Below are 51,998 nucleotides of genomic sequence, written 5' to 3'. Positions count from 1 at the left end.
AAATATATCAAATCTATGGACACATTTGGAAAGGAAAGAATAAACCAATACAAAATCATGTACATTTTTAAAAGTATTTATTTTAATTTATTTGTCTCTGTAAAGAGTAAACAAGATACATTGAAAATTCACATAAGAGTCTGAATCGGCTTGCATTTCATGATAATAAATAAATAAATTGTATTGCCCTACAATGCAAACATTACTGATTCTGTTCTACTCAACATAGGATAATAGATTGTTAGCTGAAGTCCAAAGTCTATTGAGTGCATCTTTAAGCATTGTTGAAGAACCACATTACATTGACGGACATGATGTGAACACACACATAGACTGATGAAAACTGTTTGTTCTGAGAGGCAGACTGGGATTTGTTGTTATTTTATCAGCATCACAACAAAATCACTAGTCTTCCACTCAGCTCTACCAACACATCACCTCTTGGGCCATGAGTGCATCCAAGTCTGTAGTGGAAGAAGCAGAAATGACCATTCTTACATTATTATTTAGGTTCAACATCCTTTGCCACACGTTTGTATACCCTTATGTGAGGATTTCAGTGAGGGGTTTCCGAAGATCTACAGGTGTTTGACTGGAACATCCCAAGTATGGCTGAATTAAAATGTTCATGCAGTTCCCATCTCTGTATTTTTCTGTGAAGCATGTTGACATTCCAGCCTTCCTTTGTTGTTGTAATGTCAACCTTTCAAATGCTCTCAAAAGCTGGAGATGGCAGGAGGAGGGGAGCGAGAGAACGCGGATCACAGCCACAGCACTTAGAATAAACCATATGCAATGAACAAAAAGCTGTCACAATAAGCTGTGCAATTTGTAATTATGCTCAATTTGACTGCGAAAAAACACATAATTTAAATGCATAACCGTCATCTGGGTAATTTTTGTTGTCTTACCAATAAGTCACATTTGGACTGGAGAGAGATGGCTGTCCTGCGTCTCCAGTAAGAGCTGGTAGCTATGCAACAAGACTGGAGTCAGTGGAAAGAGGGGGGATGGGATAGGAATAAGGGGACAGTTTAGAGAGAGGAAGCAAGGGAACAAGGAGGGAAGGGTCTTCAACAGGAGACAAGTGGAAGAATTATTACAGAGGGTGCGTTTTGACCAAGAAGTGACCCTAGAAGAGAAGATTCCTTGGACATGCATTTGTCTAGCCACATTTTTACATTTTGTGTTCATGCAATGGTGTATGTAGCGTCCTTAAATGTACAATAGTATAATAATTAGATCATTGTGGATTTCATGCTATTGCTGTTTCCCCCCTTGCATTGGCTCAATTGGAGCCAATAGAGAAGAAAAACTGTCCGTGGGAGCTGTCCAGCGTCCCTTGGTGCTGAATGACGCCCTACTTTTCGCCACGTCCCTGAATCTCGCTTCGATTCCGGCCTGGGAGAAAAAAACATGCCACCTGTTGCTATACTAAAGTTTGGTTTCAAGAGGTAATAAATGACGAGAATTGTAATATATTGCACACACAATAGAATTTAACATGTATGATAACTAGGGAGCTATTGTTTTCCTCTTTTTCATTCGTAATCAGAGCAACGTGACGACATGATAAACATTTAGCTCGGGCGAGGCAGGAAGCGGAGCGCAAGAATAATTTATTTTCTATCAAACGCTAGTTAGGCTACACCATTTAAATTGATGTAATACCATTTTTTGTGGATAATTGTCATAGCCCTATTTCTTTGATACTTCTTTCTTAAGTGAAGAAAAATATACGCAAAGAAAGGCATATTGCACTATTGCTATGTAGGCTACCACCAAAATGCAGCTTGAAGCATTGCATCTTAGTGACAGACTCACCGTAACGGGGCGAACAACAGGTGAATCCGAGGCAGTTGCTGCTGGAGGAGTCGAAGCGGCGCCGCTGTCACTGCTTTTTTTCTTCGTAGGAAATCAGCCACAATCGAGAGCCCGCCCCATCCCTCCTCACGTAACACTGGCGGTGATGTTACTGGGTAGATGGGTCACTGTGTTTATATACGTCTGCTGGCCGGAGGAGACGAGCGGGGGAGGGGCCACTGCGGGTGACGACACGCACGGGGGCCCACTTGACGTGATTTTTCGCCTAGAATTGTTCTGGGTGCGGCCAAGTAAGGTTTATCAAGGTTTTTGGTTTGACTGTTGATAATAAATAAGACCTGGAAGATCTGACCAAGGAGCAACGAAGCAACAACTCAGTGTGTGCGGGCCTATGCCAGTCTAGGACCTGTTGCACAGTGGAAGAAAGCAGTTCTGGTCCTGTCATTGAAACATGGGTTTGATAGATTTTGTGCAGCCTTGGTGATACACTGGCCATATTCAATTATTAGGCGAACAGAAAGATATATTTAGACACGTGTCAATGCTATCTTTTACTTTTTGCGGGTAACAAACTAAACTGCCACACCGTTTTTGCACTGCAAAACAAAATAATTATAAGAAGATTTTAAGAAGATTTTCTTTCTTTTTAAACCATAAGCTATTAAAGAGTGTATTAATTTGTAACAAATATAATCTATGACATTTTAAAAAATATTTCTATATCTTTCCTGATCTAACACATCTTCAGCCTCAAGATAAGTTGTGGCTTGTTTGCTTGGGGAATAAAATGAATTTCAGATGATGACAATGAAATCACTTCTGAGCCTTTCGTGAATTGTGTGTAAGTATGATTAATTTCACAAATCTGCTTCATACCTTCAAACAGAAGCCTACATGTATACATGTGCCATTTAAACCAGCACCCAATGACACCTGCCCTTTGAGAGCTCATTACAGTGTACATTCAGTGGAAGAAACTCTCCCATCCGACATCTGTGCAAGCCCCAGAGTCTTTTTGTAGAAAACTTACACAATACATGACCCTCTTTGTGCTGAGGTCCTTGTGACTTAATAACCAAAAAGAGCCTGGGTGGGCCATGTTATTATGTTCTCTTTCATATTCCCCACAAATACAACTCAAGAACTCAACTTAGGGAGGAACCTGTTGGTTGATCCTGCTCGATGCCTTGTAAAGCTTTCATTGTATAATGAACATCACATTCTGTGCCTCTTGATAGAAACATCAGGAGGTAGGATTATGCATATTAGCTATCCCCTCTCTTCTCTCCCCTATGCTTGTATCTGCCCACCAAGATGAGCTACATCACTATTGAAATGTTTCCTATTCAAGACATTTATCTTATTTCTATTAAGGGCCTTGCATGTTATTTCTGAGTCTGAGGTTAAGAAAGGTTTCAAGTTCACTTAAAAGCTCCTTTATGCTTAGTTGTAGTCCTCAGCATATGATGTATTCAGATTTATGAAGTAGGACTTGCAGTTGTTTTACTGCCGAGATGTTCACTGATTAAACCTGAGAGTTTGAATTTGTTCATTCCACTTTGAGAGCCACATTATTTGGTCAGTACTAAACTGAGGGTTGTGCTACATCACATTTGGATCTCATGCTCTCTGTGCTTTTCAGAAATGTTAATGTGATTTATTTTTCCATTATTCTGAAAGGGCATATTGATATATAACATGCAGATAAAAACACAAAGGGAAAACATGTCTATAATATTTTTGTTCTGTCTTCCTTTGTAGGAAAGAGTGCAGCAGGTTTTGGTTGGATACATAACTCATGACTATGTGTGTAAATGCTCCCTCTTGTGCCAACTAAAGGAAACACAAATTATGCTCAGACACCATTTCTACAATAATACTCCTAATTATTTTGTAAAATTATCTTTTGTTTTTGAGTAAATTATGATGAACATATTCTGACTGTACATATGTTCATACTCAAACGTACCTCTACTTGCAACCTAAAATAGTTACTTTTACCATCACAATAGATTTATATTAAAAACAGTAATCAATTTAAATGGTATTTACAAATAAGTCAAATTAACACATTTTCAGCCATGTTAAATTATTTATACTCATGGAAAAGTGGTAAAGAATACACCCAATATAGAATTTTAAAATTTGTTTATGGATTTCTCATGTGTACATTAGTTAATACTTGCATAAAATAAATGTTCCATAGATCAGATCTTTTTGCTTCAAGTCTCTACATATTGGCAGCTTCCTTGTACACATTTCTTTCAGCTGTTTACAGAAAACAGTAATACAAAACATAATTTGGAAAACCAAACATACTCCACAGATCAAAACAAAAGCTCCACATTCAAAGGGCAATTCTAACAAACTTAAACATACTAGATTAGGCTAAAATAATAAAAAGGGAAAATAAATAGACAATTAAACGACAAATGTGATATTTGGCAGATAAGCACAATGCCAGTCTGTAAACATAACATTATAGTGCCTCTTTTTATCAAGGCGAAGAGTGGCACGATCACTGATGTGAACACTGTTGGTTCAGCAGCAGTTTGGCTGAAACACCCTCGTTTATCTGACAAACTACAGGTGAATACTCAAAGAAGGACCATCACTGTCCACACCAGGACGTGTTAGATGAAGTTATTCAGACTGCCCTCTTGTAGCCCAGTGTTGCTCACTATCGAATCCTGGTGAATAGATTTAGCACAGACACAGACTCCTGAAAGAAAAAAAAAAAAAGATTTATCTACAATGCTTAAGACATAATATAGCTAAAAGAAAAATCTGAAAATACCTTTGTTGATCTCATTTTACTAAAAACATTCCAAAAGCGAAGCGTTTCATCCCCTGCTCCAGTCACTATTGCCTCGCCATCAGGAGACATAGCCTGTACACACATAATTATTGTTATATACTTTATATAAAACAGCATTACTGTAGCTACAAAGAAAAGGTACTGACCAGGTAGAGTACCCTGTATGAATGGCCAGTAAGTTTGGCCACTTGAGTAAGAGAAGGATATTTCCACACCAAGATTTGATTTTGTGAATATCCATGTGTGCTGACCTGCAATTAGAGAAGAAATATTTCTCAAATATAGTAAATCTACTTTTGCATTGTATACAAAGAAGTACTTCACCCAAAGAAAATGACACTTGACTCACCAGTTCATTAGTGTGCTTGGACCAGGCCAGATTGCAGACCTGAGAGCCAGTGTCAGTACACTGAAGCGGCTGCCCAGTCAGAGTGTTCCAGAAGCGGATGCAGCGGTCTGCAGTGCCACCTCCGGAGGCCAGAAGCCCATGTTGGTGTGGAGACCATGCAATGGCTTTAACTGCAGCCAAGTGCTCTGTGTACTGCTGCACCGGAAGGACACTCGAGTGATTCCACACAAGCAGCTAGAAGAGAAAATATGTGTTAGATTTGATTATTTAAATAGATGTATATTTTTATTTAGTATTAAACTATATAATTACGTAGAAACCGCAATATTGACCTAAAAAAATATGTATGGCTCTTGTCTTATTTAATTTCACATTGACCTCACTCTTAAGTCTGCAGAAGTCAATGTGTGACAATCAGGTATGTGACTTCAAATGCCCATGGCCTTTTAATATACCAGTCAGAATCACAAGGAGAATAATAGTATCAAGACCTAAACATGTCCAACACACTATTGCCCCGTATCAAACGAGACAGGAATCAGGTGATAACAAGCTTCACAATTTTGTAGTGAATAATAAATGGCAGTCAAAGCACACAAGCAAAACCACAAATCATATTTAATCAACATTAAATCTACGAAAAGCCTGCCCTTAGCAAATACTCAATTAGATAATGTTCAAAACATTGATTTATATATTTGACAGACCCAGCAAAGAGAGGTGGATTAGCAAAATGTATAAAAATCTTGTTTTACTGCATCTTTGAATACCAAAGTCTCCAAGTCTAAGTGTTTTTAATGTATAGCCCTTGAGGTGGCTTTGGGTCAAAATGATACTTGAAAAATAATAATAGTAGGTTTTTATCCTCCATCTGCACCCGTCGGTGAGCTAGAGGACGTCTTTACCTTCCACTCCACTTTTGTTGATTCAGAATGACCAAAACATGTTTAAGCTGACATGAATATCGATTGGTTGTCCAAAATGTCTGACTGTCTAAAAAAAATATTGATGAAAACCTCACACAAACTATTACTGCTTCCACTAGACCTGACCCTAAAGACCCACTTAAAGCAACATTATCTTAAGCAACAAGCCTCAGAACTACCATTGTAGTGGTGTCTTTTCCCTATTGGGTGTGTGCGGAACACAAAATGTATTAAATCCAAATCAAGTATAACTGTTAAAAAGGTCAATTTTAATGAACAAGTATTTCTGTTTGATCTGTACTATACTGACATTGTATTTTTTACCACTAGTATTCCAGAGCTCACAGCATTAGACTTTTTTTATTAAAACATTTCATGATATTACTGACAAACTATTAAAAGAGTCTGGGTCAAAAATAAGAATAATCCCTGGTTTTGTCCAAATATTGCTGCATTATCTCAAGAGCGTGACAAAGCCCGGGCAGAAGCCAAGGCAACCACATCAGCAGCAGATTAGCAGCAGTTTTTTCACAAATGCAAGAAATACGTTTCTACTGTTCGTAAAGCCAAAGCATCTTACTACGTCAATACTTTGAATCACAGGGCAAACCGTTAAATCCTCACCGCAAAATTCTGCTCCCTCTTTACCAAATTAAATTATTAAAAATTAAATTAGTCTGACAATGAAAAAATATATTTGTGATGCATTTAACCAGCACTTTGCTGACTCTGGAAATATTTTTGATGACGCTGCTCCATCTATTGCTGATGAGATTAGGGCTAATGATCAAGTATTTTCTCTTAAGCCCTTTACACAGAATGAAGTATTAAATATGTTGCTCTCAATTGATTCAAAAATGTCCACTGGAGCAGACACCCTCGAACCTAGGTTACTTTTGTTATCAGGCCAACTAATAGTAAATTGGTTAATTTATGTTTTTAATCTCACAATTCACACAGAAAGTATCCCATTACTATGGAAAACTTATTTGTTCTCCCTTTGCATGAAAGGTGGCAGAAAAAATGTATGAATAATTTCTGTCCAATCTCAAAACTATCCTGCCGAGTAAAACTCTTGGAGAAACTAATAAGTAACCAAGTATGTGCTTTTTTTAAATCCAAATATTCAATTTTAAATAGCTGCCAGTCTGGATTTAGGGCAAAGTACTATCACAGCTGCTACCAAATGTATAAATGATATTGCTATTGCATTGGATAATTATGAAGGATTTGCTACTGTTTTTGTTGATTTGTCAAAGGCCTTTGATTCCGAGTCTGGAGTTTGATACAAATTCTAAAATGGCTCTGTCCTTGGACAACTTCTATTTACAATTTACATAAACTCAATTGGTCATGATCTAAAACATAGTAGCATCCACTTGTAAGCAGATGATGCAGTTCTGTATGCAAAGGCCTTCTTCTAGTGGATTTTCACTCCATTCAACAAACTTGTGTTAATTTAAAACTGTTCATGAATTCAAGTAAAACATGTATGCTGTTCTCTACTGCCTTTTGTTTATTTATAAATCTCTCATTGGAATTTTGCCTGATTATTTAACAAGTTTGCTAAACATCAGATCTGGTATTTGGCGATTAAGATCTCAGGACATTCTTATTTCAGAGTCAACGAATCAATACGGAGCTAGCAAAAAATGTCTTTCAGGAATGTAGTTTTTGGTTTATGGAAGGAAAATCAAAAACGGTTTTAATTGAAATTATTTTCTGTCTTTGAAATTCAAAGCACTTTTAAAGACTATAGCTTTTGTTTTAAAATTATTGTATATGCATACATTTGTTTTATTTCATTTAATGTTTTATTGGCATTTTATCTGTATGTCCTGTTTGTTTCTTTCATTTGTAATTGTGTAAATGTTTTTATGTGCTAACAGAGTGAAGTAGAATATGTCCCCTTTAATTGCCATATGCAAAGATTATATGCGCTTATCTTATGCACCTTGTTATCATTTCCCCCGGAGGCGAGGAGCTGATGGTCAGTGCTCCACTTGAGCCCACACACTTCCTGCCGATGTCCTTGGAGGCGTCGCTCTGATTGAAGAGGTGGAGCTCGAATATCTCGCTGTAAAATCACTCGATCACGACTTCCAGATGACAGCTGGTCTGCATTCCATGCCAGTGCACCTAGCAGCAATGCAGTCCCATTTTAACATCTGTGCACAATGTACTAATAATTCACATCTCCAAACTCACCAACTCTTGCAGTGTGTCCTTCTAGTACAGACAATTTTTTTCCAGCTGAGGCATCCCAGATCTGCACATAACCTTTATGTGTACCCACTGCGACCAGGTTACCCTTGAATAAAGTGAAGTGCGAGTTAGATTGCTTGATTTTAAAGGTTCCAATAACAAACGTACTACTATAAAAATAGAAAACAAACGTACCCTTTCAGACCAACCAACTGATGTTACTGAATCTCCTTCCACAGAAAGATCACATAGACGCGTCACCTGAGAATAATTCAATAAAAAGACAACTGAATAAACGGGCACTAATTAATTACTGTATGTATTTGGATTGCACAATATTGGAAATTATTGATATGGCTGTTGTTGACTAATTTGAATATCAATTTTAGTGACATTAAAACAATGCATTGGTTTATGTATTCAACAAAACCAAGACTAAAATTAAAGCCGCAAGCGGCATCCAACGGCCCTCACGGGCCGCCGGCCTTCCGACTCTGCGCTTTCGACTTGATAAAGATGGCGCCCTTATTGTGTTGAATTAAAAAAGAACTTGACAGACGGCAACACGTTGGACATGGCCAATCCAGTGCAAATGAACACAAGTGTCGGTCAAATGTGCGGGTCCGCCGCACAGAGACCGTGACACTTGGAATAAAAATATGGATAGCTTTTGATGCCCCGCTTGTGTAGATGATTTTCCCCAAATATGAGCTTGATCGAGCTATTGCCCTTAGAGGAGTTTGTTAAAGTGTGAAGCGTAAATGTGAACATTTCAGAGATTTCGCTGTTTTCCCATTTCTGACATATATTTGCGGGTCCGCCACACAGAGACCGTAGCACTTAGAATCAAAATATGGATAAGTTTTGATGCCCCGCTTGTGTAGATGATATTCTCCAAATATGAACTTGATCGGACAATCGCCCTAGGAGGAGTTCGTTAAAGTGTGAAGCGTAAAAATGTGGTGATTTGAGCGATTCTACGATTTTCCCATAAGGATAACATGGGATGTTTCTGTCATCGCTACGGCTACGCTTTACCAAATATGACTTTGGCTCCCATACTTTTATTTTGGGGATGGCAAATGAGAATTGTGTGCAAAATATCATGTCATTTGGAAAAACTCTTGTTTATAGGCCACTCTGAAGGCCAAATAGTCCAAATTCTGCGAAAAGTTTGCGGCTCAGCTGCACAGAGACCGTAAATGTTATCCATAAAATTTGAATAACTTTAGATGCCCCACTTGTCTAGAGGAGGTACACCGATTTTGAGATTGGTGGGCCAAACGCACTAGGAGGAGTTTGTTAAAGTGTGAAGCGTAAATGTGAACATTTCAAGGATTTGGCGTTTTTCCCATTTGTGACAGTATATTTGCAGCTCCACGGCACAGAGACCGTACCACTTAAAATCAAAATATGGATAACTTTTGATGCCCCGTTTGTGTAGATGATTTTCCCCAAATATGAGTTTGATCGGACAATCGCCCTAGGAGGAGTTTGTCAAAGTGTGAAGCGTAAAAATGTGGTGATTTGAGCGATTTTCCCATAAGGATAACATGGGATGTTTCTGTCATCGCTACGGTTACGCCGTACAAAATATGACTTTGGCTCTCATACTTGTATGATCAGGATGGCAAATTAGAATTTAGTGCAAAATGTCATGTCATTTGGAAAAACTCTATTGTTTATAGGCCACTCTGAAGGCCAAATAGTCAGAATTCTGGGAAACGTTTGCGGCTCCGTCGCACAGAGACCGTAAAAGTTATCCTTAAAATTTTGATAACTTTAGATGCACCACTTGTCTAGAGGACGTACACCGATTTTGAGGTTGGTGGGCAAATTTTTGTGGTAGATTTTGTGGTTTTCCCATAGGGATAACATGGGAGGTTTCTGTCATCGCTACGACTACGCCGTAAAAATGTAGGCATTTTTGTGATTGGCTTTTGTGATCGGGACGGCAAAATAGAATTTTGGGTAAAGTTTAGACAATTTTGGTAAAACTAATTTTTGACCTTCAATGTTAATTTAAAGGTCACTCTGTAGGGGGCGCTATCGCGGCCATTTCAATTTTGTCAGCCTAAACTGGTCCAAACTAGAAAGTTTAACAACTGATTCAAATTTGGTCCTAATCGGACTCGTTTTAATCAAATGGGAGCAATTTTTAGATCTGCAATATTCCAAAATAAGTTGTCCAACTTTGCGGCTGCGCCGCACACAGACCGTAAAAGGTATCTCAAAAAATTGGATAACTTTAGATGCCCCACTTGTCCAGAGGACGTCCGCCGATTTTGAAGTCGGTGGGCAAAACGCCCTAGGAGGAGTTCGTCAAAGTTTGACGTAAACAAAATGGCTAACTCAGCTTGTTTTCATTTTCAAAGGAAGATGGCGGCCATAGGGTAAGTCTTATTTTTTTTTTGTCCTCACGAGAGGAATGCGTGTCCCGAATTTCGTAGCTTTACGCCAAAGTTGACCTCGGGGCGTCTCCCATAGGCGCAATGTATTTTGACTTTTGTCGGTGGCGCTGTTGCGCCATTTTTTAACGAAAAAAAAAAATGGCCCAGAAAAAATCTAATTTTTCGCCGATTCAGAATTTTGGGCAAAGTTTGGTGAGTTTTTGAGCATGTTCAGGGGGTCAAATTAGAGTTCAAAGCGCTGAAGAAGAACAAGAAAAATAAAAATAAAAAAATATTTTTAGCAAAAACAATATAGCCGTTTCCACTATAACAACAAATTATACATCGTTTGAAAGCTCTAAGCCTTCCCGATGCCGACATGGGGTGGAATCATCATTACGAGCGCTTACGCGCTCGTCACTCCCTATTCCGTCGGGATGCCCCGCCCACTCCCCATAGACTTCCATTGATTTGAGCAGATACAAGCATGGCCCATGCCTGCGGCATGGATTCTCGCGTACGGGACGATGCCAGGAGTGATTTTGGAGGAATGCAGCGCTTCGCGCTGCTGTTGTCAACAATGAGTGAATGGGCTACGCCCATTCACTCATTGTTGACTATTTCTGTCATAGCAGGAGTAAGTATGCATGATCCATGCCTTCGGCATGGGCTAGTTCACTGTACTTGCCAGGGGCGACGGGGTACCAAACATGCGGGCTGCGCCCGCATGTTTGGTCAGACAGTTGCAACACTGCCTTCAGTTGCAATGCTGCCTAGGTGAATCTAGACTGAATAAGGCCGAGTCATGAATAAAGTCAGCCATTTCAACATTTTCCTATCAGGACCATGGTGTTTTTGCAATATTGATTATTGCGTTAACCAATATTGCGATATGAACACTTTTGAAATATATTGTGCATGTATTCACTATGAATAAATAACAGTAAACAAACCTGGCTAGTGCAGGCGCTCCACAGATAAACGCATGTACCTAGTCCGACACTCAGCACATTCAGAGAAGACCAGTCTACTAGATTGAGGTAGAAATCATCTTGGAGTTCAGGAGCATCAAGAACTTTAAACGGTATTTTTGAGATTTTGCGTGTAGGTTTTCTTGGAGACCGCAACAGTTTCTGACTAAGACCAAACAAGTTTAAGTTAGTATCATGGGATTCCATATGCTAAAAAATAAACAAATACAAATGAAAAACCAAGCCATACCTGTTGCTACTGACTGGAGAGAGGGAATATGGAGACACGGTGTTTCCATCTTCTTCAGACAAAGCCCTTTTTGTACTTACAGAATACTAAAAAGAAGATTTAACAACTTATTGCAACCACTATATTAAACACAGAAATTACCACCATTTATATTTATGTTTCCGTTTTCATGTTATTTTACAATAGCTACTTACACTAAAAAGGCTTCTTTTGGCAGGACTAGATGGTAACAGACGGCGATCTTCCGACTGGGGGTCCTGAACTTTTTCAATGCCAGCCCCAAGCAGCTCATTTTTGAGAAGAGCTGAGTAAGCCAGGCCATCCGCTTGAATCAAACAGAATAGTCAAAAGAAATATAAAAAGGCTCCAACACATATTAATTGTACAAATATTCTATTTTTTAAAAGCTCATCTCAGACTCTGAAAATAAGTGTTTACAGTAGCAGTGCATATGTCCAAAAATAATAATACATTGTACAAACACCTTTGCTGCTGTCTGTTGTGCCATCTTTGGTTTTTCTGTTTTGATTGTGTGACTTCTCAATTTCCTGTGGAAAATGTCGCGAAATGTTAAATAATATGAAAACTACACAAAAATAATAAAGGCAATACATAAAAAAGAAAAGTTGATAAAAGCAGAGAATTTGTTTTTACCTTCAGTGTCTCAACCCGCTCTCCACTAACAATGTTCATTTTGTAAGGACTACAGCTATTTCCTTAGAGTGTTACTGCATACTTACATTGATGCGGTGAAAGTTGACACTCCAGTTGGCTCCTGCCCGGGAGGGAATGAACCGATCACCATGCTTGCTTGGTGAGGATAAGGGGGAGCTGGTGGGTGTCAAAGCTCGCACCACTTTCTACACATAACATAAAAAATATGTACAAAATAAAGAGAGGCCCATTTGTTTGAGGTGTAAACTACAGGCGCCACAATTCTGCTGCTTGGCTTGCAAGGTTACAGTTTGGCCCAACGCTAGTGACACTGTTACATAAATGACTAGAGTTTATTCTTTCATTATGTATATGAAGATTATAAATAAAGAATGTAACTGAACTTTAATTATAAAATGTCTTGTGATATTTCACTTACAACAGGGCTGGCATTCTCATTTTGGATGTTGATTTGCCTGAGCAGCCTGCTCTCGTAGTCTTGATCCATGCCACCTAAAAAATAGACAAAAGTACAATTTCAATACAATGGTAATATTTCTGTCAGTTCATACATGCAAGAGACAAAAGATAGGAATTTAAATACGTCAGAAATGGCTTAGCAGTCATGGATCAGAATCATTTTTATGTTGTACCACGTCGTTAAAGCACATTCTTGTTTGTGACTGTTCACTGACACAGCAATAAAGCTTTTGTGATTCTTCTTCTTCTTCTTTGGTGTTTTATGGCGCCTGGTAAGTGTTACATTACCGGCAGATTTTATTCTTTAGACTTTATTCTTCTGATTCGTAATCTTTTTCTTCTTCTTTGGGGTTAAATTACAGCCAGAATGTTGTTGTTGTGATTCGTAATCTTGCGCCGCTTTTATACCCTTGTGTGACGTCATAAAGCACATGTGATGACAAAGCACGCTATCATGCAAAGGCTGGAGCGCCCCCTGCTGGACACCCCACTAACTACAAGTAATCTGACAATGTTCAAATTTAAGCTAAAACTTTTTGTTTAGCTGTGCATATGACTGAAAGGATTTTTCTTTGCACTCTTCTCTTTTATTTATTTTTATTTCTTAAACTGTTTTGCGATTTCTGTAATTTGTTTGTGATTTGAATGCCCTTTTTCCTGTTGTGTGAAGTACTTTGAATTGTATATAAAATGTGCTCTACAAATAAACTTGCCTTGCCATGGTAAACAAAGAAATTACGGGGCCTTTTGTACAACAACAGTGTTTCTCAAGCGAGTCACTTTGCAGTATTTCCTTAATTTAGAGACAAATTGTAGTGAGGACTGTAATAACTTGACATTTCAGATGTTCGGACACTGGTGTCTGATCAGGACAGTAATGCTATGCGAGGAAGCACGGCGACGGGTCGAGTTCAGACGGTTCCATTAGCTCAATCGTTGACACTTAATGACGTTGTTAAGAGTGTGCCAGCTGTATACTAATGTCACAGGATACCAGCCGCCATAAAACACCATAGAAGAAGAAGAAGAACTCAGCAGCTGGACAGCTTCAGAAGACACCGTGTCCCCTGCAAAGCAATGCATTTGTGCCTACTCTTCAAAACACAAATATCTAGACAGTCTAACGAGGGTGAACAAAGGAAACAAAGAGTCCCGTAAGAAAAGTTGACGTTAGGGTGTTCTTGTAGTAAAACACACAATAAGACAAGCAACCAACAACAAATAATAAAGACACGGGCGAAAAACAAAGCTAACTGATGCTAACGGTGGTATTTTTCAGTACATTGCATAGCCGCCCAGCTAAGGCTTTAGCAACATTGTTTGATCAAATGCGACGGCCATGTTTCAACGTACCGTGGCCGTGATGCACTCTCTCTGCGGTGTGGTGGTTTCAAATATTCTTGCCCACGTATATTCCTCTTAAAACACCAAACTGGGTTGTGCTATTGCCGATAAAACAACATACAGTTTACGATGTTCTACTTCTGGGCTTCATCTGAGTCCGCAAAGCACCACGGGAAAAAGTGTGACGTCACAGGTTTTGAATCACAATTGTTGTTGCTAAGGAAACGTGTCTTCCAGGATCACAATGACCTGGGCCGTTGATTGAACCATGATCTACCCATAGATAGAAAAGTCCAAACAGAAACAAGACCCTGAGTACCACCAGTGCATGGATGGTCGCTTGATACAGGAGTGTTCACACAGCTCTATCTTCTTTTTAATTGGTCCATCTTCACATGTGATCAAGTTCACACAGCTTTGTGTTCATACATCACTGTTTTCACTGCTCTATGTTCACGTGTGTTTTAGAACATTTTGAAAAAGGGCTCCATGATTAGATCCCTTGCCCTGTTTTCTGAAATTAAGTATTATTATAATTGTTTTTGATAAACCTACAAGGCCATAAATGTAATAATTATCATACAAAACTTAATCTAGAACAAGACTCTAACCATTTCAATAACCCTACAGGTCTCTAACCTAAATAATATACAAATGTTCCAAAATTGTGGGAAAATAGGTGTGTGGAAACATAGAGACCTTTTAACGCTAACAAACATGGCAACAAAGACTCCTGTCATACTCACATGCAATAATGTCACATTCATGTGCATATAACTGATGAAAATAGAGTGTTTATTTTACCATTATTATTAGTATTATCTTGTCTTACGCTAGCTGTTTTGATTTTATTTTATCTTTATTTTTGCCCTCCATTCCTTATTAGGAAATGAGTGGTTTTGTCTATAAGAGTTTTTGTTTATAAGAGTTCTTCTATTAAGAGTGTTTTTTAAACTTCCTATAAGTTATCTGTCCTTTTCCTCTGTATCTACCTGCGTTGCAACAATGAAATTTCCCCATGTGTGGAAAGGAATATCTTATCTTAGAATGCTGAGAATTGAGCTCTGGGAACAATATCAAATGTGAGAACATAGCATAGTAACCCTGGATACTAGGGGTTCCCGAAAAAACCACAACTTGGGTCATAATTTAAAGTGGCAAAACAATACGATGTATTTGTAAAATATATACTACTTTTTAATTAGATGATTCAATAATAGCAAAAAGACTTATTGACTGAGCCTCGGTTCTAGACAAATAATATAATAAAGAAATAGACCATGTTCCAGATGCTGGCTCAGGATAATAATGAACTGTAACACCATATTTAATATTCATAAACCTACACATGTAACTACATATTAGTGACCTGACCAGCCATTCCCAACACGTTACTGTGAGGCAGGCGGGTCAGGCAAACATATTAGTGTGATTAGTGTTAGAAAGTTGTAATCCAAAACAAGAGAGATAATAGGATACAATTAGTCATTTTATTTATGAAAACAAAAAATAGTAAGGTTCCAGTGAATCAAACTATACTTAAAATAAAATGCATGATTTATCTGTGCAAACATTTAAAATGAAAAACAAACAAAACACCTTTAATCTAAAAACAGGTATAGATTGGAATATGGAGTAACTTGTGCAAACTATGCTCATTAAAAAGAGTTTAACTCATGATAAATACATGTGACAAAATATATTAACTCAAACTATCTATAGAGTGTAACAATACAGTTACAGTATGTGACTCAGCTCAAATGTGAAGGAATTTAAAAGCAATAGAAGCTCTAGTTCAAGGCATTTTACTATATACTCACATTTAGGGAAAATGTTCAAATTCTGTTTTACAATTTTTTTTATACAAAAAAGATTGTGTCAGAAGTTACAGACAGATTTATGAAGGTGACAAAAACAATTAAAATAATACAAATAACCTACTTATATCTCTCATTTACAATGCAATGTACATTCAGAAGACAAAGGAAATGTATTTTTCACCAATGTGATTGCTACGATGATAAAGCTAAAATAGGAGTACACAAAGTCTACAGAGATGATGTTTCTCTTGCCTTAAGCTGAAGGCCATTACTCACTTGAAAGCGAGTTTCATCTGATATGCCATACTGTTCCAATGGGTCCTTGGGAAAAAAAATATGTATTAACATATTAGTTGTAATGTTTACTGATATATAAATTCTCACCTTGCCCGTAAGCTTGTGGATTTCAGTTCTATAAAATATAAGGTTCCTCCTCATGAACTCATAACTGCAAAAAAAATAATAATATTTCAGTAGATTCCATTAAAGCAATGTATACTACATTAATTGGCTCTGGCTATCCAGACACTAAAAGAAAAAGAAAATATAGAGCTTGGAAATGTGTCTTTACACATCAAAAGAATTTAGAGGTTTAAAATGCTAAACTACACTAAACAATACACTATAGTGATTTAAATGTATTTAAGCTTATTGGGTTGTTCTATTTTATTTTATATTAAAGAATCTCTACGGATGCTTGACACACCTAAACAAATCATTTTTTATGTGCCGTTTGACCGGTAACAAAGTTCTCCACGCTCAATCCCGAGCTCTATAGATCTATAGCATGATGCAGATAGAGGACCACAAACCTGGCCTTGATGATAGAATCTATCCATTCTCCACATTGCTCCTCTGAATCACACTCAAACTGATACTTTCGTTCTGCTTCGTCTAGAAAAACTATCAGAAAGTAAAAAATAAATAAAAGCTTACTATAAACATGTCTTCTTATTATTTTGGAAAAAAACTTACTAATAGAGAAGGTCAAGCTGTCCTCCCTCTCCACTCTACATTGTTCCAAGAGCAACGCTCCTATTGGCTGACAAAAACACAAAACGTGGCCTTAACATTTGTTATTGTCTATATCTGCACATGGGCATCATTTACTGTTGGTGAACAATAGCCCCCTTTATATTAGTACCTACTCAGCTCTACTCAGCTCAACTACTGCTGTGGCACATTTCCTCAGGCCCTTCCCCCTTGGGACTGTGAGGCTATGATTGTGATGTTTTTGTGACTCCTTCTTGAGTCGGTCTACAGGAGGGAGGTGGACCGGCTGGTATCCTGGTGCAGCAGTAACAACTCCCCCATCACCACCGTAGACTCCTTCAGCTTCCTCGGCACCACCATCACCCAGGACCTCAAGTGGGAGCTCACCATCAGCTCCATCATAAAGAAGGCCCAGCAGAGGATGTACTTCCTGCAGCAGCTGAGGAAGGGCAAGCTGACAGCGGAGATGATGGTGCAGTTCTACACGGCCATCATTGAGTCCATCCTCACCTCCTCCATCACCGTGTGGTACGCTGGAGCCACAGCCAAGGATAAACAGAGACTACAGCGCATTATGCGCAGTGCTGGGGATTGGCTGCAGACTTCCATCTCTGCAGGACCTGTACGTCTCCAGGGCTCTGGGACGTGCAGGTCCTTCTCATCCTGGACACTAACTATTTGAGCCACTCCCCTCAGGCAGGAGGCTCCAGTCCATCCGGACCAGAACCTCCCGCCACAAGAACCGTTCATTTCCCTTGCTTCTTAAACCCGGTCACTTTAACTATAATTTAATCATTCACTTTCTGCACTACATCTGTAATTTCAACTGTAAATTCTGTGTACATAGTAAGCCCAATTTTTTTTTATCCGATTGCAGATTTAAATATGTTTTCTTTTTGATTTTATATACACCGGTAGGTTGTTTTATCATTGTTCGTTGTTTTATGTAGCACCGAATCACCTAAGCAAGTTACTATGTTTGTATCCGTCCTCTGTGTGTCTGTAATTCCATCTATCCTTGACACTCTGCTTTGTTGGCTGATGCTGTACAATATTGTTTTGTGTTGTAGTTATCAATGTGTTTTGGTGTCTGTTGACCAGATCGACTTTAGAGTCCCAAATAATTTGTGGTGTTTACACACCCAGTACATAGCACCACTGAGATGATATTACTTTGTCTGGAATGTTCCACAGTATAGCATTTTCCATCAGAAAAGGTACATACGGTGCATCTTTAATACAGAACTAGCCTAGCTTAGCCGCAGGACTCTTACCTCTTCCTCATCCGTTCGAAAGTAGAAGAGAAAATTAACAACGATTTTCACCAGCCTCTTTTTTAAAACTGTTGGATAAAAGAGATACGTATCAACACACACTGTACAAACTCGTTCATTAAACCAACATCATGCCCATGTGACATGAAATGGAAGTGAAAGTATAAAAGCTAATATAAAAACTTACCGTCTCCTTTCTTTGGTCCTCGCATTCCCAACTCAGCTGCCATTTCAGAGGGTTGGCGACTCAGGGAAACCAGCTCTTTTTCATTGTAACGCATTATGGACGCACATAAAATATCATACACTCATATAATAAGACAGTCTGACTTTCAGCTTCACAGCGGTCAACACACTCCGAACATCGTACATTTAACCTGTTAATAACATTAAAAGTCCGCATTAAGTTTGTTTAAAAACCATGTCACAGCGTCTAGTTCCGAAAATATAGATAAAGTAGGATTTTACAGCCGCTACGACAGACTCCGTGACAGTGATGACACGCCTTTCCTCGTTGTTACTAGTAAGGTATGCCACGAGGCTCAAGACAGGCAAAACGCATCTCTGCTAAGTGTAATTAATGTATTAAAAACCCTTAACGTTGTTAATGTCACAAAAAACTCCAATAAGGGGTGATTAGCATTTTTAGAGAAGGTTTCTGTGTCTGTATAAAACCAATGGAACTATAACTAGGTCACACGAGAAAGGAACACTGGCCAGCAGAGGGCGGTCATGAGTTTAAAGCAACTTTGTAGCGCATTGCAAGACCTAGAAGAAGAGCGCGCATGCGCATTACACGGTCACACGACTGTTAGCGTGAGCTCAACGTTTGGATTTTGGTAAGTATTGTGGAGAAACTGTGCTTTTTCCTTTGATTTTATATGGGCAACATCATATGTACGACAATATCGGATTAGGATATGTTCTGTATATGGGCCCATTCATTTGCTAAACCTAGTTTTCAAAAGCAATGTGCCCCTTAACGTTAGCTCAACACCGTAACTAAGACGCTGAAAGTGTGATTTAGCTTATTTCCCTTAAACAACATATAGCTATATTTTGGCTTTTGCACTCATGTATTACTTAACTGGAATAGTTATTTTTCCTACAAAGTTACTCAAATAACAAACATTAATTAGTTTTGTATCAAAGACTTGCGAATTTCGTATAATTCTAGCTAGCTACTTCCATCTACATTTACACATTTTAACTAAGGTATAACTTACAATTTTACATTAAGGTATAACTTACACTTGGTTCACATGTTTCTCATCAGTTGTGTTATTGACACAGTTGTTTTTCCCCCATAGATCTACTGGAGACCCATTTTCGGTGTTGGCATTCTAATCTCCTGTAAAAATGGATTTCCAGCATCGAGCTGGTGGAAAAACTGGGAGTGGAGGGGTGGCCTCCGCTTCTGAAAGTAACCGGGACCGGCGAGAGCGGTTACGTCAGCTGGCTCTCGAGACAATTGACATAAATAAGGATCCATACTTTATGAAAAATCATTTGGGGTCATATGAGTGCAAACTTTGTCTGACACTGCACAACAACGAGGTACTCCTACATGTGTCATGCAAGTGATGTTTGATTATTCCTTTTTCCTTATTCCTGCTAAGTTCTCCCTCTGTTCAACAGGGCAGCTACTTGGCACACACTCAAGGAAAAAAGCACCAGACAAATTTGTAAGTTAGGTTTTAAAATTGGCATTCCTTTTTAAATATGATTCTGATAACATTTGTTTGTATATTCTCTGCTTTCATCAAGAGCTCGGAGAGCTGCTAAAGAGGCCAAAGATGCTCCTGCTCAACCAGCGCCAGCAAAAGTTAAAGTTGAGGTCAAAAAGTTTGTTAAAATTGGGCGACCTGGTTATAAAGGTAATATTAATGCGTCTTTTTACCTTCCTCTGTATTTACGCTCGAGATAATAACCAGGTGTTTTTTGTCTATTTAGTTACCAAACAAAGAGATTCAGAAACAGGACAACAGTCTTTACTATTCCAGGTTTGTGAATATCCTCATTTATTATGAAATACATTAAACTTCCCACTTATTAAAAGCTTGTTGTTTTTTTCCTCAAAGAACCACTCATAATTTGGTAATTAATTGTATTTCTAGATTGATTACCCAGAAATTGCAGAAGGTATTGGACCTAGACATCGTTTCATGTCTGCTTATGAACAGCGCATTGAGCCACCTGACCGCCGCTGGCAGTATTTGCTTATGGCAGCTGAACCTTATGAAACAATATCATTTAAGGTATGAAATCCTCTTTTACTGCTTAATGGTTTTGGCCAATTTGCTTGTCCGCATGGCTCCAGGCTTTGCATCATTTCGTTAGTCATTTTCCAGTTTGAATGGCATTTGTAAGATTGACCTAAAATGTTTAAACGAGATATGTTTTTGCTGTTTTCTAAGCAGTCCTTGAAGATTGATGAATTCTAACTTTTAATCTAAATGATCATTATCTAGGTACCAAGCCGAGAAATTGATAAAGCAGAAAATCGCTTCTGGACACACTGGAACAAGGAAACAAAGCAGGTAAACTCAAAGAGCTGAGGCATGCTGCGTTTTCAAATGATCTCAGTTAAAATGACATTGTGTCCTTTCATAGTTCTTCCTACAGTTTCACTTCAAAATGGAAAAGCCCATACTTCAGTCTGGACCACCACCTCCTGGTGGACTAAAACGCCCCCCTCCTCTGATGGGTGGTCCGCATCAACCAAATGATGGCCTCCCTCCTCCCCCACCGGGAGGTATGACCATTCCTCCACTGCCCCCTGGAACACCTGGTGCCCCACAGATGCCGCCGCAGATGGCAATGCCTCCGATGCCCATGAGGCCGCCTCCTCCAGAGGCCCTATAACTGATCCTTCTTTTTTTTATCAAGTAAAGTACACATGGTTTTTATAGTTTTGTTTTACAAAACTGAACAGGTTTTTGTCAGTCTTTACATTCTGTACTAAAAAAGTCTCAAATGTTATTAATTTGTTATATTTTGTAATAAACCCTGTAGAAACACATTTGTGTCAATATATCATAAATGTTAAAGTGCATACTAAAATACCACTTGCAAATTTAAAATACTTCGTAGCAGCCAAGGTAAATGTATTTATTTCACTGTCACATTTACAGAAATTTGTGTAAATGCTACTAACAGAACAATTTGATTACTAGTTATTGGCCTTTTAGGAAACTCATACACAGTGTATACCTATTTTCAGCTTTTCAAGGTATTCATGTGGATTAGGCTTTTTCCTACACTTTATTTCCCACTGAACCCTTCTTTGATACTTACTCCACATTTTCCTTATTGTTGTCTTTGTTTTTTTCTCCCAAATCCTCATTTTTCCCCACTAGTTTCTTAGCCTGTCTGACTTTTGATAGGCTCTCTCTTTTCTTTAATAGTTTGTCTGGGAGTGGTCTGTTCCTAAGACTACCCAGAGTTTTTACAATTCTTCTTCTCTTTGGTTTCCTTTTCCTGACTCTTGCTTCTTCATGCTCATCGTCGTCGTCGTCATCATTGTCATCATCATCAAGGTCTGGCAGCCAGGATAATATAACTTCCCATAAGGTTGCCTCAGGCTATAGTCAGAGAATATTAAGGTAAATTAATTGTATGTAATTTTATAAAAATGTGTTTTACCTCTGTCCGATGTCTCAGTGCTCCAGATCTTCTTATAATTAGCCCATAATGATCTTCCTCATCAAGTGTCACCTTGTGGCCATGCAAAGCTTCTACATGGTATGAATGTGGGATAATTGAGTCAGAAAAAACACGCAAGCATTGATTCTCAATTTCTATTACCGTGAAGTCTTTGAAATCCAGAGGTGAGCACAAGGATTGTAATTGCTATGAACAGACAGCGGTTTAACGTTACACTCTCCCAGGGGACTTCTGGCTGGCTTGCATTCTGGGTGGGGACTGTTTGTGGCATGGATGCTAGAGAGAAAACCCATTTAAAAAACATACACCAAAATTGAGCAATGGGAAAATGTAAAATACTTACTTGATCTACTGAAGTTAGGCTCTCTGGCCAAAATCTTGTGCTCGGCGTTTATTTGCAAAGGTACTGAAGCCATTTCCTAGTGAAAAAGAGCAACACAATTTTTCTAATGACTAAATCGTCAATTATTTAAAATACAAGTAACTGACCTCCTTGAGTTTTCTTGCAGCATATTCTGTAAACAGATGTATATATAAACCATAAACAACAAATACAAACCTCAGTCAAACATTGCATTGTGTGCGTGCCTCACCTGGTCCGCGCATAGGTCGACTTGCTCTCTGTGGAGGAGAATCTGATCTTTGTGACCCTAAATTCTCTTCAAATGTCTCATAGCTTTCCTCCATATTCAGTCAATAGCTAAATCATAAAGCAAAAAAAGCCAGTTCTTTTTTTAATTGGCCCAGTAAAATATAGCTTTCAAATAACATCAGAACATCATAAGCACAAATTATTATCAAAAGGAAATAATGTTGTAAAATCTATCCTTACAAACATGAACCAATATGAAACAACAATGCAGCTGGTACAATTAATCATATTTTTGTTGTCTTTTCAATTATTGATATTACATCTAAATGCACCAAAATAGGAAGTGTCACGTCATTTGATCATATTTTATGTGAGGTTTTCTCATTCAAAAACATGAATATGTTGTGGGCCGCTTAAGTGATCACTTTTTCTTCACTGTCCTTGTGTCTATATTTTAGGCTATTGTATGCCATAGATATTTATTATGGTGGACCACCAACATTCTGTTTAGGGCCACCAGATTCCCTGGCTGCTGAAATTCTTTTAATAGACGGAAAAATAAATTGTTTGAAATTTCAGATCAGTATAAATCAGCTTCATTGTCAAATGTCAGTTGAATTTGCCTCATGTAAAGAAGGCTCGATGCAGCATTTCTTTCAAATCCTGCTTGTATGTTTTTTGTGACCCTTATATTTAGAGATGAAGCAGTCCTTCATGCCTTCCATGACATTTGTAAACAGCCACTGAGCTAATGCCCTCGCAGTGCTATAAATAGCTTAACCATAGCCAGCAGAGACATGGATGGATATCCATGCCATAAACACAAATAAAATATTTGATGCATGTCTGGCCAATATAATCTCATAATGATCCGGAATAACAACCTGTGACCCCTGATGAACCCAAAGGAGGCCTACCTGCCCAGGAGTTCCCTTGAGTAGTGGGTTTTAAGAAAGCCTTTGTCACAGCCGTTGTTCCCGTGCACAGTAGAAACAGTGTCCCGGGCAGGGGCCGTGAGTGATGGCCCGGCACAGGTGCAGCTGCAGAAAGAAAAAAACAAAAAGCAAAGACACGCGGGCCTGATATAGTGTGGGGTTCTCCACTGTCAGTGAACTGTGTCCAGGACTAATAATACAGATGTCTGAAGTGGTCATCTTAGGTGAGATAGCATATTTGATATATTTTTTAATATGAAGGATAAAAATAGTCCAGGAGGTATTTGTAAACTAATGTTTTTCAATTTTCATTGTAATAGCTTCAGTACTATAGCTGAACAGCAGAGGGCACTTATGCACTTGGCTGCGATGGAGAGAAGTCCTATTCAGGGGGTTCAGAATGATGAGAAATTAAGACCGTTGCAGTGCATGTATCAATTCATAATTTAGACCAAAATATAATATCTCTTAATGGGAAACCCTAAAACGTTGCATACAACAAGAAGGTGAAACGCATGAATTCCTTTTTATCTGCCTCTTTTTTGTCCAATGGCCATCACGTTTACTGTGATGAGGTTTATTTATATTAGTGATGGGACCAGATCTCTTGCCACGTATCTCAGTTCAGGCTGCAATGACCATAGATAATATCAGGTTATAATAGACCTGATATTAATAGACCTGAAATATGCAATAATCATGCAAATAATGCGTGTACAGTTGACTGAAGCTAATTATTTAAAGGGGCACAGGTGTTTTTACAATATAGGAAGGAACCTTTTTCAATTCCTTTTACTTCCAGTCTCCTTTTGATGCACGTTCTGAAAGTATACAGGAACTAGATTCTTGAGCCACACTCTAAGGACTTTTTAAAGCTCCTGTTCTGGAGCAGGTCCTTTCCAGTCAGACCATTCCTTTTTGGAATACTTGCGTAGAGGCCTCTATAACACTGTCTTTGTTTAGAAATATTTTTTCATTCATTCTCAGAAAGGACAAACTTGATTGAATCACAAAGAAAATGAATTGGGCACAGCAGCCAAGTGCAATTCTTTATTAATAAGTGCTAATTATTTATTATAACTGAGTGCATGGTTCACAGGGCTCAATAGAAGAAGAACATCTTCTATCCTCACTTAAAAACATTAAAACACTTTCAACCACTGTCGCCGTGTGAACGTGGTCGGGGGATGTGTGGTTCCTCTGACTAAATACCAAAGAACGTCCAATCCACACCTGCTTCTCTCAATTGGACATGTGATCTCTTTGCCAGGAATGTTTCTCAGTATGGGATAAAACTTATCTAACTCCATGGAGAGCAGGTGACGCCATCAGGCTAAGATCACATCTGTAGAGGGGCAGGTTCACACAGTAGAATGCATGTCAAAGTATTTTTTAAGCAATAGAATCACCTGTAATTGAATAAATGCCCAATGGACTGCATCTTGTGTCTGAGTCTCTTTCCACCAACCATCACAAATTGATGATTGTTTAGTTGTTATTTATTTGCCAAATTCAATCACAAAATTTGTGCCAATAAAGACTCCAAAGGTACAGTATAATGGTAAGTATGTGGAGTCTATGGTCTGTACCCTGGCTGGAGGATGGTAGGTGTCTTATTGCTTACTGTTGTGAGGTGGGGTTGCTTATATCTGTATATCTGCCATATTACGGTCACCAACTCTAAAGGGCAGGCTCATTATATCCTGACACAATCTTTCACATAGGTTTATAATGGCCATGGTAAGCCTAATCGATTAAATATCTTTTATGTTATAAGACTTATGCCTCGCAAGTGAGAAGATTTCATTACAATTTGACTGTAATGAAAATTTGAGCTCTGTGAAGTCACCCAATGGAAAATCTAAACTTCTTTATTCTGGGTTGGTACAAAAGTGTCTTAGATTCTTAAAGAATATTTGAAGGGCAGCACAATGTGCCTATTATAGTGGGCAAACAGTGCTGGGGGATATTTGTGCTCCCAATTCAGATGCTGGAGTCCTGCAGGTTGGGTCAAATCTGCCCATCTGTAATAGGCTAGTGCTCAGAGGACATTCTGATCAGTACCCAGGCAAAGCTAAATAAATATAAACTTCTCTGTAAAGAGAGGAGTCTGTCAAGCTGCCCATCCATAAAGTATTCTCTGTGGATGTCTCTACCCAAAGCAATTGACAGAAAGTGTTATTTCTGTTTGTGTCAAAGCGTTTCATTCAGCTGTTTCTGGAGCAGTGTGCTTCAGTGGAGCCTCGGAGGAGCTGTGTCAGCACTTCATATTCTAATGATTCACACAGAGGACTAGCCCAACGTGGGTTACATTTGTGTGTTTAAAATGGAAGTATGCTAACTGAAATCATTACACAATAGGCTGGACTACTTATTTTTGTTTACAAGTCGGTCTGCTCTTGTACTTTACATCTTACTTGCTTATATCAATTATCTTCTAAATTATAGTATTGCTACTGATTGTTACAGTTTGGTTTTAAGTATTTTGGATTTTGACTCATGTAATGAGATTAATTTATTCATAAATGTTATCCTAAACTATGAACTGTGCCCCCTATGAGATTGTCATTGGATATGGACAGAAGTAAACTGTATGAGATGGGTGTTGAAATGTGCTGTGCATAGCCTGATCTGATGTAGCATTGAATTGTAATAAATAAATACATTTATTTATTAATTTTAGCAACATATTAATTACATTTGCTATATTGCACTTGCTGGTGTTATTGGCCCTTTGGACAATGAATGGAAATGAGCCTTTGGCTACAATCCAGTGTGTTTACATTCATGTTGTGTCATGTGTTCAATAACTAAGCTCTGTCCCGACCAAAAAAATACATATAATAAATTACTTTTTGTTTCACCCCTGTGTGTAATATCATGTGTAAGTGATTTTAACTTATCTATGGCCAAATCTTATGGTGAAATCTTTCTGGCTGTGGTCGTCTTAATCTGATTTAATAATCAGAACATAATATGTATCCAGGATATTCATTAGTCTTACAGGACAAATAGGCCTCCTTTATCCAGCTCCTAACAAACAGCTCCTAACTAATGTTCTGGACCTGCGTTTGAAGGGAGACTCTCAGGTCTTATGCTGTGAATGAACCTGATGACTTGTGGGCCTCAGTGGGTCTCATGGGCTCCTCTGTCTCTCTACAGCCAGCTCCACTCATCCTTTGATCTGAGCAAGGCTCTCGTGCCTCTCGTAGCCGACCCATTCCCAAGCCAAGGTTCACCGAAGAGCTGTGTGTAATCCGGACTGTTGCCTTCAGGCAGATAAGTGTTCTCCATTCCAAACAATATGATAATGTGTCCCTCATGTCTTCTTTACAACAAGAAGCAGCAGGCAAAGTCACATTCAAAATGGAGCGGCAGTAACACACCGCACCTCTGGAGTATAGAGCAGATTTTCATCATGTGCTGCTTGTGCTTTTTCTTCCATTGATCTTGTCCCTAAAATCTTGAAGCCTGATTTCATCATTCGGAGAAGAAAAAGCTTGAAGCAACGCAAATACCTTGTTTTAAAGCAGATTATGTTTCCCAAAGAGTAATTACTAGGGTTCGTGTTTTATTTGATTTGAGATCAATATTATTTTATGGGTCACCAAATGATTTACCCAGAGGTACACAAAAATAAAATAACCCAAAATAAATTAGTATATTCAAGGACTGCATACAAAAGTCAGCCTTTTTGCAGTTATTTTGTCTTTGAAATTAGTCTTTGAAATGACTTTACCTCTATCACCTCAAGCAATACCTGTTTTTAGAAAGCAGTCGTAACAGTGTTACAGTGTTAAAAGTAACTTCTTACGTTACCTTGTTACTGCCCTGGAAATCTAAGGCGTTAGAGTACTCTTGCTTTACCAATAATTGAGTGTCTGCTTATGATGTCATAAAGCAGACACTATGTTATTGCTTTTTAGGATTGTAGGATTTTTGACGCGTTTCCACTCCTTAACACTTTCACCGATTTCAACAAGTTATACCTCTTTACGATCGCTTTCACCGTCTTATTGCTGCTGTTGCTTTTGACATTTGTACATCTTGTACTTTTTTCAGTATTTGTTTATATTTTTTCCACTCCTTGACACGTTCACCGATTTAAACAAGCTATACCTCTTTACGATCGCTTTCACCGTCTTAGGGGGGCTATTGCTTTTGACATTTTTACATACCGTACTTTTTTTCAGTATTTGCAAAAGTAAATTGCTAATGCTAACGCTAATGCTAATAGCGTCTCTACAGGGAGGAGGGGATGCAGCCGGGTCACCGAGGCTCTCTCTCCCTTTCTCCCTGCTCAGGTCTGCGTTCAGCACGATCTTGCAATTTGTCAGGACAAACAACTATTTGAGTTGCAAACTACGCAATCATCAACTGTGAATTACTGAGCGTCATTGGTATGATACAAAACGCAGCAGAAAACATGGCTGAATATTTTTCAACAAATATTGAACATTTTCAAACACATGTAGTACTAACCCGTACACACATGTCTTACACACATGCAGTACTTTCACACAAATGCAGTACCTTTTCCACAAATTTTGCACATTAACACAACTAAACTGCATGTTGTTGTATTACGGCGGCTGGTATCCAAGTTGTTGTTGTTGTTGTTGTTGTTGTTTTATGGCGGTTGGCATCCGAGTGTTGCATTACCGCCAGACTTTATTCCTCAGACGTTTCGTAGTCCTCAGACTCTGTCGTAGTCCGTAAAAGTACTCCTCCCATTGCTTTGGCGTTACAAAGCCCATGAGGTCATGATGTGTTTTTGTGACTAGAATAGTTGTTGTGTCAGAGACCAACCGGCTTTATTCCAGGGAGACTCTTCTTCACCTTCCTCGCCCTCTTTGTGTGCTTTGGAAGTACAAAGCCCATGAGATCATGGGACGTCTTTGTTGTTTTACAAAGCCCATGAGGTCATGGGACGTCTTTGTCGTTTTATCCTTTAGAAGTCCTTCTTCCATCACTTTGGCGTTTCTAGGCCCATGAAGTCCAAGCGCGTTAGAACATCCTCTTGCTCCTCATCCTCGGCTCAGTCTCCAACACCCCCCACCTCTATAAACGTTTACCCAGCCCTGTGCTACATAAGTAAGCAACCACAGCCTGACACAAACCCTGTGACTGGATCGCCAGAACGTTCCGCAGATTAAACTCCCGCCCATTATTCCGAAACCACAAGGCCAACCCGGCCCTTTCCCTATCATAAGCCTCACAGCAAATCAGCACATGCTCGACAGTCTCTGGCACCCGACAGTGACCACACAGACCGGTCGGATGTTTGCCTATCCTACTCAGTGACCAATTGAGTCCAGTATGGCCAATCCTCATGCGGGCGAAGGCCCTTTCCTCCCACGCGTTCCTGCCCATAGACCCGCAAGGACCCACACTACCCTGTATGTGATAGAGATGCCGTCCAGTAACACAGTGGCTCCAAAATTCCTGCCAAAGGCCGACCACATGACTCTTGATAACGGGCTTGATTTCAGACTTGCCCAACTCAACCGCCACATCAATTGATGGCCGCCGAAGGGAACGTTTAGCCAGTGCATCAGCCATTTCGTTACCATCCACCCCCACATGCGCAGGGACCCAAATGAAGGAAACCCTCACATCCTTCCTGGACAGGGAGAGCATCAGACAGAAGATGCCATTCAACACATCCTGTCTGCAATCCGATTTCCCAGATTTAATGCTTTGCAATGCAGAAAGGCTGTCAGAGGCCACCACAATGCCGCAACACTGCAAAGCAGATTCCGCCCATTCCAACGCCAACCGTATCGCTATAAGTTCCGACGTGAAAACAGAAAGGCGATCTGTCAACCTCTTCTTGACCGCTAGCCCCAGGTCAGGCACAAAATAAGCGGCGTCAGTACGCCCACTCTCAGGATCCCTAGACCCGTCGGTATAAATAAACACATCACCTGAGTGCTTATCGATGAGCGCTTGAACGGCAAACTGCGGTGCCCTCCCAGCGACTCCTCTAAGCTTGCCATGCAAGCTAACATCAACAGGAGCCGGGACAAACTTCCACGGAGCTATAGCAGACAAAGCCACCGACGGGCTCACACGCAGATCACCAACCCCCGCAAGCCGCGCCTTCGCATTTCCTACCTGGCTGAAAACCATACCGCCAGCCTCACTCTGCCCCCCATCACCCTGAGAAAGTCCCTCACCGGGTGAGAGCTCGTATGACCTTGCACATTCACCCAGTAAGCCAACAGAAGTTCTAACCTCCGGAGCCGTAACGGCAATTCCCCAACTCAACCTGCAGCGCCGAGACAGGGGAGGTCCTAAAAGCCCTACAGCAGATGCGCAAGGCCTGGGCTTGCTCCACATCAAGCTTCTTTAAGTTAGTCTCAGCCGCAGACATGTAGGCTATACAGCCATAATCAATAGCCGCCCTCATGACGGCCCGATAAATACCCAGGAGCGACCTTCTGCTGGCCCCCCAGTCCTGGCCGGATAGACAACGAAGCAAGTTATTCACCCTTTTGCATTTACCACTGACCTCATCAATGTGCCGACGCCAACTAAGCCTCTCGTCAAAGGTGACCCCCAAGAACCTCACCTCCCTGACCTGTTCGAGCACCTGCCCATGCAGTCGAAGGGAGACGTCCCTATGCCCATTGAAGAAACAGATCACTTGAGACTTCCGTACGGACAGTTTAAACCCCCACTTCAGGGTCCACTGCTCCACCTGCTGTATTGCCCTTTGCAGTTTCGCCTCGTAAAACCGGAGATTCCTCCCTCTCACCCATAGAGCGCCATCGTCAGCATAAAGGCTCCTCCCAACAGACCCATCCACGTCGTCAAAGATGTCCTTAATCATAACATTGAACAAGATAGGGCTACACACACTCCCCTGCGGGATCCCATTCTCCACCCCATAGACCCCCACTCTGGTTTGGATACGCCGGCCAGACAGAGAGCTCCGGACCCAGTTAAACAGTTTACCCTTCACACCACACTTCCGCAGCTTAATGAGGAGCCCATCCTTCCAAACCATATCGTACGCCTTCTCCACATCAAAGAGCACCGCAATAACCTTTTCTTTCTGAGCCCTGGCCAGCTGGATATCAGATTCCAAACACAACACGGAATCCATGGTGTTCCTGCCCCTACGGAAACCACTCTGGTGCGCAGGAAGCAAACCCTGACTCTCCAAGAAGTAATCCAACCGCTCGGTAACCATGCGCTCCATCGTTTTCCCGAGCTGCGACGTCAAGGCAATCGGCCTATAACTTGAAGGGTCAGACGCTGGCCTACCCGGCTTCAGAACCGGCACCACCGTAGACCGTTTCCACGCAGATGGAACACAACCTGAATCCCAAACACGGTTGAAAAGACCCAGGACTAGCCCAAGCGTGTCATCAGTCAAATGAGAGAGCATGTCATAGCACACCTCATCTTTACCCGGGGCTGTCTGTTTCGCCTTAGAAAGTGCTCTCCTTAGCTCAAACAAACTAAACGGAAGGTCAAGGTCATCTTGAGTCGAAGGCTGGTGCCCAATCAGCTCAGAACTCTGGGCCAAAGTACTCTCCCTGTAGTGCCTTTCCGCAGGTGAGAGATTGTCAGAGCTGTGCACCGACACAAAGGTGCTGGCCAACAGTTCAGCTTTGTCAACGTCGCTGATTGCTTCAACACCATTCAGTATTAGGACCGGGGTCCCATGACGGCGCTCAACCCCATGCATCCGCTTAATCATCCCCCAAACATCCCCGAGACGCGTTTCTCTCCCAATTTTGGAACAATACCGCCTCCAATAGGCACTCTTGGCCGTTCTCACAGTTTTCCGCACAACAGCGCGGGCCCTCTTGTAGTCAATGAGGGCACCCTCAGTGTGGGCAACCCTTAGCCGGCGAAACGCCGCATTTCTCGCCCTAACAGCATGACCACATGCTTCAGTCCACCACGGCACCCGCTTCCTATGTCCACTACCACCACTCTTAGGAATCGTGCCTACCGCTGACTGCGTGATGAGCGAGACAATTGCACTATTGAGATCATCCACCTGAGTCAATCCTCCTTCCTGCAGAACCCTAGAACCATCATCAGCTTTCCTCAGGAAAGCCCCCCAGTTCGCCCTTGCCAACTGCCACCTCTGGATCCTCGTCCCCCTGACCACACAGCTCCCAAAGCCAATCACGGTGCGGACTAGATAGTGATCGCTACCAAAAGAAAGATTACCAAGAACCTCCCAACTACAAACACCAGCTAACTCCTTGGACACAAGTGTAAGATCTATTGCACTTTCCGCACCGGTCCCCATATCATAGCGGGTCCCACCCCCATCATTCAGACAAACCAACTCCCTTTGATTGATAAAACCCTTTACCACCTGCCCATACCTATCGGTACCACTACCGCCCCACAAAGCGCTATGCGCATTAAAATCCCCACACCACACGGCCTTTCCCCGAACATCCTTACCGATACTATGTAAGGACTCTAACGTTAACTCACCACACGGATTATAAAGGTTAACCACAGTAACAGCTTCACCACCCAGCCAGACCCTCACCGCCAGGGCCTCCGGCGCTTTACTCACACTGACAACAACGTAATTTAGGTCATCTCGGACAAACACAGCCACACCTCCGCCTCTACCCTGCTCCCTATCATTCCTAACACACACATACCCTTGTATCCCAAAACCCCACCTAGGTCGTAACCAAGTCTCCTGCACGCACATAACGTGAGGCTTGTTCAACAAGGTAGAGACAAAACGCTTAAATTCCTGGCCATTAGCACGAAGACTACGCGCATTCCATTGCAAGACAACCACCGCCATTATGAGCCCCCGGAACCTGACGGCGCATCGGGAGCCCCCCAACTCCCACTGCCAGAATGGGGCAGGGCGCCCTCCCGCAGCGCATCCTCTATCTCCGTCCACTCGGGGCCCCCAGCTCCAAAGTACTTCCCTGCAGCCTTAGCGATGATCTTAGTCTTTTCGGATCTCTTCTTGGTTTGCCCAGTACAGTTAATCACTTCCACTATAAAGATGAATAAATCTTTCCTCTTCACAACCAGTACATCCTCCGCACCCACAGGGCCTCTGCCCGTGGAAGCCACACTCACAGGCATCCCAGTGGGGACCTCCCCCTGGCCGCGGGCAACGCTGCCCCCTCCCCTGTCGCCTAGGACCCTAGGTATCCAAGTGTTATATTACCACCAGACTTTATTCTTCAGACTTTATTGAGCGTCTGCTATGTCATAAAGCCTTTTTTCAAAACCCATGAGTTCAAAGCACGTTAGAACATCTTCTTCCTCCTCATCCTCAGCACATTCTTCAACACACCCCAACTCTATTACTAACTAAATTACATTACACAACTTGTTGTTGTTGTTGTTTTATGGCGGTTGGCATCCAATTGTTGTTGTTGTTGTTGTTTTATGGCGGTTGGCATCTGAGTGTTGCATTACCGCCAGACTTTATTCCTTAGACTGTTGTTGCTGTTGTTATTGTTTTATGGCAGTCGACAGCCGAGTGTCGCATTACCGCCAGACTTTATTCCCCAGACTTTGTCGTAGTCCTAAAAGTTGTTCTTCCAGTGCTTTGACTTCCAGTGCTTTGACAAAGCCCAAGAGGTCATGAGATGCCTTTGTCATTGTATCCTGAGGACTAGTCTGAGGACTACGAAACGTCTGAGGAATAAAGTCTGGCGGTAATGCAACACTCGGATGCCAACCGCCATAAAACAACAACAACAACAACATTGTATCCTATAGAAGTTCTTCCTCCCCTCAGACTTTGTCGTAGTCCTTAAAAATTCTTATTCCATTGCTTTGGAAGTACAAAGCCCATGAGGTCATGGGACGTCTTTGTTGTTTTACAAAGCCCATGAGGTCATGGGACGTCTTTGTCATTTTATCCTTTAGAAGTCCTTCTTCCATTTACGGACTACGACAGAGTCTGAGGACTACGAAACGTCTGAGGAATAAAGTCTGGCGGTAATGCAACACTCGGATGCCAACCGCCATAAAACAACAACAACAACAACAACAACTTTGGCGTTTCTAGGCCCAGACGGGAGATGGCGGAGGAGAGTGGATCGGTGGTCGAAGACGTTCTGGACGGCATGGAGGAGCAGCCTTTTCTGGCTGCACATGCCCGGAAACGTAAAAAGTCCCTTAGCTCGTCTGAGGGTTCTGGGAATGAGCAGCAGGATGAGGCTGAAGCAATTGATATCCGGAGTGAGAGCAGAGACTGTAAGGTGATCATAAAGCTTGCACAGGATAGTGCATCCTTTAAGGAGTGGAATTCAGTGGCATTGTCAAAGAGCCTAACTGTAGCTGTGGGAGTGATCAAGAGTGCGAGTGTCCTTAGAGATGGCTCGCTGCTGGTCGTGTGCAAGGCCGCGGCTCAGCAACGGAAGGCGATTGGAACTAAACGTCTGGGTGGAAAGGACATTCTTGTGTCTGATGCTGAAAGAAACACGGTCAGAGGAGTTATCGCAGGTGTCCCTACGGCGACGTCTGTGGATGAAGTTAAGGAGAATTTGACTGGAGCTACGGTGGTGGACGCTAGGCGGTTGAAGGTGACCCGGTCTGGGGTAAGATGTGACAGCTTGTCGGTAATGGTAACACTTGAAGGGAGGTGCCTGCCTAGTAAGGTGTTCATTGGGTTCATGTGCCATGACGTTAGGCCATATGTTCCACCGCCCCTGCGTTGCTTTAAGTGCCAGCGCTTTGGGCATATTGCAGCGGTCTGTAGAGGGAGGCAAAGATGTGGTAAATGTGCAGGAGATCACGAGTATGGGAAGTGTGACGTGGGAGCAAAACTGAAGTGCTGTAACTGTGGGGAAGAACATAGCTCTGCCTATGGGGGATGCAGGTTTAGCAAAAGAGCTGCTGAGGTGCAGAAAATAAAGGTCTCTCAAGGTATATCCTATGCAGATGCAGTCAAGAAAGTTTCAAGTAACGAGTTTAGAGTAAATGCAGAGAGAGGAGCCAGCGCTGCTCCCAGCCAGGGCGAAATGAGAAAGGCCAGCGTGGCTCCCAAGAAGTGTGAAGGTTTCAAGAGTGGAGGTCCCAAGTGTGCAGGTTCCAGAATTAATGAGAATACCCTGGTTGTGGATAGAGAGGATTTTGTACTCTTTATGGTGGATGTTGTAAACTGTGCTGCTCAGACTCAAAGCAGAACTGAAAGGATCAGGATCATTGCTAAAGCTGCAGGGAGATTCCTTGGAACAAAGGAGCTTGATTGGGCAGATATAGAAAACAGGCTAAAGGCGCTAAATGGGAGTCGGAGTGATGGGGGTCTGCTTTTGGGGAGTCAGGGTGATCAGAGTGACGAGATGGGGGTGGGGGTGGTCTCCTGTCCTCGTCCAGTCTCGTAGACGCACGGCTACCAAGCGGCGACATCAGTGGAAATATTAAAGCCTATAGAATGAAGCCTAAAGAATAAAGCTGTACGGTGGAAGCACCGAACGTCAAAGAAGGATAGGAAGATGAAGAAGAGTCTCCCTGGAATAAAGCCGGTCGGTCTCTGAAACAACAACAACTATTCTAGTCACAAAGACATATCATGACCTCATGGGCTTTGTAACACCAAAGCAATGGAAGGAGTTCTTTTACGGACTACGACAGTCTGAGGACTACGAAAAGTCTGAGGAATAAAGTCTGGCGGTAATGCAACAATTGGATGCCAACCGCCAAAAAACAACAACAACAACAACAACAACAACAACAACAAAGCACTGGAAGTCAAGGCACTGGAAGAAGAACTTTTAGGACTACGACAAAGTCTAAGGAATAAAGTCTGGCGGTAATGCAACACTCGGATGTCAACCGCCATAAAACAACAACAACAACAACAACAACAACAACAACAACAACTACGAAAAGTCTGAGGAATAAAGTCTGGCGGTAATGCAACAATTGGATGCCAACCGCCATAAAACAACAACAACAACATGAAGTCAAAGCTCGTTAGAACATCCTCTTGCTCCTCATCCTCGGCTCAGTCTCCAACACCCCCCAACTCTATAAACGTTTACCCAGCCCTGTGCTACAGAAGTAAGCAACCACAGCCTGACACAAACCCTGTGACTGGATCGCCAGAACGTTCCGCAGATTGAACTCCCGCCCATTATTCCGAAACCACAAGGCCAACCCGGCCCTTTCTCTATCATAAGCCTCACAGCAAATCAGCACATGCTCGACAGTCTCTGGTACCCGACAGTGACCACCGTACAGCTTTATTCTTTAGGCTTCATTCTATAGGCTTTAATATTTCCACTCATGTCGCTGCTTGGTAGCCGTGCGTCTACGAGACTGGACGAGGACAGGAGACCACCCCCACCCCCATCTCGTCACTCTGATCACTCTGATGACTCCCCACAAGCAGACCCCATCACTCCGACTCCCATTTAGCGCCTTTAGCCTGTTTTCTATATCTGCCCAATCAAGCTCCTTTGTTCCAAGGAATCTCCCTGCAGCTTTAGCAATGATCCTGATCCTTTCAGTTCTGCTTTGAGTCTGAGCAGCACAGTTTACAACATCCACCATAAAGAATACAAAATCTTCTCTATCCACAACCAGGGTATTCTCATTAATTCTGGAACCTGCACACTTGGGACCTCCACTCTTGAAACCTTCACACTTCTTGGGAGCCACGCTGGCCTTTCTCATTTCGCCCTGGCTGGGAGCAGCGCTGGCTCCTCTCTCTGTATTTACTCTAAACTCGTTACTTGAAACTTTCTTGACTGCATCTGCATAGGATACACCTTGAGAGACCTTTATTTTATGCACCTCAGCAGCTCTTTTGCTAAACCTGCATCCCCCGTAGGCAGAGCTATGTTCTTCCCCACAGTTACAGCACTTCAGTTTTGCTCCCACGTCACACTTCCCATACTCGTGATCTCCTGCACATTTACCACATCTTTGCCTCCCTCTACAGACCGCTGCTATACTCAGCTTAAACAAACTAGTACTGGAGCTAAATAGACTTTAAAGATTAAAGTCTAAAGAATATTCTTTATTCTTTAGACTTTATTCTAATATTCTTTATTCTGGTTCTTATTCCTATTATTCCTATTCTTCATTTTCTACGAAAAGTCTGAGGAATAAAGTCTGGCGGTAATGCAACAATTGGATGCCAACCGCCATAAAACAACAACAACAACAACAACAACAACATACTCGGGCATTTTTGACCCCCTGAACATCGACGAAAGTCACACATGGGGACATAGACGCGATCGGCTCGGCCCGAACTCGTATAAAATGGAGCTTGCGCGTGGATCCACACAGCCCGGCGAACAATAGACTCGAGCGTTCCATGGAATGAACATTCCATTCCATGGCTTGAGCCTAACAAGAATAAAGTATTTATTACACACATGTAGTACTTTTACGCAAGAATGCAGACACTCCCAATGGCTTCAGCCTTGCACATTATCTAGTTAACATTATTGTATAACCTATATCATTTGCCGATAATCCTTTTGCGTTGCTGAATTCGTAACATTAAAATAAAATATCAAATAAACAAGTAAATGCGTTTGACTGAGCTTTATTTACCTTTTATGTTGACAGATTACCAATACACTAGTGCATAATACAATAAGCACGTGTCCTGTCCTCAAGCAATGAAAAACATCACTAAAACAAAATGAGTGCACAATGCAAAACAACATGCCAACTACTCTGCGGCTGGGAAACAAACCTGGTTCTGGTATTGCGGCGAGGAGATGAAACTTAACCAAAACTAATGCGTTACTGATTTGAAAAGGTAAATAGTACATGTTTACATGGGTTCACAAAACGAACGTATTACGTTCCTTGTTACTCTAAAAAGTAATTTGAGCACTGTAACGCGTTAGCCCCAACTCTGAGTCTCACAGTCTTAATTTTCCTCCAATCTCAGTTATTCCTTGTATCTGTGTGAAATTTTATTGATAAAACAAATTACCCTGAGCTGGTGCTACAGTTTCCTAAGTACTGTGTTGATAACCATATATTCATATTATCAAATACAGTGGTTACAATCTGTTTCCGCATTGTGCTGCACTGGCGTTGATAATTTATATTTTACTCCAGTATGTATAATGGGTTTTAACACATAGTTCCGTAAATTGTCTAATCTGCACCTATACATGCTCTTGTTTGCTACAGCAGTTATAGGAGTCCTTCTGCACACTCAGACACTGTGATTTATGTCTTCACTGTCATTACCACATTGTTGCTTTCTGGACAAGTTGACACTCCAGTGCAGATTTGTGTTCTGATTGCCCTTATACTCATTTGAGGATGTTCATGAGAGGTTACATGGTCAGGCCAAAGATCAATAACTCATTGCTGTTTCCAAAGTAATTGGTAAAATGATTTTCTGTGCAGACGAAAAGGCTGGTGGGAGAATGGAGATGGATGATATGAACACATTTATAGATCAGGCCGCTGCATTGAAAGCTGCTGAATACTGCAGCGAGTGTTATCTGTGGACTTTTAATGTAAGCAGTGCTGGGGAAGCAATTTGCACATTTCCACTTCACTAGCAACATCACTCGGTAGTACTTGCTTTTTAAACCTTTGAATTTTACAGAAATATGAGAAATATATGAAGGATTTCTGTCAACTTAACTACTAAAGAAACACCATGTGCTCTTACTAATACATGTATAAACATGACTGAACTAGCAGCCTGCTCTGTGTAAGGCTTAAGAGGACAGACACTGAGAGATAAATACCTCCCTTTGCCCCATTCGTCAACTTCCCCCATTTTAATTTTGGGTTAGAATAACTATTCAAGCCACAAGCACACAGAGATAACATATTCTGTTTACTCAGTAGCCCTGCTTTGATGGAGAAGGATGAAAAGCATCAGAAATTGTGCGGTGAAGCTGTAAAGGGAAGTCCGCCAACTTCTGACACTTTTTGGTAATTTTTGAAAACTGCCTTTAAATATCGTTCGATGTAAACCTCCACACCAGTTTGGTCCTGAGTGAGTCTCTAGTTTTATTTAACTATTCAGTAAAACAGTAAGTTTACTGTCGAAGAATTTTGTAAGGATGGTCAAATGAGCTTAACCCAATTCCACTTATGTTATTCTGTGTAGGACTCTTGTAGCAGCTCTAAAACCAACACTACAAACCTGCTGTGCACATGTTCAAATGAACCAATTCACTGACCTGCTGCGTCCAATCTCAAATACTGAATATCAGCACCACACTTTACTGCATAAACTTCTGTTCTGTTCTGTAAAGGGCGCTCCGTGTGTACCAAAAGGGTGTTCAGGTACATTTTTCCACATGAGAATGAATAAAATATGGAAACAAGTGGACCAGGGTATAAATTGAGTTTTGGAAAGTGATCAATGATAATTTCATAATTAAGATACTCAATTTTATTTTACTGAGGTCAAAGACTTGACCTGTTCTTGTAAGATTGTTTAAATAAGTGATGGTCCTGCAAAATGATTGACTTAGATCATGTAACGTGGCAACAATTTGAATTGGTCTATGGTGAATGCATGTTATTATTACAGGGGTTGTGCCCCTCCAACTTGGGATACCCAACTGCCATAAAACATCAAAGAAGAAGAAGAAGAAGAAGAAGAAGAAGAAGAAGAATATAATTATAAATGTGATTTGGCTCTTAAAAAATAAATTCATATGCATTTTTTGGCATATTCCCCACCCCTACTATGGGTATATAAAAATAAATTGATTGAAATTCAATCATTACTTCCAACCTTACTAAAAGTCTATCCAGTGAAAACAATGCTCTTGTGGCAATAAGAACATAGATTCACAAAGTGTTGTCCATGTAGTTCTTTGTTAACACATTAAACAACTGATAAAACATCACTTGGTTGATAAGTGACAAGTCTCATATACTTAACTGCGTTCATGTGGATGATAGAGGAAACGGGAGAAAAATGTGTTAGTATTCACATAACATTTGTAATCTCATGTTTTCCTCACAAACTTAGTGCTTCATTTAGAGACTAACTCTCTGCCATCTTTTTTTTTATATTGTGCCATATTTTCGCCTCTGCGGCCCTCCAAGCTTTTATTCTACCCGTTTCCAGTGTTGTTTGCGTGTGAGCATCCTTTCAGCCTGCCTCTGGTTGTCGACTGATTGTACATAATTACAGCTATTTGACGGTCGCTTTCACAGCCAGTTCTTTCTGAAGGCACTTACAGAGGCAGAACATGCCAAGTTCTGGCTCTTTACGGCCTCATACAGAAAATGGCAAAGTGAGCAGAAATTATACATCCCCCGTGTTCTGGTATAGACATGTAGGCTTCTTTTACAAAGCAGTTTAAGCTTGAGCGAATTACAGGGATATTTAGCACACTTATAATGAGGAGTAAAATAACTTCATAGTGCACTAATGTGGTGCTAGTCTCCAAGGATATTCACTTCTTTTATGGTTTAATTTTGGACCACTGGTCTTGGGTTACATGCCCAAATCCCAGTTGAAAGATGTAATTGTTCTCAAGCTGTCATACATTGCATGCCTTTAACCAGTGTGTAATAACCAGAAATGACAAAGACACGTTCAGTATGGCGACATATCTTCCCCCTGTGGTTGTGTTTCTCTGTTAGATGGGCTTTCCATTCTTTATCAGGGGCTCGCACTTCAAAATAATGCAGGCTGTCATCAAGGTATTTATCTGAGGAGTTCATGTCGTGCCCACGCCAAAGATATTCCTTAAGTCACATTCACTAGCATACTATAGACTAGAATACAAGAGAATACAATTGATGATAATTATTATAATGACAATGACAATATCCATCCATCCATCCATCTTCTGCCGCTTTATCCGGGGCCGGGTCGCGGGGGGAGCAGTCTGAGCAGGGACTCCCAGACTTCCTTCTCCCCAGACACTTCCTCTAACTCCTCCGGGGGGATCCCGAGGCGTTCCCAGGCCAGCCGAGAGACATAGTCTCTCCAGCGTGTCCTGGGTCTTCCCCGGGGCCTCTTCCCGGTGGGACATGCCTGAAACACCTCCCGAGGGAGGCGCCCAGGAGGCATCCGGAACAGATGCCCGAGCCACCTCAGCTGGCTCCTCTCGACGTGGAGGAGCAGCGGCTCTACTCCGAGCTCCCCCCGTGTGGCCGAGCTCCTCACCTTATCTCTAAGGGAGCGCCCAGCCACACGGCGGAGGAAACTCATTTCGACCGCTTGTATCCGCGATCTTGTTCTTTCGGTCACTACCCAAAGCTCATGACCATAGGTGAGGGTAGGAACGTAGACCGACCGGTAAATAGAGAGCTTTGCCTTTCGGCTCAGCTCCCTCTTCACCACAACAGTCCGATGCAGCGACTGCATCACTGCAGCCGCTGCACCGATCCGCCTGTCGATCTCACGCTCCATCCTTCCCTCACTCGTGAACAAGACCCCGAGATACTTGAACTCCTCCACTTGGGGCAAGGACACCCCACCCACCTGGAGAGGGCAAGCCACCTTTTTCCGGTCGAGAACCATGGCCTTGGATTTGGAGGTGCTGATTCTCATCCCAGCCGCTTCACACTCGGCTGCAAACCGTCCCAGTGCATGTTGCAGGTCCGGGTTTGATGGAGCCATCAGGACAACATCGTCTGCAAACAGCAGAGATGGAATCCTGTGGTCCCCAAACCAGACACCCTCCGACCCCTGACTTTCTAGAAATTCTGTCCATAAAAATTATGAACAGAACCGGTGACAAAGGGCAGCCCTGGCGGAGTCCAACATGCACTGGGAACAGGTCTGACTTACTGCCGGCAATGCGAACACAGCTCCTGCTCCGGTCATACAGGGACCGGACAGCCCTGAGCAAAGGGCCCCGGACCCCGTACTCCCGAAGCACCCCCCAAAGGACACCCCGAGGGACACGGTCGAAAGCCTTCTCCAGATCCACAAAGCACATGTGGACTGGTTGGGAAAACTCCCATGAACCCTCGAGCACCTGATGGAGGGTATAGAGCTGGTCCAGTGTTCCACGACCGGGACGAAAACCACTCTGCTCCTCCTGAATCCGAGGTTCGACTATCGGTCGGATTCTCCTCTCCAGTACCTTGGAATAGACCTTACCTGGGAGGCTGAGGAGTGTGATCCCTCTGTAGTTGGAACACACCCTCCGGTCCCCCTTCTTGAACAGAGGGACCACCACCCCGGTCTGCCAGTCCAGAGGCACGGTCCCCGAACGCCACGCGATGTTGCAGAGACGTGTCAACCAAGACAGTCCTACAATATCCAGATACTTTAGGTACTCAGGGCGGATCTCATCCACCCCCGGAGCCCTGCCACCGAGGAGTTTGCGAACAACCTCAGTGACTTCAGCTTGGGTGATGGATGAGCCAGCCTCCGAGTCCCCGGTCTCTACTTCCTCTTCGGAAGACGTGACTGAGGGATTAAGGAGATCCTCAAAGTATTCCTTCCACCGTCCAACGACATCCCCAGTCGAGGTCAGCAGGCCTCCACCCGCACCGTAAACGGTGTTGGTGAGACACTGCTTCCCCCTCCTGAGGCGCCGGACGGTTTGCCAGAATTTCTTTGGTGCCGACCGATAGTCCTCCTCTATGGCCTCCCCGAACTCCTCCCAGGCCCGGGTTTTTGCCTCTGCGACAGCACGAGCCGCGGCTCGCTTGGCCTGCCGATACCCCTCGATGACCTCCGGAGACCTACAAGCCAGAGTGGCCTGATAGGCCTCCTTCTTCAGTCTGACGGCATCCCTTACTTCCGGTGTCCACCACCGGGTTCGGGGGTTGCCGCCACGACAGGCACCGGAGACCTTGCGACCACAGCTCCGAGCAGCCGCATCAACAATGGAGGCGGAGAACATGGTCCACTCGGACTCAATGTCCCCAGCCTCCCCCGGGACATGGGAGAAGCTCTCCCGGAGGTGCGAGTTGAATACCCTACTGACAGAGGGCTCCACTAGACGTTCCCAACATACCCTCACAATGCGCTTGGGTCTGCCAAGTCTGTCCGTCTTCCTCCTCCGCCAGCGGATCCAACTCACCACCAGGTGGTGATCGGTTGACAACTCTGCCCCTCTCTTCACCCGAGTGTCCAAGACACGCGGCCGGAGGTCTGATGACACGACAACAAAGTCGATCATTGAACTCCGGCCTAGGGTGTCCTGGTGCCATGTGCACTGATGAACACCCTTGTGCTTGAACATGGTGTTCGTTATGGACAATCCGTGGCTAGCACAGAAGTCCAATAACTGAACACCGCTCGGGTTCAGATCGGGGAAGCCGTTCTTCCCGATCACCCCTCTCCAGGTGTCACTGTCATTGCCCACGTGGGTGTTGAAGTCCCCCAGTAGAACAACGGAGTCCCCGGTCGGTGCACTGTCCAGTACCCCTCCCAAGGACTCCAAGAAGGCCGGGTACTCTGCACTGCTGTTCGGCCCGTAGGCCGCCACAACAGTGAGAGACCTGTCCCCCACCCGAAGGCGGAGGGACGCGACCCTCTCGTTCACCGGGGTAAACTCCAACACGTGGCGGCTGAGCTGAGGGGCTATCAGCAAGCCCACACCAGCCCGCCGCCTCTCCCCGTGGGCAACACCAGAGAAGTGGAGCGTCCAGCCCCTCTCGAGGAGATGGGTTCCAGAGCCCAAACTGTGCGTGGAGGTGAGGCCGACTATATCTAGTCGGTATCGCTCAACCTCCCGCACAAGCTCAGGCTCTTTCCCCCCCAGCGAGGTGACATTCCATGTCCCCAGAGTTAGTCTCTGTGTCTGGAGATCTGGTCGCCGAGGCCCCTGCCGTCGACTGCCGCCCAGATCTCTCTGCACCGGCCCCTTATGGATCCTCCTGCGGGTGGTGGGCCCACGGGAGGGCGGCCCCACGTCGCTCTTTCGGGCTGTGCCCGGCCGGGCCCCGTGGGGTAAGACCCGGCCACCAGGCGCTCGCCATGGAGCACCCATCCCAGGCCTGGCTCCAGGATGGGGCCCCGGTGACGCCGATCCGGGCGACGTAAACTGCCTTGTTCGTGTTGTCATCATAGGGGGGCTTCTGAACCGATCTTTGTCTGACCCGTCACCTTGGACCTGTTGGCCTTGGGAGACCCTACCAGGGGCATGAAGCCCCCGACAACATAGCTCCCGGGATCATTCGGGCACTCAAACCCCTCCACCACGTTAAGGTGTCGGTTCAAGGAGAGACAATGACAATATGAATGATGATATTAAAGACGGATTAGAGGAGAGTGGGGAGAAACTCCGGATGGGTGCTCCATCTCATGTGGTCATCCCAGCCGATTCAGGACCCCCAAACAAGAACTCAAATGAGCAGTGTGAAATGCCTGGCCTCAAATGTGGCAGTTCAGATGTGGACTGAGTTGTAGGAAAGAAAGAAATATGTTGAATGGTCGAAAGACTCTGAACGGAAGCTGAACGGAATCTAGAAGCCATCTAACCATTACTGAAGGAAAAGTACCGTATTTTCTGCACGATAAGGCGCACTTGATTATAAGCCGCTCTGTCAATGAATGGTCTATTTTCCTTTTTTAATTTTTCATATACAAGGCCAGACTATAAGGCGCATTAAGCAAAACAAAACATGTACAACACAAAATCGATGTGAGGTCAGTAAGCACAACTAGAGTTAATCCATACATAAAGCATACTGGATTATAAAGCGCACTGTCGTTTTTTGAGAAAATTAAAGGCTTTTAATTGCGGCTTATAGTGCGGAAAATACGGTAGATTAATAAGAGGTTCGGAGGGATTTGAGGCGGGGGATATGGAAGATGCCTAATATATGGAAGAGCAAAATCAGGTTGACGGATGGTGCGATCAGACAGCCTCATGTCAAGTATGTGGAATAGGAGAATGAATTCAAGGGCATAGCGTAGGTCCACTCCTAAATAACTTGTTCAATACCAACCTCATTGGGAAAACAAATCATTGGGCAAAAAAACTCCTGCCCCATTTCTGATAGACCCTACACACTCCAAGATGAAACTCCAGTTGAGATTTCCAGCCTTGTAGTTGTTTTTATGGCTTGAAAAATGAACCAGTCCTGAGTAAAAAATAAAAGATGGCAGTAAGTAAACAATAATTGAAGAGAAGCGCTGTGTGCCACTGGATTCCTCGGGGCCTATATTGTCCTGGTAGGTGGAATACACATGCAGAAAACAAACACACAGAGGACACACAGGCATGCTTGCACACACTGACAAATGAGAGAGCCGCATTTATCTCTCCACGGCAGGCGCTCTGACAAACCCTCTGATTCCACATGCAGCCCCCACATACGTGTTTGTTATGCCCAGAGTGCTGGCACCTGACAAACAGGACTGAGGTACAGCCTGTTTGCTGAAACACGGGGGTTTGGGTATGTCTTTGGACAGCGGTGGTAATGTATTTAAAGAGGGAGCGTTATTATGTTGTCACTTCTGGTTTTTAAAGTTTGAGTGGCAACTTGAGCAGGATTTACTGACGCCTTCAAAGTCTCCTCTTGGCAGTTTGGGTGACTGCATGTGGCTTTGTAATATCACAGATTTATGTGGTGTAGTAATTACTTGAGTCATGTTTACTTTACTTTACATATTTACACATTTTTTTGTTTTTAGAAAAGCATTGCTTAGCATTTAAGATTTTTACATCTCTAAATAAACTAAATATTGAGTTGTGCTGAAATGTTACAGCTTCTGTCTGTCAGCAAGAGAGATGTAGGTCAGCTCCAGGGCCAGTCAACTATAATCTGTCTTGTTATTGTGGGTTTTCTTCAGGGACCCTAAATCTCATCCACCTGTAAATAGTGGCTCATGGTCATTTGTAGTGAATTATTGTGAGAATCAATTGTTGTCTGTTGGTGCGGAATATTATTGACAATTGTACAGTTTTGATCGTGTAAATTATGCCAAGATTATTCAGTAAATCAATAATTGTGATTATTCAGATCACAATATATTTGTAAGTAAATAATAATAATAATAACAATAATAATAATAATTGTAAACAATCAGTCAAACTATCCTGTTTCCTCTCACAATGCAACCCAAGAATTCTATATTGTGACAAGTAAATTAAGGTAAATGATAAATTCATTAGAATAAAAACTGACCTCAAATAGCACAAATTATTTCATAAACTGCAAGCATTCTGGTCTTGTCTTTTCATGGTGTTATTATGGCTGTAGTTTGCATGGCTGACTATTTAAATTCAGGAAAGAATTTTGTTGCGGGTTGAAGGTGATTGATATGTCCCCTTATTAAATTCACCAGAGCTGTCTCTATTTTAGCAGCGTGTAGGAGTCACAGCAGGTGTTGAAGAAAAAATAATAATAATGCATTTATATTCTGACTGCTGCCAAGTGCGATAATTAATGTAAATGTAATCCTCATTTATCAGTGGATTCCTTTCTTTATACATGCCAATGTCACTGTGCTCCTCCAAGCCCTTGTTAATTGGCTGATATAGTATCACACAATGTTTGGTGGTCACTGTGAACCAAAACATGACTCAAACCTGTGCTTTGTGCAGAAAGAGCCATTATGGCGCACAAACAAGCCAGACTGGCTTTGGCAGCACCAGCAGTGTCAGTATGTGCACTTTAGAACAATGATCCAGGCTCAGCTGCAGCTCTCTGTGGTCTCAGGTGCTAGCTGGTTGGCGCCGGCCGAGAGCAGCTTGGCCTGCATCAGCGCACATCATCTATCCCCTGTCCGCTTGCTCTCCGCTGGGAAAATGGCCTCTCATCACTCAGCCCTTTCCATCAGGCCTGCTGCTACTGATTGGCTTATTATCAGATGTCCTGCATTGAGGAAGAATGGGCCGTGCTTCAACGAACACGTCAGCTTCCACACACACTGCATGCACATAATCTGAAATGGAAACGTGGTATTATAGCGGTGTTCACTTGTGAGAGTGATAAAGAGACTGAAACGTAATTATATCCATACTAATTGCTACTAATTGCAGATATAATTATTAATATGCCCTCAATAATTTTTCACTCATTAACGGGGATAACACTTTTTTATAATCAGAATAATCAGGATCAGAATAAGGTTTATTGCCATTTGTCAATGAACAGGATTCAGGAACATAGGAATTTGTCTTGGTGGTTCGGTGCAACACAAACATCAAACCTTGAACAATGAATACAAAAACAATGGACAATGAAAAGCTACCGGATATTAAAATAGATAAGTAAAGTTAAAAATAAACACGATATGTACACAAATAAAGTATGTAGTGCAATAAATCCCCTGCTAACACTAATCTTCTCATCTCACCAAAAGAAGGCATCTGATTTTTCAAAAGTCTATGTCAAATGACCATCATTGTAATTAAAGATTAGCTGCAGTGACCCCGGTCGATGATTTGGCACAGCAAAAACTGTCTCTATGAACAGGCAATGGGTAAAAATCTAAATAGAAGAGCATTATGTCTGCATGTTCACACAATTATATATAACAATCCATCCATCCATCCATCTTCTTCTGCTTATCCGGGGCCGGGTCGCAGGGGCAGCAATCTGAGCAGGGACTCCCGGACTTCCTCTCCCCAGACACTTCATCCAACTCCTCCGGTGGGATCCCGAGGCGTTCCCAGGCCAGGCGAGAGACATAGTCCCTCCAGCGTGTCCTGGGTCTTCCATGCCCAAAACACCTCCCAGGGAGGCGCTCAGGAGGCATCCAGAACAGATGCCCGAGCCACCTCAGCTGGCTCCTCTCGATGTGGAGGAGCAGCGGCTCTACTCCGATGCAAACAAAATGCTTTGTTTAGTATCAGTCACATCTGTGGAGTAATTTTGACCATGTTACAGTCATTATTACTACTGACTAATGGCTTATTGCCTTTGTCAGAATCTCAGTGGGAAAACAAACAAACAACATCAACAGAAGTGGCAGGGGATATTGTTTGAGCCCCTCTGAAACTGCAACTTGGTGTGCTTTGGGTGGACTGAACTGCGGTGTGCTGCAATATTCAGGCCTGGATTCATGTGAAGACAGTGATAGACAAAGACAAAGGCAAGAAAGTGAGGAGGCACGAACTCTTCTGTTGGAGACGCAATAGGAACAGCACGTGGGTGTTGTTTTGCCCGGAGGAGAACATAGACAGTATTTCACAGTAGAAATGTAGAAAGGATGTAACTCGTTACTATATAGCATTAAAATACTTCAGTACATTGAAAATAATACACATTTCTATATTTGCTGCCATTGATTGTGTGGTTTGTTTTTTCTAGGGCTGTAATCCTTTAGTCGTTTAGTTGATTGATCGCAATTTGTGTCCTTGCTAACCAGCATTTTCATTAGTCGATTAATTGTTTTATTGAAATTAAAAATATTGTATATAAAATAACAGTGAAAAGGAGAATTTATGGAGGGAGTTACCTTAAGTTTTTGAGGGAATCATGAGTTTCTATATCTGTAACATATTATATATACAATTTTCTGTATAAATAGTTTGCATGAATTTGCAACAAATCCTGCGTTTGAGCGTTGGATACAGTAAAGTTGAACTAAGCTCAACTTTTTTGCGGCAGACAACGCGCAGCAACCAATCAGAGATTATGCTCCAGTGCCGTGCCTACACACTACCAGGAAGAAGACCCAAAACAAACCCTGCAACGATTAAAAAAATAAATAAATATTTGTGGACTTTGTAAAGTAAATACACCAAAGCCACTTTCTCCACCTGTTCTGCAATTGCACAGCTGCACAGGGAAACACAACAACTCCTCCACTGCATGTGCATCTCCACTGGATGTCTGCCTTCAAATGTACAGGCGTCCAACTCTGGCGTCGGGCGCAAATTTTGACGCAGCGTTGTGAACATAGCTTAAGGTATGCTTTACTTCTGAGATCTGTAATCCTGCAACAAATTTCACAGTCAATTTCTGCCAATGCAAATTTTCCCATCAGATCTGCAAATGGATTTGTCAACCCTGCTTCCACACTCATTTACTTTCTTCGCTTCAGGAGAGGTAATCTTTTCCTTTCACCATTCCTGGGTCTCTGTCTCTTAAAGGCAATAGGTCCAATGCATCCTACCTGAATTGTTCCACCAACAAACTAATATGTATGTTTTACCAATGTCTGTATTGTAAAGGTCTTTCTACAACTTTGTGTGAGTGGCCTATATTATTATCCTATAGTAGATTTAAATTGTTTTTCTTAATGCATGCCCATTTTTATTTTATATATGTTGCCATCATTGAGTCCATCCTCACCTCCTCCATCACCGTGTGGTACGCTGGAGCCACAGCCAAGGATAAACAGAGACTACAGCGCATTGTGTGCTCTGCTGAGAAGGTGATCGGCTGCAGACTTCCATCTCTGCAGGACCTGTACGTCTCCAGGACTCTGGGACGTGCAAGTCAGATCACAGCCGACCCGTCTCACTCTGGACACGGACTATTTAAGCTGCACTGTTCACTTCTGTACTACATCTGTAAATTTAACTGTACATTTTGTGTACATAGTAAGCCTTTTTGATTTTATATAAGTATAAGTAAGTTCCTGTGTTTGTGAATTTTGTTCATTGGCAATGGCAATAAACCTTTTCTGATTCTGATTCTGAGGTAAACCTTAATTTTCTGCTATTTACTGTACATTTTCAACATTGTATTTAGTGATGCTGTGATTAGTAACAGCTGCAGGATTTGTGTGTGAGATATAATGGAGTTTTTGAGATTGAAGAGCAATGTTGGATCTCGTGGTGACTAATGGTGGGGTAAGGGCTTTACAAGGACAGAAAGTGGGGCAGGAGTATTAATGAAAGGGTTTATTTCAGTCCACTGTTGTCCCAATAGATCAGTCGAGCCTTGAAGGAGGGTGCTTATAGCACAAGATGATAACGGAAAAGTTGCCTTGAATAATCAATAAGTGAATTTCAATTGTTCATTCTTAGAAAAAGTTGCAACTTTTCTACAATAGATCACTCCTGGACAAATGAGGGACTGACGGATGGATTACATCAACATCAATAGTTTATATTTAGATAATTTTTTTTGGCAACAACAAATGTCTGTAATACTTGCTAGCTTTCTTCAAAGAAAGAATAATTCAGCAATTATTTCAGATTAGGTAATTGGAGGGGGTCTCGTGACACTCTCATTGTTGTGTAAATCCTATGCTAAATGAAAGTGAAAACACTTCTTGTTTGTGGCCTTTTAGATGAAAAAAATGAATAATTTATGTTAAACTATTTTGCTAGAATAATGTAATCTTTTCACTCTTCTTGTTTGTCGTAAAAGAAGGCATTGTAAGAAAAGTGGTTGATGCAAAGACTTTTATTTTGTATGCACTTAAATTAATATTTGATACGGCTGTTGAGAGAAATAACTGTGGTTCACTTGTCTTACTTGACTCCAGGTTTGTCAAACCTTCAGATGCAGCACATACAAGAAGAAAATGACTTATAATCTTCATCTCCTGCATACATAACCACTTTTGCTCAGAACCACAGGGCACAACACCATCAAACTGGGAGGAGAGAGAAGAATGGAAGTGGAGGAGATTGTAACAGTGAGACCGAGAGCAGAGCTGTGGGATGGTAGAGAAAGATTAATAACAGCCTGGTTCATCGCCAGTAGGCAACCAGATGTACATATGCCTGGATGTACTGTATAATAAATGGAGCATATATTTCAAATCTGTTGAATGTTAAAACACAGAACTCATCCTAGCGAATGCTAAAATTGTTTTAATCAATCAGAAATTACAATAATATGATGTAGTAGTATCAAAAGAGTTTAGACTCTTTTAATAATTCAGCCCATTTTTATAAATTTGGGAGTATAATGTTTTTGTGGGATAACCTTTCTCATATATGGCAGTATAAACTTGCAACATATTAAATGACTAAGGTTGACAAGATTGTAGCCCCAAACTGTGGGTTTTTGTGGGTTGGAGTATTATTATAAAATTACACAAGGTGCGGCTATTTGTAAAATGTAAAATTAGTAATATTGGAACAGTTAAGTTATTTAGAAACTGAAATATTTTGAGTGAAACAATTACTTGAGTCAATGATCAATTAGACCAATTCAGCAGGAGGTTTGAGGGCCAAAAAAAATAGATCTTAGGACAGGGCTATTCAATTATATTTTCTATGGGGCCTGATTTTTCAGAGGGTTATTGTCTGGACTAAAGCAGGACTAAACAAAGACCAATCCAGTGTAAATCAAAAACATGACTTAAACTAGAGCAGATCATAGCAGCAGATCTTAATCCAAGACTAATTGTAGGTCACATCAGGTTTAAACAACATCTTGAACAGGACTAGACCATAGAATCAGAACCAAGACATTAAGGTTATGAATGGCATTAACATCTGAGTCAATTGATGTTAAAAGCATAGTAGCGGAGTAGGGTACTGAATAACTGAGCTATCATAGTGCATAAAAGACAAACATAGCTTACCCAGCAATATGGTACGGCCCATGGCCCTTTTTATCATAATGGGTCGGACCATTTTACTAGGAGCTAATTGTAGCATCTCTGTTGCTGTTCACAATAGGTCAGAGATGACAGGTTTACCAGGCTTCAGTACAATGTGGTCCGGCCCATCATAATGAAGCCATATTGCTTAGTGGACCATATCTGACCTGAGGTAAAGCTTGAACACGCCTGGATTATAGTGCAACTAAGGCTTGAAGATGATAGTCACAGGTCTTTGTTATATTTTATTGTTGAACCAGCAGTCCTTACCTTTGGAAAATCAAGAGAAGTAATACGTTTTTTTTCAGCAGAAACTGATAGTGGGTGTTCTGCCTCTGATCGTCTGTGTGCGACTTTATTACGTTTTTAATCAGAACGTCACGCTCACAGCACCGATTAGGTCTCTTCAGTCGGCTGCCTCTGAACAACAGTCTACTCTGAAAAGCAGATAACACTCGGACTCCCAGATAATCAACAACACTCTCTTCTCTCCTTCAAAAAATCGATTCTAGAGAAGATTGAAGTCCATACAAAAGTATAGGAACAGCCTCTGGTCTGAGATGTCTCATGTGTCTTCCAAACAAGACAGAAAAAGAAGACGAAAACAGGAGAATATAATATGTGGAACCACTAATGTGATTCAGTGTTGTGTCCTCTGGCCCTCCACATGTCACAATCCATTTTGTGAGATGAACACATATACACAGGCAGAGGGGGCGTCTGCACATGGGCTCAATGTAGCGATAATTGTGTTTCATGTTTGATGGTATGTGATGCTTGCATTTCATTCCACATGTCACGAGGCACTATTCTTGCTGCCTCTTATTAGTTGACTCATCTTTCTTTTCCAGCTCATGTTTGCTCATCCGTGAAAACAAAAGAAGAAAAGAAATATGTCGCTATGGATATAGAAGAAAACACCAGTTATTTTGTATGTCCCAGTTAAAAGTAGATACATAAAATAATCATAATCAAATGTCCTTTTCCACCAGTGAGAATATAAAGTATGTTTTTTCCTATTACAAAGCATGGGGCAGGGATATGTTTGCCTGTTTTCCTCATATAATGATGTGCCGAAGTTCAATTGAGCACCAGACACAATAGATGCAGTGCACATCTGCGCCCCACACACTGCCACTCGGCACAATCAAACCTGTGTGA

At 41.9% G+C, this 51,998-nt stretch overlaps 4 protein-coding genes across 5 annotated transcripts; 1 reads left to right on the top strand and 3 right to left on the bottom strand.

Moving 5' to 3' along the window:
• Nucleotides 1–3,957: 3,957 nt before the first annotated feature.
• On the bottom strand, nucleotides 3,958–14,403 carry LOC140356415 (fizzy-related protein homolog). Its single transcript, XM_072441319.1, has 14 exons — nucleotides 14,221–14,403; nucleotides 12,827–12,900; nucleotides 12,474–12,593; nucleotides 12,218–12,281; nucleotides 11,928–12,058; nucleotides 11,734–11,819; nucleotides 11,466–11,649; nucleotides 8,318–8,383; nucleotides 8,126–8,228; nucleotides 7,872–8,056; nucleotides 4,992–5,225; nucleotides 4,789–4,893; nucleotides 4,622–4,714; nucleotides 3,958–4,546 (listed from the first exon to the last, which is right to left on the bottom strand). Exons 2-14 carry the CDS (start codon nucleotides 12,893–12,895, stop codon nucleotides 4,505–4,507), a joined length of 1,482 nt encoding a protein of 493 aa, XP_072297420.1. The 5' UTR covers nucleotides 12,896–12,900; nucleotides 14,221–14,403; the 3' UTR covers nucleotides 3,958–4,504.
• Nucleotides 14,404–16,095: 1,692 nt separating this feature from the next.
• Nucleotides 16,096–18,785, bottom strand: plekhj1 (pleckstrin homology domain containing, family J member 1). The gene is made up of 6 exons (XM_072440389.1): nucleotides 18,486–18,785; nucleotides 18,299–18,366; nucleotides 17,007–17,073; nucleotides 16,844–16,934; nucleotides 16,416–16,479; nucleotides 16,096–16,352 (listed from the first exon to the last, which is right to left on the bottom strand). The coding sequence occupies exons 1-6, from the start codon at nucleotides 18,577–18,579 to the stop codon at nucleotides 16,260–16,262; spliced, it is 477 nt and encodes a 158-aa protein (XP_072296490.1). The 5' UTR covers nucleotides 18,580–18,785; the 3' UTR covers nucleotides 16,096–16,259.
• A 277-nt stretch (nucleotides 18,786–19,062) lies between these two features.
• sf3a2 (splicing factor 3a, subunit 2) lies at nucleotides 19,063–22,253 on the top strand. The gene is made up of 8 exons (XM_072441316.1): nucleotides 19,063–19,137; nucleotides 19,609–19,855; nucleotides 19,937–19,983; nucleotides 20,066–20,175; nucleotides 20,252–20,301; nucleotides 20,416–20,556; nucleotides 20,770–20,838; nucleotides 20,912–22,253. Exons 2-8 carry the CDS (start codon nucleotides 19,658–19,660, stop codon nucleotides 21,161–21,163), a joined length of 867 nt encoding a protein of 288 aa, XP_072297417.1. The 5' UTR covers nucleotides 19,063–19,137; nucleotides 19,609–19,657; the 3' UTR covers nucleotides 21,164–22,253.
• On the bottom strand, nucleotides 21,382–23,614 carry LOC140356413 (uncharacterized). 2 transcript variants are annotated; one of them, XM_072441317.1, is made up of 7 exons: nucleotides 23,474–23,614; nucleotides 22,558–22,664; nucleotides 22,454–22,479; nucleotides 22,308–22,383; nucleotides 22,106–22,240; nucleotides 21,944–22,035; nucleotides 21,382–21,882 (listed from the first exon to the last, which is right to left on the bottom strand). In XM_072441317.1, exons 2-7 carry the CDS (start codon nucleotides 22,649–22,651, stop codon nucleotides 21,592–21,594), a joined length of 714 nt encoding a protein of 237 aa, XP_072297418.1. In that variant the 5' UTR covers nucleotides 22,652–22,664; nucleotides 23,474–23,614; the 3' UTR covers nucleotides 21,382–21,591. The 2 variants fall into 2 exon arrangements, with proteins under 2 accessions (XP_072297418.1, XP_072297419.1); XM_072441318.1 differs by lacking the exons at nucleotides 22,454–22,479; nucleotides 22,558–22,664 and having other exon boundaries at nucleotides 23,474–23,609.
• Between the last annotated feature and the right edge of the window lie 28,384 nt (nucleotides 23,615–51,998).

The sequence above is a fragment of the Eucyclogobius newberryi genome, unplaced genomic scaffold (assembly GCF_026437365.1).
Source record: "Eucyclogobius newberryi isolate DKJ021-1_F unplaced genomic scaffold, fEucNew1.0.hap1 SCAF_12, whole genome shotgun sequence".
Lineage (NCBI taxonomy): Eukaryota > Metazoa > Chordata > Actinopteri > Gobiiformes > Gobiidae > Eucyclogobius > Eucyclogobius newberryi.
This window is presented reverse-complemented; position numbering and strand designations above follow the sequence as displayed.

Coding starts and splice junctions, on each gene's coding strand:
- LOC140356415 (XM_072441319.1), bottom strand. CDS start 12,895: ATGGATCAAGACTACGAGAGCAGGCTGCTCAGGCAAATCAACATCCAA. Junction 4,715..4,788: donor CATACAGGGTACTCTACCTG/GTCAGTACCTTT, acceptor ATGTGTGTACAG/GCTATGTCTCCTGATGGCGA. Junction 4,547..4,621: donor GTAAAATGAGATCAACAAAG/GTATTTTCAGAT, acceptor TTTTTCTTTCAG/GAGTCTGTGTCTGTGCTAAA.
- plekhj1 (XM_072440389.1), bottom strand. CDS start 18,579: ATGCGTTACAATGAAAAAGAGCTGGTTTCCCTGAGTCGCCAACCCTCT. Junction 18,367..18,485: donor AGGACCAAAGAAAGGAGACG/GTAAGTTTTTAT, acceptor TTTATCCAACAG/TTTTAAAAAAGAGGCTGGTG. Junction 17,074..18,298: donor TTCGAACGGATGAGGAAGAG/GTAAGAGTCCTG, acceptor TGTTTTTGTCAG/CCAATAGGAGCGTTGCTCTT.
- sf3a2 (XM_072441316.1), top strand. CDS start 19,658: ATGGATTTCCAGCATCGAGCTGGTGGAAAAACTGGGAGTGGAGGGGTG. Junction 20,176..20,251: donor TGGGCGACCTGGTTATAAAG/GTAATATTAATG, acceptor TTGTCTATTTAG/TTACCAAACAAAGAGATTCA. Junction 20,302..20,415: donor AACAGTCTTTACTATTCCAG/GTTTGTGAATAT, acceptor TTGTATTTCTAG/ATTGATTACCCAGAAATTGC.
- LOC140356413 (XM_072441317.1), bottom strand. CDS start 22,651: ATGGAGGAAAGCTATGAGACATTTGAAGAGAATTTAGGGTCACAAAGA. Junction 22,480..22,557: donor TCGACCTATGCGCGGACCAG/GTGAGGCACGCA, acceptor ATCTGTTTACAG/AATATGCTGCAAGAAAACTC. Junction 22,036..22,105: donor TGGATTTCAAAGACTTCACG/GTAATAGAAATT, acceptor CATACCATGTAG/AAGCTTTGCATGGCCACAAG.